At 55.3% G+C, this 52,767-nt stretch overlaps 1 protein-coding gene across 1 annotated transcript; it reads right to left on the bottom strand.

Annotated features, from left to right (window-relative positions):
* Nucleotides 1-14,884: 14,884 nt before the first annotated feature.
* Nucleotides 14,885-50,611, bottom strand: RGL3 (ral guanine nucleotide dissociation stimulator like 3; the record flags this gene model as incomplete). Its single annotated transcript, XM_075577846.1, is given in 19 exon segments — nucleotides 14,885-15,767; nucleotides 19,578-19,692; nucleotides 21,133-21,309; nucleotides 27,118-27,253; nucleotides 28,070-28,159; nucleotides 28,561-28,682; nucleotides 29,106-29,138; nucleotides 32,057-32,143; nucleotides 32,340-32,423; nucleotides 36,289-36,373; nucleotides 43,263-43,366; nucleotides 46,716-46,811; nucleotides 46,813-46,932; nucleotides 48,054-48,098; nucleotides 48,100-48,198; nucleotides 48,201-48,368; nucleotides 48,370-48,385; nucleotides 49,071-49,145; nucleotides 50,385-50,611. Coding segments are annotated over 19 exon segments (1,974 nt in total), but the record flags the coding sequence as incomplete, so codon positions are not given.
* Between the last annotated feature and the right edge of the window lie 2,156 nt (nucleotides 50,612-52,767).

The following is a 52,767-nucleotide window of genomic DNA, read 5'->3' as shown; positions in this document are numbered from 1 at the left end:
CTTACCCTTTACCCTCCCTGCCCTTTGCCCCGCCCCTCCCTGCCCTTTGCCCCGCCCCTCCCTGCCCTTTGCCCTGCCCCTCCTTGCCCCCCGCCCCTCCCTGCCCTTTGCCCCGCCCCTCCTTGCCCCCCGCCCCTCCCTGCCCTTTGCCCCTCCCGCCCCCCCCTGCCCTTTGCCCCGCCCCTCCTTGCCCCCCGCCCCTCCCTGCCCTTTGCCCCGCCCCTCCCTGCCCTTTGCCCCTCCCTGCCCTTTGCCCCACCCCTCCCTGTCCTTTGCCCCTCCCGCCCCCCCTGCCCTTTGCCCCTCCCTGCCCTTTGCCCCTCCCTGCCCTTTGCCCCTCCCTGCCCTTTGCCCCGCCCCTCCCTGCCCTTTGCCCCGCCCCTCCCTGCCCTTTGCCCCGCCCCTCCTTGCCCCCCGCCCCTCCCTGCCCTTTGCCCCTCCCTGCCCTTTGCCCCGCCCCTCCCTGCCCTTTGCCCCGCCCCTCCCTGCCCTTTGCCCCTCCCCTCCCTGCCCTTTGCCCCTCCTTGCCCTTTACCCCTCCCTGCCCTTTGCCCCGCCCCTCCCTGCCCTTTGCCCCGCCCCTCCCTGCCCTTTGCCCCTCCCCTCCCTGCCCTTTGCCCCTCCCCTCCCTGCCCTTTGCCCCTCCCCTCCCTGCCCTTTGCCCCTCCTTGCCCTTTACCCTCCCTGCCCTTTGCCCCGCCCCTCCCTGCCCTTTGCCCCGCCCCTCCTTGCCCCCCGCCCCTCCCTGCCCTTTGCCCCGCCCCTCCTTGCCCCCCGCCCCTCCCTGCCCTTTGCCCCGCCCCTCCTTGCCCCCCGCCCCTCCTGCCCTTTGCCCCTCCGCCCCCCCTGCCCTTTGCCCCTCCCTGCCCTTTGCCCCGCCCCTCCCTGCCCTTTGCCCCTCCCTGCCCTTTGCCCCTCCCTGCCCTTTACCCCTCCCCTCCCTGCCCTTTGCCCCACCCCTCCTTTCCCTTTGCCCCACCCCTCCTTGCCCTTTGCCCCACCCCTCCTTGCCCTTTGCCCCTCCCTGCCCTTTGCCCCTCCTTGCCCTTTGCCCCTCCCTTCCCTTTGCCCCGCCCCTCCCTGCCCTTTGCCCCACCCCTCCCTGCCCTTTGCCCCTCCCTGCCCTTTGCCCCTCCCTGCCCTTTGCCCCACCCCTCCCTGTCCTTTGCCCCACCCCTCCTTGCCCTTTGCCCCACCCCTCCTTGCCCTTTGCCCCACCCCTCCGTGCCCTTTGCCCCACCCTCCGTGCCCTTTGCCCCTCCCTGCCCTTTGCCCCACCCCTCCCTGCCCTTTGCCCCACCCCTCCTTGCCCTTTGCCCCTCCCTGCCCTTTGCCCCGCCGCTCCCTGCCCTTTGCCCCGCCCCTCCCTGCCCTTTGCCCCTCCCTGCCCTGCCCTTTGCCCCTCCCTGCCCTTGCCCCTCCCTGCCCTTTGCCCCGCCCCTCCCTCCCCTCCCTGCCCAACCCGCCCCTCCCTGCAACCCCGCACCCCCCCGCCCCTCCCTGTCCTTTGCCCCCCCCCCCCCGCCCCTCCCTTTGCCCTCGCCCCTCCCTGCCCTTTGCCCCCCCACCCCTCCCTGCCCTTTGCCCCCCCACCCCTCCCTGCCCTTTGCCCCCCCACCCCTCCCTGCCCTTTGCCCCCTCGCCCCCCCGCCCCGCCCCTCCCTGCCCTTTGCCCTCCCCACCCTTCTACGCCCCTTGGCCCCCCCGCCCTTCAACGCCCCTCCCCCCCCGCCCTTCCACTCCATGCCCCCTGCCCTCCTCCCCCTGCCCTTTGCCCCCTGCCCTTTGCCCCCTGTCCTCCCGCCCCCTGCCCTCCCTCCCCCTGCCCTTTGCCCCCTGCCCTTTGCCCCCTGCCCTCCCCCTCCCTGCCCTCTGGCCCCCCCGCCCCTCCCTGCCCTTTGCCCCTCCCTGCCCTTTGCCCCACCCCTCCTTGTCCTTTGCCCCACCCCTCCTTGCCCTTTGCCCCACCCCTCCTTGCCCTTTGCCCCACCCCTCCTTGCCCTTTGCCCCTCCTTGCCCTTTGCCTCTCCCTGCCCTTTGCCCCGCCCCTCCTGCCCTTTGCCCCGCCCCTCCCTGCCCTTTGCCCCTCCCTGCCCTTTGCCCCTCCCTGCCCAACCCACCCCTCCCTGCAACCCCGCACCCCCCCGCCCTCCCTGCAACCCCGCACCCCCCCCGCCCCTCCTTGCCCCCCGCCCCTCCCTGCCCTTTGCCCCTCCCGCCCCCCCTGCCCTTTGCCCCTCCCTGCCCTTTGCCCCTCCTGCCCTTTGCCCCGCCCCTCCCTGCCCTTTGCCCCGCCCCTCCCTGCCCTTTGCCCCACCCCTCCTTGCCCCCCGCCTCCTTGCCCCCCGCCCCTCCCTGCCCTTTGCCCCTCCCTGCCCTTTGCCCCGCCCCTCCCTGCCCTTTGCCCCGCCCCTCCCTGCCCTTTGCCCCTCCCCTCCCTGCCCTTTGCCCCTCCTTGCCCTTTACCCCTCCCTGCCCTTTGCCCCTCCCTGCCCTTTGCCCCGCCCCTCCCTGCCCTTTGCCCCGCCCCTCCCTGCCCTTTGCCCCTCCCCTCCCTGCCCTTTGCTCCTCCCCTCCCTGCCCTTTGCCCCTCCTTACCCTTTACCCTCCCTGCCCTTTGCCCCGCCCCTCCCTGCCCTTTGCCCCGCCCCTCCCTGCCCTTTGCCCTGCCCCTCCTTGCCCCCCGCCCCTCCCTGCCCTTTGCCCCGCCCCTCCTTGCCCCCCGCCCCTCCCTGCCCTTTGCCCCTCCCGCCCCCCCTGCCCTTTGCCCCGCCCCTCCTTGCCCCCCGCCCCTCCCTGCCCTTTGCCCCGCCCCTCCCTGCCCTTTGCCCCTCCCTGCCCTTTGCCCCACCCCTCCCTGTCCTTTGCCCCTCCCGCCCCCCCTGCCCTTTGCCCCTCCCTGCCCTTTGCCCCTCCCTGCCCTTTGCCCCTCCCTGCCCTTTGCCCCGCCCCTCCCTGCCCTTTGCCCCGCCCCTCCCTGCCCTTTGCCCCGCCCCTCCCTGCCCTTTGCCCCGCCCCTCCTTGCCCCCCGCCCCTCCCTGCCCTTTGCCCCTCCCTGCCCTTTGCCCCGCCCCTCCCTGCCCTTTGCCCCGCCCCTCCCTGCCCTTTGCCCCTCCCCTCCCTGCCCTTTGCCCCTCCTTGCCCTTTACCCCTCCCTGCCCTTTGCCCCGCCCCCCCTGCCCTTTGCCCCGCCCCTCCCTGCCCTTTGCCCCTCCCCTCCCTGCCCTTTGCCCCTCCCCTCCCTGCCCTTTGCCCCTCCCCTCCCTGCCCTTTGCCCCTCCTTGCCCTTTACCCTCCCTGCCCTTTGCCCCGCCCCTCCCTGCCCTTTGCCCCGCCCCTCCTTGCCCCCCGCCCCTCCCTGCCCTTTGCCCCGCCCCTCCTTGCCCCCCGCCCCTCCCTGCCCTTTGCCCCGCCCCTCCTTGCCCCCCGCCCCTCCCTGCCCTTTGCCCCTCCCGCCCCCCCTGCCCTTTGCCCCTCCCTGCCCTTTGCCCCGCCCCTCCCTGCCCTTTGCCCCTCCCTGTCCTTTGCCCCTCCCTGCCCTTTACCCCTCCCCTCCCTGCCCTTTGCCCCACCCCTCCTTTCCCTTTGCCCCACCCCTCCTTGCCCTTTGCCCCTCCCTGCCCTTTGCCCCTCCTTGCCCTTTGCCCCTCCCTTCCCTTTGCCCCACCCCTCCCTGCCCTTTGCCCCACCCCTCCCTGCCCTTTGCCCCTCCCTGCCCTTTGCCCCTCCCTGCCCTTTGCCCCACCCCTCCCTGTCCTTTGCCCCACCCCTCCTTGCCCTTTGCCCCACCCCTCCGTGCCCTTTGCCCCACCCCTCCGTGCCCTTTGCCCCTCCCTGCCCTTTGCCCCACCCCTCCCTGCCCTTTGCCCCACCCCTCCTTGCCCTTTGCCCCTCCCTGCCCTTTGCCCCGCCGCTCCCTGCCCTTTGCCCCGCCCCTCCCTGCCCTTTGCCCCTCCCTGCCCTGCCCTTTGCCCCTCCCTGCCCTTTGCCCCTCCCTGCCCTTTGCCCCGCCCCTCCCTCCCCTCCCTGCCCAACCCGCCCCTCCCTGCAACCCCGCACCCCCCCGCCCCTCCCTGTCCTTTGCCCCCCCCCGCCCCTCCCTTTGCCCCCGCCCCTCCCTGCCCTTTGCCCCCCCACCCCTCCCTGCCCTTTGCCCCCCCACCCCTCCCTGCCCTTTGCCCCCCCACCCCTCCCTGCCCTTTGCCCCCTCGCCCCCCCGCCCCTCCCTGCCCTTTGCCCTCCCCACCCTTCTACGCCCCTTGGCCCCCCCGCCCTTCAACGCCCCTCCCCCCCCGCCCTTCCACTCCATGCCCCCTGGCCTTCCACGCCCGGGCAACGCCGGGTATATCAGCTAGTTATATATATAATACAGTATATACACTATATAAGTTATGTTATATTATATATATAATACAGTATACACACTATATAATTTATGTGTGTGCTGCGTATCTTATTGCCTGCATAAAATATTTGGTGTATTTTAGTGTTAAAAATGCCGTCAGGAACGGAACCTTTCATTTAAACAGTGTTCCTGCGGGAAAGCGCGTTTCGCTTTACAACGCCATTTTGAGTAACGCATTGTGTCGGATAACGGAGGGCTGCCTGTACAGTGTTATGTATAACGATGCCGAGTATCTCTATACACTGATGATGAACACGCCGCGCTGTATAATGATGCTGAGTATTTCTATACACTGATAATGAACGCGCCGCGCTGTATAATGATGCTGAGTATCTCTATACACTGATAATGAACACGCCGCGCTGTATAATGATGCTGAGTATCTCTATACACTGATAATGAACACACCGTGCTGTATAATGATGCTGAGTATCTATACACTGATAATTAACATGCTGCGCTGTATAATGATGCTGAGTATCTATACACTGATAATTAACACGCTGCGCTGTATAATGATGCTGAGTATCTATACACTGATAATTAACACGCTGCGCTGTATAATGATGCTGAGTATCTATACACTGATAATGAACACGCTGCGCGGCATCCCTTACCCGCGGGGTTGTAGAGTAGTATTGTGCATAGTCCCAGCAGTACTGCCATGCTGCCCATCCTGTCACTTCCCCCACGGTTCTCCTCCAGCCTATCGGGAGGATGCTTTGTGATGTCATCGCAGACACCCACCAATAGGAGAGGGGGGTGCCTCAGGGGTGTGACCGGCCTGTGCACTGCAAGCTGATTGGCTGGAAGTCGTGCTTTATAGGCGGCGGGGGATGTCCTGCTATCTGATTGGCTAGGAGGCCATTACCTCTATAAACACTGAGGGGACCTCTCCTACCTCTATATAGCACTGAGGGGACTTCTCCTACCTCTATATAACACTGAGGGGACTTCTCCTACCTCTATATAACACTGAGGGGACTTCTCCTACCTGTATATAGCACTGAGGGGATCTCTCCTACCTGTATATAACACTGAGCGGTCATCTCCTACCTGTATATAGCACTGAGAGGACCTCTCCTACCTGTATTTAACACTGGGAGGTCCCCTCCTACCTCTATATAGCACCGCGGGGCCTCTCCTACTTCTGCATATCACTGAGGGGACCTCTCCTACCTGTATATAGCACTGAGGGGACCTCTCCTACCTGTATACAGCACTGAGGGGACCTCCTACCTGTATATAGCACGGAGAGATCGCCTCCTACCTGTATATAACACTGAGACCTCTCCTACCTGTATATAGCGCGGAGCACAGGTGTGCTGTGCGATGCGCTTTCTGACTAGCAGACTTGGGGAGGATAGTTCCTGTATAGTACACCTATCGTTTCCCCCCCCCCCCCCCGCCCTCTGGGAGAGCCGCCGGTTACCGGGTGTGCGGTGCCGGGTACCTGCTGGTTCACAGGATGCCGAGCTTCCCGCCGGTGGTACGGGGAAGACAGGACAGGCTTTTGGAGGCGATGTTAGGTCATTCTCAGCGATTGAGCGCCTTCATCCCTTGCAAGTGCCGGAGACGAGGAGAACCCCTCGGATACGCCCCCTGGTAGATTGCAGTCTAAGGCAGGGGTACCCTGGGGGAGGGTCTTAGGTCTGAGCCCCTGATAGGGCAGAACACAGGCCTCGTCGTCCCCACCCCTGTCACTCAAGGGAGCTGCTTACTGCAGGGGAAACCAACACTGCCTGCACTGTACCAAGATTTACGTGTTAGGCAGGGCAGGTTAGTAACCAAAACCAGACACGGCTGCACCTAGTTTGGCATTAGGTTTCGGGTGTCAGGGTATCAATGTGCATCCCGAATGTGAAATGGGGAGTCAACCCCATATGCTACATACTAAAACCAGTAACAGGGGTGAGGGTGGGGTCAGCGTTGGTTCTGATCCGGAGCTCAGTCGCCGGAAGCGTTAGAACTTGAGCCTTGGTCCCAAATACCGTTGTTAAGAGTCTGGTCAGCGTTTTAAAAACGGTTCGTCTTGGGAAATCCAGTTTTCGAGTCTCAAGGTCAGGTCGAAGTGCGTGCCCAAGGTCGGAGAGGCTGTGGGTGTGCGCGTATCAGTCTGCACACACGTGTACCGAGGCTTGCTTACAAGCTGTAGGAAGATCATTGATGAACACTGAGAAGAGTAGGGCCCCCAGAACCGAGCCTTGCGGGACGCCGCGGGTGATATCCAGGGGGTTGGCGTTACGCACAGGCTGGGATCTACCCCGGTAGGAGTGAAACCGGTTTCAAGCGTGTTCCTCTGTTCCAGAGCACTGAAGCTTCTTTAACAGATTAGACTGCAAGCTCTTCTGGAGAGGGATACCTTTTTCCTAACGTTACTTCTACGTCTCGAGTGCTCATTCCCACAACGTGGAATATTAATACTTGGATGTCCCGTGTATCAGTGCAGGTGAAGCGCCATTTACAGAAATAAATCTATTATAAAGATAGACGTACATTAAGCAAAATAATGTGGTCAACGGTATGAAAAGCCAGTGCCAAAATCGAGGAATACTGCAGTAGTGAGTTGTCCCCGTTCCATTCCACACTGGATCTCGTTGCAAAACTTTAGCAGGGTGGTAACCGTGGAGCCAGATTGGAGTTGGCAAGGCACCTGTGTTTTGGTGTAGTATTCGCTTAATGGGGAGTGGATACATTTTCCCGTGACTTTGGATAGTATTGGGGGCCCGTAGGGTATGCCAGGTGTCCAGTATAGAACTGGACTGTCCTGTATTTGGGACACTGTCCAGTAACAAATGAGAGGTGATACTGTGCGTGTGTGTGTGTACCGGTATTACCTCTCTGGGCGTGTGTGTGTATACCGGTGTTACCTCTCTGGGTGTGTGTGTATAGCGGTATTACCTCTCTGGGCGTGTACGCGTATACCGGTATTACCTCTCTGGGCGTGTACGTGTATACCGGTGTTACCTCTCTGGGCGTGTATGTGTATACCGGTATTACCTCTCTGGGTGTGTTGTGTATACCGGTATTACCTCTCTGGGCATGTATGTGTATACCAGTATTACATACCAGTATTACCTCTCTGGGCGTGTATGTGTATACCGGTATTACCTCTTGGGCATGTACGTGTACACCGGAATTACCTCTCTGGACGTGTATGTGTATACCGGTATTACCTCTCTGGGCGTGTATGTGTATACCGGTATTACCTATCTGGGCGTGTATGTGTATACCGGTATTACCTCTCTGTGTGTGTACGTGTATACCGGTATTACCTCTCTGGGCGTGTGTGTGTATACCGGTATTACTCTATGGGCGTGTATGTGTATACCGGTATTACCTCTCTGTGCGTGTATGTGTATACCGGTATTACCTCTCTGGGCGTGTATGTGTATAACGGTATTACCTCTCTGGGCGTGTATGTGTATACCGGTATTACCTCTCTGGGCGTGTATGTGTATACCGGTATTACCTCTCTGGGCGTGTATGTGTATACCGGTATTACCTCTCTGGGCGTGTATGTGTATACCGGTATTACCTCTCTGTGCGTGTATGTGTATACCGGTATTACCTCTCTGTGCGTGTATGTGTATACCGGTATTACCTCTCTGTGCGTGTATGTGTATACCGGTATTACCTCTCTGGGCGTGTATGTGTATACCGGTATTACCTCTCTGGGCGTGTATGTGTATACCGGTATTACCTCTCTGTGCGTGTATGTGTATGCCGGTATTACTCTCTGTGCGTGTATGTGTATACCGGTATTACCTCTCTGGGCGTGCGTGTGTATACCGGTATTACCTCTATGGGCGTGTGTGTGTGTATACCGGTATTACCTCTCTGGGCGTGTATGTGTATACCGGTATTACCTCTCTGTGCGTGTATGTGTATACCGGTATTACCTCTCTGGGCGTGTATGTGTATACCGGTATTACCTCTCTGGGCGTGTATGTGTATACCGGTATTACCTCTCTGGACGTGTATGTGTATACCGGTATTACCTCTCTGGGCGTGTATGTGTATACCGGTATTACCTCTCTGGGCGTGTATGTGTATACCGGTATTACCTCTCTGGGTGTGTATGTGTATACCGGTATCACCTCTCTGGGTGTGCATGTGTATACCGGTATTACCTCTCTGGGTGTGTATGTGTATACCGTATCACCTCTCTGGGTGTGCATGTGTATACCGGTATTACCTCTCTGGGCGTGTATGTGTATACCGGTATCACCTCTCTGGGCGTGTATGTGTATACCGGTATTACCTCTCTGGGCGTGTATGTGTATACCGGTATTACCTCTCTGGGCGTGTATGTGTATACCGGTATTACCTCTCTGGGCGTGTATGTGTATACCGGTATTACCTCTCTGGGCGTGTATGTGTATACCGGTATTACCTCTCTGTGCGTGTATGTGTATGCCGGTATTACCTCTCTGGGCGTGTATGTGTATACCGGTATTACCTCTCTGGGCGTGTATGTGTATACCGGTATTACCTCTCTGGGCGTGTATGTGTATACCGGTATTACCTCTCTGGGCGTGTATGCCGTATTACCTCTCTGGGCGTGTATGTGTATACCGGTATTACCTCTTGGGCGTGTATGTGTATACCGGTATTACCTCTCTGGGCGTGTATGTGTATACCGGTATTACCTCTCTGTGCGTGTATGTGTATACCGGTATTACCTCTCTGGGCGTGTGTGTATACCGGTATTACCTCTCTGGGCGTGTATGTGTATACCGGTATTACCTCTCTGGGCGTGTATGTGTATACCGGTATTACCTCTCTGGGCGTGTATGTGTATACCGGTATTACCTCTCTGGGCGTGTATGTGTATACCGTATTACCTCTCTGGGCGTGTATGCCGGTATTACCTCTCTGGGCGTGTATGTGTATACCGGTATTACCTCTCTGGGCGTGTATGTGTATACCGGTATTACCTCTCTGGGCGTGTATGTGTATACCGGTATTACCTCTCTGGGCGTGTATGTGTATAGCGGTATTACCTCTCTGGGCGTGTATGTGTATACCGGTATTACCTCTCTGGGCGTGTGTGTATGTGTATACCGGTATTACCTCTCTGGGCGTGTATGTGTATACCGGTATTACCTCTCTGGGCGTGTATGTGTATACCGGTATTACCTCTCTGGGCGTGTATGTGTATACCGGTATTACCTCTCTGGGCGTGTATGTGTATACCGGTATTACCTCTCTGGGCGTGTATGTGTATACGGTATTACCTATCTGTGCGTGTATGTGTATACCGGTATTACTTCTCTGGGCGTGTATGTGTATACCGTATTACCTCTCTGTGCGTGTATACCGGTATTACTTCTCTGGGCGTGTGTGTGTATAGCGGTATTACCTCTCTGGGCGTGTATGTGTATACCGGTATTACCTCTCTGGGCGTGTATGTGTATACCGGTATTACCTCTCTGGGTGTGTATGTGTATACCGGTATTACTTCTCTGGGCGTGTGTGTGTATAGCGGTATTACCTCTCTGGGCGTGTATGTGTATACCGGTATTACCTCTCTGGGCGTGTATGTGTATACCGGTATTACCTATCTGTGCGTGTATGTGTATACCGGTATTACCTCTCTGGGCGTGTATGTGTATACCGGTATTACCTCTCTGGGCGTGTATGTGTATACCGTATTACCTCTCTGGGCGTGTATGTGTATACCGGTATTACCTCTCTGGGCGTGTATGTGTATACCGGTATTACCTCTCTGGGCGTGTATGCCGGTATTACCTCTCTGGGCGTGTATGTGTATACCGGTATTACCTCTCTGGGCGTGTATGTGTATACCGGTATTACCTCTCTGGGCGTGTATGTGTATACCGGTATTACCTCTCTGTGCGTGTATGTGTATGCCGGTATTACCTCTCTGGGCGTGTATGTGTATACCGGTATTACCTCTCTGGGCGTGTATGTGTATAACGGTATTACTCTCTGGGCGTGTATGTGAATACCGGTATTACCTCTCTGGGCGTGTATGTGTATACCGGTATTACCTCTCTGGCGTGTATCTGTATACTGGTATTACCTCTCTGGGCGTCTATGTGTATACCGGTATTACCTCTCTGGGCGTGTATGTGTATACCGGTATTACCTCTCTGGGCGTGTATGTGTATACCGGTATTACCTCTCTGGGCGTGTATGTGTATACCGGTATTACCTCTCTGGCGTGTATGTGTATACCGGTATTACCTATCTGTGCGTGTATGTGTATACCGGTATTACTTCTCTGGGCGTGTATGTGTATACCGGTATTACCTCTCTGTGCGTGTATACCGGTATTACTTCTCTGGCGTGTGTGTGTATAGCGGTATTACCTCTCTGGGCGTGTATGTGTATACCGGTATTACCTCTCTGGGCGTGTATGTGTATACCGGTATTACCTCTCTGGGTGTGTATGTGTATACCGTATTACTTCTCTGGGCGTGTGTGTGTATAGCGGTATTACCTCTCTGGGCGTGTATGTGTATACCGGTATTACCTCTCTGGGCGTGTATGTGTATACCGGTATTACCTCTCTGGGCGTGTATGTGTATACCGGTATTACCTCTCTGGCGTGTATGTGTATACCGTATTACCTCTCTGGGCGTGTATGTGTATACCGGTATTACCTATCTGTGCGTGTATGTGTATACCGGTATTACCTCTATGGGCGTGTATGTGTATACCGGTATTACCTCTCTGGGCGTGTATGTGTATACCGGTATTACCTCTCTGTGCGTGTATGTGTATGCCGGTATTACCTCTCTGTGCGTGTATGTGTATACCGGTATTACCTCTCTGGGCGTGTATGTGTATACCGGTATTACCTCTCTGGGCGTGTATGTGTATACCGGTATTACCTCTCTGTGCGTGTATGTGTATGCCGGTATTACCTATCTGTGCGTGTATGTGTATACCGGTGTTACCTCTCTGGGCGTGTATGTGTTTACCGGTATTACCTATCTGTGCGTGTGTGTGTATACCGGTATTACCTCTCTGGGCGTGTATGTGTATACCGGTATTACCTCTCTGGATGTATGTGTATACCGGTATTACCTCTCTGGGCGTGTATGTGTATACCGGTATTACCTCTCTGGGCGTGTATGTGTATACCGGTATTACCTCTCTGGGCGTGTATGTGTATACCGGTATTACCTCTCTGTGCGTGTATGTGTATACCGGCATTACCTCTCTGGGCGTGTATGTGTATACCGGTATTACCTCTCTGTGCGTGTATGTGTTTACCGGTATTACTGCTAGGGGGCTGGGCAGCTTCCTCCATCCCAATTGGCTGCTGCTGAGTAAAGCAGCCAATCATAGGTGTCAGGAGCCTGGAGGTGGGGCCAAGGAGAGGAGGAAACAGCATGGAGCAGAGAGCGGTGTGTGTGTGTCTCGAGCACGTCGCACCTTTCACCTGCCGTTGGATCAGCGTTATGAAGACGGGGGAGGGGAGGACGCGCTCGCTGGTTTTCCGGGTCCGGGGTGTGTGGCCGGCAAACAATACAGAGTGGGATAGGGAGGGGGGCAGCTTGGCAAGGGTGGGGGCGCCGGGACGTGGGGTGCGAACCGCGTCGGCTGCGTCAGTTTGGATGTGACCTCCGATACGGGGGCGCAGTGATATTTGGGGGATGGTCCCATAGGGGGATAGGGGGGGGCGGGGCTCACGGATTGGGCTTCTTGATTGGTAGTCGGGATGCGCCATTGATTGATAGAGTAGCCCCCACAGTGTGATCATTGAACGGGTTTGTAATATAGCACGGAGACCTCAACTACCTGTGTATAGCACGGAAACCTCTCCTACCTGTGTATAGCACGGAGACCTCAACTACCTGTGTATAGTACGGAGACCTCTCCTACCTGTATATAGCACGGAGACCTCTCCTACCTGTATATAGCACGGAGACCTCTCCTACCTGTATATAGCACGGAGACCTCAACTACCTGTGTATAGCACGGAAACCTCTCCTACCTGTGTATAGCACGGAGACTCTCTCCTACCTGTACATAGCACGGAGACCTCTCCTACCTGTACATAGCACGGAGACCTCAACTACCTGTGTATAGCACGGAGACCTCAACTACCTGTGTATAGCACGGAGACCTCAACTACCTGTGTTATAGCACGGAGACCTCAACTACCTGTGTATAGCACGGAGACCTCAACTACCTGTGTATAGCACGGAGACCTCTCCTACCTGTATATAGCACGGAGACCTCAACTACCTGTGTATAGCACGGAGACCTCAACTACCTGTGTATAGCACGGAGACCTCAACTACCTGTGTATAGCACGGAGACCTCTCCTACCTGTATATAGCACGGAGACCTCTCCTACCTGTATATAGCACGGAGACCTCTCCTACCTGTGTATAGCACGGAGACCTCAACTACCTGTGTATAGCACGGAGACCTCAACTACCTGTGTATAGCACGGAGACCTCTCCTACCTGTATATAGCACGGAGACCTCTCCTACCTGTATATAGCACGGAGACCTCAACTACCTGTGTATAGCACGGAGACCTCAACTACCTGTGTATAGCACGGAGACCTCTCCTACCTGTATATAGCACGGAGACCTCTCCTACCTGTATATAGCACGGAGACCTCTCCTACCTGTGTATAGCACGGAGACCTCAACTACCTGTGTATAGCACGGAGACCTCAACTACCTGTGTATAGCACGGAGACCTCTCCTACCTGTATATAGCATGGAGACCTCTCCTACCTGTATATAGCACGAAGACCTCTCCTACCTGTATATAGCACGGAGACCTCTCCTACCTGTATATAGCACGGAGACCTCTCCTACCTGTATATAGCACGGAGACCTCTCCTACCTGTATATAGCACGGAGACCTCTCCTACCTGTATATAGCACGGAGACCTCTCCTACCTGTATATAGCACGGAGACCTCTCCTACCTGTATATAGCACGGAGACCTCAACTACCTGTGTATAGCACGGAGACCTCAACTACCTGTGTATAACACGGAGACCTCTCCTACCTGTGTATAGCACGGAGACCCCTCCTACCTGTATATAGCACGGAGACCTCTCCTACCTGTGTATAGCACCGAGACCTCTCCTACCTGTATATAGCACGGAGACCTCTCCTACCTGTATATAGCACGGAGACCTCTCCTACCTGTATATAGCACGGAGACCTCAACTACCTGTGTATAGCACGGAAACCTCTCCTACCTGTGTATAGCACGGAGACCTCTCCTACCTGTACATAGCACGGAGACCTCAACTACCTGTGTATAGCACGGAGACCTCTCCTACCTGTATATAGCACGGAGACCTCTCCTACCTGTATATAGCACGGAGACCTCTCCTACCTGTATATAGCACGGAGACCTCTCCTACCTGTATATAGCACGGAGACCTCTCCTACCTGTATATAGCACGGAGACCTCTCCTACCTGTATATAGCACGGAGACCTCTCCTACCTGTATATAGCACGGAGACCTCAACTACCTGTGTATAGCACGGAGACCTCAACTACCTGTGTATAACACGGAGACCTCTCCTACCTGTGTATAGCACGGAGACCCCTCCTACCTGTATATAGCACGGAGACCTCTCCTACCTGTGTATAGCACCGAGACCTCTCCTACCTGTGTATAGCACCGAGACCTCTCCTACCTGTGTATAGCACGGAGACCCCTCCTACCTGTATATAGCACGGAGACCTCTCCTACCTGTGTATAGCACCGAGGCCCCTGCTGCCTGTGTATAGCACTCAGACCTCCCTCTGTATACAGACACCCAGACACAGACTTGCGTATTATGAAAGTGCTGTTTAATGTATAAGTTAGAGGCTCGTTAAGTGGTCACATTAATTACTCGTTACTTCCATCTCTGCGGTATAGCGGGGGAGGGGCCCGAGTATCGCTCCCGCAGAGAAGGGGTTAATGACCCATGTGCTTAATAGCTACAGTATATATATATATATTCTTTATATAGGGGCTAGCGCCAGGATTTGCCCCCTCCCCTGGGTATATCAGAACCCAGTGTTAATTTTATTCCCACCCCCCTCTTCCCCATAGTATTATTGCCCCCCCCCTCTTCCCCTGGGTATTATTGCCCCCCCCTCTTCCCCTGGGTATTATTGCCCCCCCCCTCTTCCCCTGGGTATTATTGCCCCTCCCCTCTTCCCCTGGGTATTATTGCCCCCCCCCTCTTCCCCATAGTATTATTGCCCTCCCCTCTTCCCCTGGGTATTATTGCCCTCCCCTCTTCCCCTGGGTATTATTGCCCCTCCCCTCTTCCCCTGGGTATTATTGCCCCCCCCCTCTTCCCCTGGGTATTATTGCCCCTCCCCTCTTCCCCTGGGTATTATTGCCCCTCCCCTCTTCCCCTGGGTATTATTGCCCCTCCCCTCTTCCCCTGGGTATTATTGCCCCCCCCCTCTTCCCCATAGTATTATTGCCCCCCCTCTTCCCCTGTGTATTATTGCCCTCCCCTCTTCCCCTGGGTATTATTGCCCCCCCCCCTCTTCCCCTGGGTATTATTGCCCCTGCTCAGCCCTCCAGTCAACTCTTAGAATTATCATAAGCAGTGGAAGCGCTCAGCGCTGCGACACCTCCAGCTCTCCGCAATTGACGGGAGTATCAGTGTGTGTGAGTATCAGTGAGCGTGTGTGTATTAGTGAGTGGTTATGAGCATCAGTGTGTGTGAGTATCAGCGAGTGTGTGTGTGTGAGTATCAGTGAGTGTATGTGAGTATCAGTGTATGTCTATTGTGGGTGTGTATTAGTGAGTGTGTGAGTATCAGTGGGTGTGTATTAATGTGTGTGTGAGTATCAGTGAGTGTGTGAGTATCAGTGGGTGTGTATTAATGAGTGTGTGTGTATTAGTGAGTGTGTGTGTGAGTATTAGTGTATGTATATTGTGGGTGTGTATTAGTGAGTTTGTGAGTATCAGTGGGTGTATATTAATGGGTGTGTGTGTATTAGTGAGTGGGTGTGTATTAGTGAGTGTGTGTGTCTCACTCAGTATAAATATACAGTGCATGTATCTGTGTGTATATCTCTGAGTTGTGTGTACACCCCTTGTGCTGATGACGGGGCAGAGGGATCTGGGTGAGGGGGGGGGGTGGTATCAGGGGGCAGGACGCTCAGCTCCCCCTCACTCTCCGCCTCAGCACGAAGTTTGCAGATGACGGGGCAGAGGCATCTGGGTGAGGGGGGTGGGGGGATCTGGATGAGGGGGGGGGGGGATCTGGGTGAGGGGGGTGGGTATCAGGGGGCAGGACGCTCAGCTCACTCTCACTCTCCGCCTCAGCACAAAGTCGAAGTTTGCGGATGTGTTCATCGCGTAGTACACGTTGGCAGAGTCTGGGATAGTCAGCTCTGTGGGGGGCAGGAGAAGTGTGTTACATACCCCCAACACTGAGGAAATACCCCCCTCCACACACACACACACACACACAGGCAGGAAATACTACCCCCACACAGAAAATACCCCCGCACAGGGAGGACCCCACCCCCCGGACACACACAACGGCAGGAAATACCCCCTACAGAGACACACACGGGGAGGTGATACTCCCCCGTCCCCCACAAAATCACAGACAGGAAATCCCGCCCCCCTCACACACACAGGGAGGGGCAGTGGATATTCACACTCAAGTGTAAATAAAATAACGAAAAGAATCGTCCGAGCCACGAATTGAACCCGGATCCCTCGGTTCCAGGGCAGCACTGGCACCCCTCGGCTGCAGCACTGACACCCCTCTGCTGCAGCACTGGCACCCCTAGGCTGCAGCACTGACACCCCTCTGCTGCAGCACTGGCACCCCTAGGCTGCAGCACTGACACCCCTCGGCTGCAGCACTGGCACCCCTAGGCTGCAGCACTGACACCCCTCGGCTGCAGCACTGGCACCCCTAGGCTGCAGCACTGACACCCCTCTGCTGCAGCACTGGCACCCCTAGGCTGCAGCACTGACACCCCTCGGCTGCAGCACTGGCACCCCTAGGCTGCAGCACTGACACCCCTCGGCTGCAGCACTGACACCCCTCGGCTACAGCTACAGCTCTGACACCTCTCGGCTGCAGCACTGGCACCCCTAGGCTGCAGCACTGACACCTCTCGGCTGCAGCACTGACACCCCTCGGCTACAGCTACAGCTCTGACACCTCTCGGCTGCAGCACTGACACCCCTCGGCTGCAGCACTGATACCCCCTCGGCTGCAGCACTGATACCCCCTCGGCTGCAGCACTGACACCCCCCTCGGCTGCAGCACTGACACCCCTCGGCTGCAGCACTGACACCCCTCGGCTACAGCTACAGCTCTGACACCCCTCGGCTGCTGCACTGACACCCCTCGGCTGCAGCACTGACACCCCTCAGCTACAGCTACAGCTCTGACACCCCTCGGCTGCTGCACTGACACCCCTCGGCTGCAGCACTGACACCCCTTGGCTGCAGCACTGACACCCCTTGGCTGCAGCACTGACACCCCTCGGCTGCAGCTCTGACACCGCTCGGCTACAGCTCTGACACCCCTCGGCTGCAGCACTGACACCCCTTGGCTGCAGCACTGACACCCCTTGGCTGCAGCACTGACACCCCTCGGCTGCAGCTCTGACACCCCTCGGCTACAGCGCCTAGCCTGTTTTCCAACTAAGTTTACTCACTACAAGGTAGCGCCAGAAAATTGCTGCCGTTTAGCGAATAAAGGGGTTGAATTGTGTAAGCGGGGATGCACACGGCGTGTGAGTCGTCTGGAATCCGTCAGCGGATGCGTGAAAGTGTGAGCTGCTTATGTACATATAAATCGGGGGCATGTAACAGCTCTGCTTTCTCATTTTATCACACTAAATTGCGTCTAAACACTATCAGCCACCACCGGCGAAAAAGGCAAATAAGCCAAAGTGAGACCGCCGGAGTGCGGAGCGTCAATGTTCGGCGATCCCAGTATTTTGAAGCACACTTACGCTTTTGGTTTGGGTTCGCTTGATATTGTGAACATTAGCACGATACTGTATACGCATACACAATATAACGTAACACTTTCAGGAACGGTGCTGTAGCCAAGGGGTGTCAGTGCTGTAGCCGAGGGGTGTCAGTGCTGTAGACGAGGGGTGTCAGTGCTGTAGACGAGGGGTGTCAGTGCTGTAGACGAGGGGTGTCAGTGCTGTAGACGAGGGGTGTCAGTGCTGTAGGCGAGGGGTGTCAGTGCTGTAGCCGAGGGGTGCCAGTGCTGTAGACGAGGGGTGCCAGTGCTGTAGACGAGTGGTGCCAGTGCTGTAGGCGAGGGGTGCCAGTGCTGTAGACGAGTGGTGCCAGTGCTGTAGACGAGGGGTGCCAGTGCTGTAGGCGAGGGGTGCCAGTGCTGTAGGCGAGGGGTGCCAGTGCTGTAGGCGAGGGGTGCCAGTGCTGTAGACGAGGGGTGCCAGTGCTGTAGGCGAGGGATGCCAGTGCTGTAGGCGAGGGATGCCAGTGCTGTAGGCGAGGGGTGCCAGTGCTGTAGGCGAGGGGTGCCAGTGCTGTAGGCGAGGGATGCCAGTGCTGTAGGCGAGGGGTGTCAGTGCTGTAGGCGAGGGGTGTCAGTGCTGTAGGCGAGGGGTGTCAGTGCTGTAGGCGAGGGGTGTCAGTGCTGTAGCCGAGGGGTGTCAGTGCTGTAGCCGAGGGGTGTCAGTGCTGTAGCCGAGGGGTGTCAGTGCTGTAGCCGAGGGGTGCCAGAGCTGTAGCCGAGGGGTGCCAGCGCTATAGCCGAGGGGTGTCAGCGCTGTAGCCGAGTGGTGTCAGCGCTGTAGCCGAGGGGTGCCAGCGCTGTAGCCGAGGGGTGCCAGCGCTGTAGGCGAGGGGTGCCAGCGCTGTAGGCGAGGGGTGTCAGCGCTGTAGGCGAGGGGTGCCAGCGCTGTAGGCGAGGGGTGTCAGCGCTGTAGGCGAGGGGTGTCAGCGCTGTAGGCGAGGGGTGTCAGCGCTGTAGGCGAGGGGTGTCAGCGCTGTAGGCGAGGGGTGTCAGCGCTGTAGCCGAGGGGTGTCAGCGCTGTAGCCGAGGGGTGTCAGCGCTGTAGCCGAGGGGTGTCAGCGCTGTAACCGAGGGGTGTCAGCGCTGTAGACGAGGGGTGTCAGCGCTGGAGACGAGGGGTGTCAGCGCTGTAGACGAGGGGTGTCAGCGCTGTAGCCGAGGGGTGCCAGCGCTGTAGCCGAGGGGTTGCCAGCGCTGTAGCCGAGGGGTGTCAGCTCTGTAGCCGAGGGGTGTCAGCGCTGTCGCCGAGGAGTGTCAGCGCTGTAGCCGAGGAGTGTCAGCGCTGTAGACGAGGAGTGTCAGTGCTGTCGCCGAGGGGTGTCAGCGCTGTAGACGAGGGGTGTCAGCCCTGTAGCCGAGGGGTGTCAGCGCTGTAGACGAGGGGTGTCAGCGCTGTAGACGAGGGGTGTCAGCGCTGTAGACGAGGGGTGTCAGCGCTGTAGACGAGGGGTGTCAGCGCTGTAGACGAGGGGTGTCAGCGCTGTAGACGAGGTGTGTCAGCGCTGTAGACGAGGGGTGTCAGCGCTGTAGACGAGGGGTGTCAGCGCTGTAGACGAGGGGTGTCAGCGCTGTAGACGAGGGGTGTCAGCGCTGTAGCCGAGGGGTGTCAGTGCCTCCCAGGAAGCGAGGGATCCGGGATCAATTCGCGGCTCGGGCAGTTTCCACTCGAGTGTGAATATCCACTGCCACAGGGAGGACACACGCACACACACACACACACAAAATACTCCCCCTCCCCCACACAGGAAGGAAATACACCTCCGCTCCCCCCCCCCCCCCCCCCCCCCCCCACACTAAGGAAATACACCTCCCGCTCCCCCCCCCCCCCCCCCCCCCACACAGGAAGGAAATACACCTCCCGCTCCCCCCCCCCCCCCCCCCCCACACAGGAAGGAAATACACCTCCCGCTCCCCCCCCCCCCCCCCACACACACACAGAAAGGAAATAACCCCACACATGCAGGCAGGAAATACCACACACACACACACACAGGAAATACCCTCATATTAGCAGGAAATACCGCACACACACACACACAGGAAATACCCTCATATTAGCAGGAAATACCGCACACACACACACACAGGAAATACCCTCATATTAGCAGGAAATACCGCACACACACACACACAGGAAATACCCTCATATTAGCAGGAAATACCGCATTGTCGGCCTCACCTTTGCCCTCGGCCAGTAACTGCACCAGCTGGTAGTCATCAGGCTGACAGGGCTCAATATTGTGTTTAAGCAAAGACCTCTTTATAACAACGCGGGACTTATCCTGACTGGTGAGCTGAGAAAGAGAGAGATCAGGGTTACAGGACCCAGAATGCATTGCAATACAGAACCAGAGAGAGATCAGGGTTACAGGGCCCAGAATGCATTGCAAATACAGGAGCAGAGAGAGATCAGGGGTTATAGGGCCCAGAATGCATTGCAAATACAGGAGCAGAGAGATCAGGGTTACAGGGCCCAGAATGCATTGCAAATACAGGAGCAGAGAGAGATCAGGGGTACAGGGCCCAGAATGCATTGCAAATACAGAACCAGAGAGAGATCAGGGTTACAGGGCCCAGAATGCATTGCAAATACAGAACCAGGGAGAGATCAGTGTTACAGGGCCCAGAATGCATTGCAAATACAGAACCAGAGAGAGATCAGGGTTACAGGGCCCAGAATGCATTGCAAATACAGAACCAGAGAGAGATCAGGGTTACAGGGCCCAGAATGCATTGCAAATACAGGAGCAGGGAGAGATCAGGGTTACAGGGCCCAGAATGCATTGCAAACACAGGAGCAGGGAGAGATCAGGGTTACAGGGCCCAGAATGCATTGCAAACGCAGGAGCAGGGCGGGATCAGGTGTTACAGGGCCCAGAATGCATAGCAATACAGAACCAGAGAGAGATCAGGATTACATGGCCCAGAATGCATTGCAAATACAGAACCAGAGAGAGATCAGGGTTACAGGGCCCAGAATGCATTGCAAATACAGAACCAGAGAGATCAGGGTTACAGGGCCCAGAATGCATTGCAAATACAGGAGTAGAGAGAGATCAGATTTACAGGGCCCAGAATGCATTGCAAATACAGGAGCAGGGAGAGATCAGAGTTACAGGGCCCAGAATGCATTGCAAATACAGGAGCAGGGAGAGATCAGAGTTACAGGGCCCATAATGCACTGCAAACACAGGAGCAGGGAGAGATCAGGGTTACAGTGCCCAGAATGCATTGCAAATACAGGAGCAGGGAGAGATCAGAGTTACAGGGCCCAGAATGCATTGCAAACACAGGAGCAGGGAGAGATCAGGGTTACAGTGCCCAGAATGCATTGCAAATACAGGAGCAGGGAGAGGTCAGGGTTACAGGGCCCAGAATGCATTGCAAATAAAGGAGCAGAGAGATCAGGGTTACAGGGCCCATAATGCATTGCAAATACAGAACCAGAGAGAGGTCAGGGTTACAGGGCCCAGAATGCATTGCAGATACAGGAGCAGAGAGGTCAGGGTTACAGGGCCCAGAATGCATTGCAAATACAGAACCAGAGAGATCAGGGTTACAGGGCCCAGAATGCATTGCAGATACAGGAGCAGAGAGAGGTCAGGGTTACAGGGCCCAGAATGCATTGCAGATACAGGAGCAGAGAGGTCAGGGTTACAGGGCCCAGAATGCATTGCAAATACAGAACCAGAGAGATCAGGGTTACAGGGCCCAGAATGCACTGCAGTTCTCACCAGTATGCTCTTGTACAAGTTGCCGCGTGTGTTCTCCATGCTGACTCGGATAATACACAGATCAGCGACCTGCTGGTTGTACACGGGGAGGGAGGACGAGAGAGACATGGGAGAGCGGGGTGAGGCAGCGGGGCGAGAGGGCTCATCACGGAGAGGGGTGAGAGGCTCCGGCGAACTCTGCAACAGAGAAATTACCTTATTGCCCCTGTAACATGTTATCGCAGTAACCCACCTCTTGAGTGCCTTATTGCCCCTGTAACATTTTATCGCAGTAACCCGCCTCCTGAGTGCCTTATTGCCCCTGTAACATGTTATCGCAGTAACCCGCCTCCTGAGTGCCTTATTGCCCCTGTAACATGTTATCGCAGTAACCCGCCTCCTGAGTGCCTTATTGTCCCTGTAACATGTTATCGCAGTAACCCGCCTCCTGAGTGCCTTATTGCCCCTGTAACATGTTATCGCAGTAACTCGCCTCCTGAGTGCCTTATTGCCCCTGTAACATGTTATCGCAGTAACCCGCCTCCTGAGTGCCTTATTGCCCTGTAACATGTTATTGCAGTAACCCGCCTCCTGAGTGCCTTATTGCCCCTGTAACATGTTATTGCAGTAACCCGCCTCCTGAGTGCCTTATTGTCCCTGTAACATGTTATCGCAGTAACCCGCCTCCTGAGTGCCTTATTGCCCCTGTAACATGTTATCGCAGTAACTCGCCTCCTGAGTGCCTTATTGCCCCTGTAACATGTTATCGCAGTAACCCGCCTCCTGAGTGCCTTATTGCCCCTGTAACATGTTATCGCAGTAACCCGGCTCCTGAGTGCCTTATTGCCCCTGTAACATGTTATTGCAGTAACCCGCCTCCTGAGTGCCTTATTGTCCCTGTAACATGTCATCGCAGTAACCCGCCTCCTGAGTGCCTTATTGTCCCTGTAACATGTTATTGCAGTAACCCGCCTCCTGAGTGCCTTATTACCCCTGTAACATGTTATCGCAGTAACCCGCCTCTTGAGTGCCTTATTGCCCCTATAACATGTTATCGCAGTAACCCGGCTCCTGAGTGCTTTATTGTCCCTGTAACATGTTACTGCAGTAACCCGCCCCCTGAGTGCCTTATTGCCCCTGTAACGTTATCGCAGTAACCCGGCTCCTGAGTGCTTTATTGTCCCTGTAACATGTTACTGCAGTAACCCGCCCCCTGAGTGCCTTATTGCCCCTGTAACGTTATCGCAGTAACCCGCCTCCTGAGTGCCTTATTGCCCCTGTAACGTTATCGCAGTAACCCGCCTCCTGAGTGCCTTATTGCCCCTGTAACATGTTATCGCAGTAACCCGCCTCCTGAGTGCCTTATTGTCCTGTAACATGTTATTGCAGTAACCCGCCTCCTGAGTGCCTTATTGCCCCTGTAACATGTTATTGCAGTAACCCGCCTCCTGAGTGCCTTATTGCCCCTGTAACATGTTATCGCAGTAACTCGCCTCCTGAGTACCTTATTGCCCCTGTAACATGTTATCGCAGTAACCCGCCTCCTGAGTGCCTTATTGCCTCTGTAACATGTTATTGCAGTAACCCGCCTCCTGAGTGCCTGATTGCCCCTGCAACATGTTATTGCAGTAACCCGCCTCCTGAGTGCCTTATTGTCCCTGTAACATGTTATCGCAGTAACCCGCCTCCTGAGTGCCTTATTGCCCCTGTAACATGTTATCGCAGTAACCCGGCTCCTGAGTGCCTTATTGCCCCTGTAACATGTTATTGCAGTAACCCGCCTCCTGAGTGCCTTATTGCCCCTGTAACATGTTATTGCAGTAACCCGCCTCCTGAGTGCCTTATTGTCCCTGTAACATGTCATCGCAGTAACCCGCCTCCTGAGTGCCTTATTGTCCCTGTAACATGTTATTGCAGTAACCCGCCTCCTGAGTGCCTTATTACCCCTGTAACATGTTATCGCAGTAACCCGCCTCCTGAGTGCCTTATTACCCCTGTAACATGTTATTGCAGTAACCCGCCTCCTGAGTGCCTTATTGCCCCTGTAACATGTTATCGCAGTAACCCGGCTCCTGAGTGCTTTATTGTCCCTGTAACATGTTACTGCAGTAACCCGCCCCCTGAGTGCCTTATTGCCCCTGTAACGTTATCGCAGTAACCCGCCTCATGAGTGCCTTATTGCCCCTGTAACGTTATCGCAGTAACCCGCCTCCTGAGTGCCTTATTGCCCCTGTAACATGTTACTGCAGTAACCCGCCCCCTGAGTGCCTTATTGCCCCTGTAACGTTATCGCAGTATCCCGGCTCCTGAGTGCTTTATTGTCCCTGTAACATGTTACTGCAGTAACCCGCCCCCTGAGTGCCTTATTGCCCCTGTAACGTTATCGCAGTAACCCGCCTCCTGAGTGCCTTATTGCCCCTGTAACATGTTATTGCAGTAACCCGCCTCCTGAGTGCCTTATTGTCCCTGTAACATGTTATCGCAGTAACCCGCCTCCTGAGTGCCTTATTGCCCCTGTAACATGTTATCGCAGTAACCCGCCTCCTGAGTGCCTTATTGCCTCTGTAACATGTTATTGCAGTAACCCGCCTCCTGAGTGCCTGATTGCCCCTGCAACATGTTATTGCAGTAACCCGCCTCCTGAGTGCCTTATTGCCCCTGTAACGTTATCGCAGTAACCCGCCTCCTGAGTGCCTTATTGTCCCTGTAACATGTTATCGCAGTAACCCGCCTCCTGAGTGCCTTATTGCCCCTGTAACATGTTATTGCAGTAACCCGCCTCCTGAGTGCCTTATTGCCCCTGTAACATGTTATCGCAGTAACCCGCCTCCTGAGTGCCTTATTGTCCCTGTAACATGTTATCGCAGTAACCCGCGTCCTGAGTGCCTTATTGCCCCTGTAACATGTTATTGCAGTAACCCGGCTCCTGAGTGCCTTATTACACCTGTAACATGTAATCGCAGTAACCCGCCTCCTGAGTGCCTTATTACCCCTGTAACATGTTATTGAAGTAACCCACCTCCTGAGTGCCTTATTGTCCCTGTAACGTGTTATTGCAGTAACCCACCTCCTGAGTGCCTTATTGTCCCTGTAACGTGTTATTGCAGTAACCCGCCTCCTGAGTGCCTTATTGTCCCTGTAACATGTTATCGCAGTAACCCGCCTCCTGAGTGCCTTATTGCCCCTGTAACAAGTTATTGCAGTAACCCGCCTCCTGAGTGCCTTATTGTCCCTGTAACATGTCATCGCAGTAACCCGCCTCCTGAGTGCCTTATTGTCCCTGTAACATGTTATTGCAGTAACCCGCCTCCTGAGTGCCTTATTACCCCTGTAACATGTTATCGCAGTAACCCGCCTCTTGAGTGCCTTATTGCCCCTATAACATGTTATCGCAGTAACCCGGCTCCTGAGTGCTTTATTGTCCCTGTAACATGTTACTGCAGTAACCCGCCCCCTGAGTGCCTTATTGCCCCTGTAACGTTATCGCAGTAACCCGGCTCCTGAGTGCTTTATTGTCCCTGTAACATGTTACTGCAGTAACCCGCCCCCTGAGTGCCTTATTGCCCCTGTAACGTTATCGCAGTAACCCGCCTCCTGAGTGCCTTATTGCCCCTGTAACGTTATCGCAGTAACCCGCCTCCTGAGTGCCTTATTGCCCCTGTAACATGTTATCGCAGTAACCCGCCTCCTGAGTGCCTTATTGTCCTGTAACATGTTATTGCAGTAACCCGCCTCCTGAGTGCCTTATTGCCCCTGTAACATGTTATTGCAGTAACCCGCCTCCTGAGTGCCTTATTGCCCCTGTAACATGTTATCGCAGTAACTCGCCTCCTGAGTGCCTTATTGCCCCTGTAACATGTTATCGCAGTAACCCGCCTCCTGAGTGCCTTATTGCCTCTGTAACATGTTATTGCAGTAACCCGCCTCCTGAGTGCCTGATTGCCCCTGCAACATGTTATTGCAGTAACCCGCCTCCTGAGTGCCTTATTGTCCCTGTAACATGTTATCGCAGTAACCCGCCTCCTGAGTGCCTTATTGTCCCTGTAACATGTTATTGCAGTAACCCGCCTCCTGAGTGCCTTATTGTCCCTGTAACATGTTATCGCAGTAACCCGGCTCCTGAGTGCCTTATTGCCCCTGTAACATGTTACTGCAGTAACCCGCCTCCTGAGTGCCTTATTGCCCCTGTAACATGTTATTGCAGTAACCCGCCTCCTGAGTGCCTTATTGCCCCTGTAACATGTTATTGCAGTAACCCGCCTCCTGAGTGCCTTATTGTCCCTGTAACATGTCATCGCAGTAACCCGCCTCCTGAGTGCCTTATTGTCCCTGTAACATGTTATTGCAGTAACCCGCCTCCTGAGTGCCTTATTACCCCTGTAACATGTTATCGCAGTAACCCGCCTCCTGAGTGCCTTATTACCCCTGTAACATGTTATTGCAGTAACCCGCCTCCTGAGTGCCTTATTGCCCCTGTAACATGTTATCGCAGTAACCCGGCTCCTGAGTGCTTTATTGTCCCTGTAACATGTTACTGCAGTAACCCGCCCCCTGAGTGCCTTATTGCCCCTGTAACGTTATCGCAGTAACCCGCCTCATGAGTGCCTTATTGCCCCTGTAACGTTATCGCAGTAACCCGCCTCCTGAGTGCCTTATTGCCCCTGTAACATGTTACTGCAGTAACCCGCCCCCTGAGTGCCTTATTGCCCCTGTAACGTTATCGCAGTATCCCGGCTCCTGAGTGCTTTATTGTCCCTGTAACATGTTACTGCAGTAACCCGCCCCCTGAGTGCCTTATTGCCCCTGTAACGTTATCGCAGTAACCCGCCTCCTGAGTGCCTTATTGCCCCTGTAACATGTTATCGCAGTAACCCGCCTCCTGAGTGCCTTATTGCCCCTGTAACATGTTATCGCAGTAACCCGCCTCCTGAGTGCCTTATTGCCTCTGTAACATGTTATTGCAGTAACCCGCCTCCTGAGTGCCTGATTGCCCCTGCAACATGTTATTGCAGTAACCCGCCTCCTGAGTGCCTTATTGCCCCTGTAACGTTATCGCAGTAACCCGCCTCCTGAGTGCCTTATTGTCCCTGTAACATGTTATCGCAGTAACCCGCCTCCTGAGTGCCTTATTGCCCCTGTAACATGTTATTGCAGTAACCCGCCTCCTGAGTGCCTTATTGCCCCTGTAACATGTTATCGCAGTAACCCGCCTCCTGAGTGCCTTATTGTCCCTGTAACATGTTATCGCAGTAACCCGCGTCCTGAGTGCCTTATTGCCCCTGTAACATGTTATTGCAGTAACCCGGCTCCTGAGTGCCTTATTACACCTGTAACATGTAATCGCAGTAACCCGCCTCCTGAGTGCCTTATTACCCCTGTAACATGTTATTGAAGTAACCCGCCTCCTGAGTGCCTTATTGCCCCTGTAACATGTTATTGAAGTAACCCGCCTCCTGAGTGCCTTATTGCCCCTGTAACATGTTATCGCAGTAACCCGCCTCCTGAGTGCCTTATTGCCCCTGTAACATGTTATTGCAGTAACCCGCCTCCTGAGTGCCTTATTGTCCCTGTAACATGTTATCGCAGTAACCCGCCTCCTGAGTGCCTTATTGCCCCTGTAACATGTTATTGCAGTAACCCACCTCCTGAGTGCCTTATTGTCCCTGTAACATGTTATTGCAGTAACCCGGCTCCTGAGTGCCTTATTGCCCCTGTAACATGTTATTGCAGTAACCCGCCTCCTGAGTGCCTTATTGTCCCTGTAACATGTTATCGCAGTAACCCGGCTCCTGAGTGCCTTATTGCCCCTGTAACATGTTATTGCAGTAACCCGCCTCCTGAGTGCCTTATTGCTCCTGTAACATGTTATTGCAGTAACCCGCCTCCTGAGTGCCTTATTGCCCCTGTAACATGTTATTGCAGTAACCCACCTCCTGAGTGCCTTATTGTCCCTGTAACGTGTTATCGCAGTAACCCGCCTCCTGAGTGCCCTATTGCCCCGGTTACCCTGTGTGTTGGTGCCTCGGGAGGACACAATGCAGCAATTAGTCCCTCATCAATCTCACAGCTGCTGCAAGATCCGGATGGGGAAACACGGTCGTCATTTAACTTAGAACCAAAGACTTCTGAGCCCAGCAGCAACCTGAGAGAGAGACATATACAGAGAGCGAGAGAGACATATACAGAGAGAGAGAGAGATACAGAGAGAGAGAGAGAGACATATACAGAGAGAGACATATACAGAGAGAGAGAGAGACATATACAGAGAGAGAGAGAGACATATACAGAGAGAGAGAGACATATACAGAGAGAGAGAGAGACATATACAGAGAGAGAGAGAGACATATACAGAGAGAGAGAGACATATACATAGAGAGAGAGAGACATATACAGAGAGAGACATATACAGTACAGAGAGAGAGAGACATATACAGAGAGAGAGAGACATATACAGAGAGAGAGAGACATATACAGAGAGGTCTGTCACTGCACCTCCATCCCGCCCTGCACCTCTCTGCTATTCCTGTACTGACACTAACACACACACAGCTCTGTCACTTCAGAGAGAGAGTGTGTGTGTGTGTGTGTGTGTGTGTGTGTGTGTGTGTGTGTGTGTGTGTGTGTGTGTGTGTGTGTGTGTGTGTGTGTGTGTGTGTGTGTGTGTGTGTGTGTGTGTGTGTGTGTGGACACAGGGGTGAGAGTGTGAGATGAACTTACCAAGGACTCTGCAGGGCTTCTTTGGGGGTATGCTGTCAGTGCAAGTGTGTGACAGTGAAGTAGGTGTGTGTCAGTGATGTCACTGTAAGTTTTGGCCAATGACAGTCGTGTGGGCGGTGTGTGTCACAGTGGGGCGTACCTCTTGGGAAATGACAGTCGGGGTGGCCACGGACCAATCACATTCACCGCAGCTAGTACCAACCTTTGATTTTATATATTAAGATATACACACAGCACTTACGAGCTAAACCTCTTGGTAAGTTTCCTGCGGATACGGGGGGAGTTTGGGCAGGAGTCAGCCGGAGGCTCAATCGTGCGAGATATTCTGTAACTGGGGGAAAGAAAGGGGGACCCTGTTGTAAGAACATCTCCTCACAGTCCTGATATACTTCTTCCTATGTGGGGGACCCCTGTTATAAGAACACTCCCCTTATAAGAACATCTCATAACCCTGACGTGACCCTCCTATGTGGGGGACCCCTGTAATAACACCTCCCTTATAAGAACATCTCCTCACAGCCCTGACGTGCCCCTTCCTATGTGGGGGACCCCTGTAATAACACCTCCCTTATAAGAACATCTCCTCACAGCCCTGACGTGCCCCTTCCTATGTGGGGGATTCCCTGTAATAAGAACACCCCCCTTATAAGAACATCTCCTCACGGCCCGATGTGCCCCTCCCTGTGAGGGGACCCCCTGTTATAAGAACACCCCACTTTATTAGAAATGTACCTCTGGTCCTCAGTCAGCTGACGGTGAGTATAAAACGCTTGTAGGATTTCCGGTTTTGGGGTCAGGACGTAATGACGACACGTGAGCTGGAGCTTCTGGATCTTGGCTAGAACCTCATACTCCTACAGAGAAGGACTGTCAGCTCTCGGGGCAAGGAGTGTATATATACATGTGTGTGTGTATATACAAAGCTGTCCTGTGGCTGCAAAACAAGCCCAAATCATCACCCCTCCACCACCGTGCTTGACAGTTGGTATGAGGTGTTTGCGCTGATATGCTGTGTTTGGTTTTCGCCAAACGTGGCGCTGTGCATTATGGCCAAACATCTCCACTTTGGTCTCGTCTGTCCAAAGGACATTGTTCCAGAAGTCTTATGGTTTGTTCAGATGCAACTTTGCAAACCTAAGCCGTGCTGCCATGTTATTTTTTAGAGAGAAAGAGGCTTTCTCCTGGCAACCCTTCCAAACAACCATACTTGTTCAGTCTTTTTCTAATTGTACACACACACACACACACAGGAGTATGGGGGACTCCGTATAACTTACCTTCCTTCTCTTATCAAAGTTTATTAATCCGCCCTGCAAAAAAAATTAAAGAGGGATACACAGATAAATGGGCAGATAGACACATGCATACATACATGTATGTATGTATGTGTATGCATCTATCTACAGTATATATGTATGTATCTATCTATAGTAAGTATGTGTATGTATCTATCTACAGTATGTACAGTTGTGTGAAAAAGAAAGTACACCCTCTTTGAATTCCATGGTTTTACATATCAGGACATAATAACTATCATCTGTTCCTTAGCAGGTCTTAAAATTAGGTAAATACAACCTCAGATGAACAACAACAACACATGACATATTACACCGTGTCATGATTTATTTAACACAAATAAAGCCAAAATGGAGAAGCCATGTGTGAAACACTAAGTATACCTTATGATTCAATAGCTTGTAGAACCACATTTAGCAGCAATAACTTGAAGTAATCGTTTTCTGTATGACTTTATCAGTCTCTCACATTGTTGTGGAGGAATTTTGTCCCACTCTTCTTTACAACGTTGCTTCAGTTCATTGAGGTTTGTGGGCATTTGTTTATGCACAGCTCTCTTAAGGTCCAGCCACAGCATATCTATCGGGTTGAGGTCTGGACTTTGACTGGGCCATTGCAACACCTTGATTCTTTTCTTTTTCAGCCATTCTGTTGTAGATTTGCTGGTGTGCTTGGGATCATTGTCCTGTTGCATGACCCAATTTCGGCCAAGCTTTAGCTGTCGGACAGATGGCCTCACATTTGACTCTAGAATACTTTGGTATACAGAGGAGTTCATGGTCGACTCAATGACTGCAAGATTCCCAGGTCCTGTGGCTGCAAAACAAGCCCAAATCATCACCCCTCCACCACCGTGCTTGACAGTTGGTATGAGGTGTTTATGCTGATATGCTGTGTTTGGTTTTCGCCAAACATGGCGCTGTGCATTATGGCCAAACATCTCCATTTTGGTCTCGTCTGTCCAAAGGACATTGTTCCAGAAGTCTTGTGGTTTGTTCAGATGCAACTTTGCAAACCTAAGTCGTGCTGCCATGTTCTTTTTTAGAAAGAAGAGGCTTTCTCCTGGCAACCCTTCCAAACAACCCATACTTGTTCAGTCTTTTTCTAATTGTACTGTCATGAACTTTAACATTTAACATGCTAACTGAGGCCAGTAGAGTCTGAGATGTAACTCTTGGGTATTTTGCAATTTCTCTGAGCATTGCACGGTCTGAACTTGGGGTGAATTTGCTGGGACGTCCACTCCTGGGAAGATTGGCAACTGTCTTGAATGTTTTCCACTTTTGAATAATCTTTCTCATTGTAGAATGATGGACTTTAAATTGTTTGGAAATGGCCTTATAACCCTTCCCAGATTGATGGGCAGCAACAATTGCTTCTCTAAGATCATTGCTGATGACTTTCCTCCTTGGCATTGTGTTAACACACACCTGAATGCTCCAGACCAGCAAACTGCTAAAACTTCGGCTTTTATAGAGGTGGTCACACTTGCTGATGATCAATTAATCAAGGGCATTTGATTAGCAGCAACTGCCTGCTACTTAGCATCTTAATTCCTATGGAAGCAGTAAGGGTGCACTTAGTTTTTCACACATGGCGTCTCCATTTTGGGTTTATTTTGGTTTTATTTGTGTTAAATAAATCATGACACGGTGTAATATGTCATGTGTTGTTGTTCATCTGAGGTTGTATTTACCTATTTTTTAGACCTGCTAAGGAACAGATGATTGTTATTATGTCCTGATATGTAAAACCATAGAATTCAAAGAGGGTGTACTTTCTTTTTCACACCACTGAATATACTGTAGATAGATAGATACATACACATACATACTGTACATATATACTGTAGATAGATACATACACATACATACTGTACATATATACTGTACTGTAGATAGATAGATACATACACATACATACTGTACATATATACTGTAGATAGATAGATACATACACATACATACTGTACATATATACTGTAGATACATACATACTGTAGATAGATAGATACATACACATACATACTGTACATATATACTGTAGATACATACATACTGTAGATAGATACATACACATACATACTGTACATATATACTGTAGATAGATACATACACATACATACTGTAGATAGATACCTACACATACATACTGTACATATATACTGTAGATACATACATACTGTAGATAGATAGATACATACACATACATACTGTACATATATACTGTAGATACATACATACTGTAGATAGATATAGATAAATAGGACAGATAGACAGATAGATACACAGAAAGATAGATACACAGACAGATAGATACACAGACAGATAGATACTCAGACAGATACACAGACAGATAGATACTCAGACAGATAGATACTCAGACAGATACACAGACAGATAGATACACAGACAGATAGATACACAGACAGATAGATACACAGACAGATAGATACACAGACAGATAGATACACAGACATAGATACTCAGACAGATAGATACTCAGACAGATAGATACACAGACAGATATACACAGATAGATACACAGACAGGCAGACAGACAGACAGATAGATACACAGACAGACAGACAGATAGATACACAGACAGATACACAGACAGACAGATACACAGACAGATAGACAGATAGATACACAGACAGACAGACAGACAGATAGATACACAGACAGACAGACAGATAGATACACAGACAGATACACAGACAGACAGATAGATAGATACACAGACAGATAGATAGACACACAGATAGATAGACACACAGATAGACACACAGATAGATAGATAGATAGATAGATAGATAGATAGATAGATAGATAGACACACAGATAGATTCATAGACAGATAGACTAAAAGAGACACACAGACACACAGACACACAGACACACAGACACACAGACGGTCATAGTGGTTGTACCTCTATGAAGTCAGGTAAGGCTGTGTCCAACATGATGAGGTCTGTCAGGAATGTTCCCAGATAGGGGACGGTCCCCTGCGCCCGTCTCTGTGGGGAGAGGAGAGTGTGAGCTCTTCAGGCAAGACTCTCAGAGACAGGGGAGCTGGAATAACGTATTGCAATACACACTACTACTAACACACACACACACACACACTGACACACACACACACACACACACTGTACCTCGCAGCCACCTAGACAGTAGCGCAGCAGAAAAAGCAAGGTTATCTGCCAGGCTTACCGTGGTGCGGACCTGGGACGCTGACCTCTGAAGTGGGCGCGGCTCATTGCGAGCGCTGTTTACTCGGCGGAGGGGTATTTCGTCCTGAGGAGAAATGAGCACATACGAGAATGTGGGGCAGTGTGAAGTGGTGTGGAGTATGACCACATACAGCAGGGCGTGTTCATTATCAGTGAGATACTCAGCATCATTATACAGCGCGGCGTGTTCATTATCAGTGTATAGATACTCAGCATCATTATACAGCGCGGCGTGTTCATTATCAGTGTATAGAGATACTCAGCATCATTATACAGCGCGGCGTGTTCATTATCAGTGTATAGAGATACTCAGCATTATTATACAGTGCGGCGTGTTCATTATCAGTGTATAGAGATACTCAGCGTCCTTATACAGTGCGGCGTGTTCATTATCAGTGTATAGATACTCAGCATCATTATACAGCGCAGCGTGTTCATTATAAGTGTATAGAGATACTCAGCATCATTATACAATGCGGCGTGTTCATTATCAGTGTATAGATACTCAGCATCATTATACAGTGCGGCGTGTTCATTATCAGTGTATAGATACTCAGCATCATTATACAGTGCAGCGTGTTCATTATCAGTGTATAGATACTCAGCGTCCTTATACAGTGCGCCGTGTTCATTATCAGTGTATAGATACTCAGCGTCCTTATACAGCGCGGCGTGTTCATTATCAGTGTATAGATACTCAGCATCATTATACAGCGCGGCGTGTTCATTATCAGTGTACGGAGATACTCGGCATCATTATACAGTGCAGCGTGTTCATTATCAGTGTATAGATACTCAGCATCATTATACAGCGCAGCGTGTTCATTATCAGTGTATAGAGATACTCAGCATCATTATACAGCACGGCGTGTTCATTATCAGTGTATAGATACTTAGCATCATTATACAGCTCGGCGTGTTCATTATCAGTGTATAGAGATACTCAGCATCATTATACAGCGCGGCGTGTTCATTATCAGTGTATAGAGATACTCAGCATCATTATACAGCGCGGCGTGTTCATTATCAGTGTATAGAGATACTCAGCATCATTATACAGTGCGGTGTGTTCATTATCAATGTATAGAGATACTCAGCATCATTATACAGTGCGGCGTGTTCATTATCAGTGTATAGAGCCAGGGTGGGCAACCCTGTCGCCATTCGCCACTTGTGGCGAATTGGCAGTGAAACTGTGGCGAATAGAGCCTCCGTCCCTGTACAGCCCTCCTCCTCCTCCGCAGGGACAGGAGAAGCAGCACAGAGAGGAAGCTCTCTCTCTTCCTCCCCTCCCTCCTCCTCCCCTCCCTACTTACTGCACCAGCAACCACAGGAACAGGAGCAGCAGGAGCAGCAGGAGCAGCAGGAGGAGCAGGAGGAGGAGGAGCAGCAGCAGCAGCACAGATAGGAAGCTCTCTCTCCTCCCCCCCCTCTCCCCCCTGCTTCTTACTGCACCGGCAGCCACAGGGACAGGAGAAGCTGCTGCAGCAGCAGCACGGAGAGGAAGCTCTCTCTCCTCCCCCCCTCTCCCCCCTGCTTCTTACTGCACCGGCAGCCACAGGGACAGGAGAAGCTGCTGCAGCAGCAGCACGGAGAGGAAGCTCTCTCTCCTCCCCCCCCCTCTCCCCCCTGCTTCTTACTGCACCGGCAGCCACAGGGACAGGAGAAGCTGCAGCAGCACGGAGAGGAAGCTCTCTCTCCTCCCCCCCCCTCTCCCCCCTGCTTCTTACTGCACCGGCAGCCACAGGGACAGGAGAAGCTGCAGCAGCACAGAGAGGAAGCTCTCTCTCCTCCCCCCCCTCTCCCCCCTGCTTCTTACTGCACCGGCAGCCACAGGGACAGGAGAAGCTGCAGCAGCACAGAGAGGAAGCTCTCTCTCCTCCCCCCCCCTCTCCCCCCTGCTTCTTACTGCACCGGCAGCCACAGGGACAGGAGAAGCTGCAGCAGCACGGAGAGGAAGCTCTCTCTCCTCCCCCCCCTCTCCCCCCTGCTTCTTACTGCACCGGCAGCCACAGGGACAGGAGAAGCTGCAGCAGCACAGAGAGGAAGCTCTCTCTCCTCCCCCCCCTCTCCCCCCTGCTTCTTACTGCACCGGCAGCCACAGGGACAGGAGAAGCTGCTGCAGCAGCAGCACGGAGAGGAAGCTCCCCAGCCTCACTCCGGTGCCTGCTCCTCAGCTGTGCAGGGAGGGAGAAGCCAGCCGGCTCCAGGCACTGTCAGGGGGTTGAAAGTAACTTCGGCAGCACTGATTCCCTCCACCATGAGCCATAGACCCGGGGAGCAGTCCCCAGCACAGCCTCTTTAAACCCCCACAGCGTGCATAAGCCCCCACCACTCGGCTTAGGATACCCCCCCCCCCCCCCATGCCCTCTCCTGCTGCCCAGATCCCTGCTCATGCTGCCTTCATGCTCCCAGACCAAACCCTCTAAGGCTGCCCAGATCTCTCCCCTCCCCCCCAGGATGCCCAGATCTCTCTCTCCCCCCCAGGCTGCCCAGCTCTCTCTCCCCCCCCCCCAGATCTTTCTTCCCCCCCCCCCCCGAGGCTGCCCAGATCTCTCTCCCCCCCCCCCCCCCCCTAGGCTGCCCAGATCTCTCTCCCCCCGCCCCCAGGCTGCCCAGATCTCTCCCCCCCCAGGCTGCCCAGATCTCTCCCCCCCCCCCCCCCAGGCTGCCCAGATCTCTCCCCCCCCAGGCTGCCCAGATCTCTCCCCCCCCCCAGGCTGCCCAGATCTCTCCCCCCCCACCAGATCTCTCTCCACCCCCCACCCCAGGCTGCCCAGATCTCTTCCCCCCCCCCCCTCCCCAGGCTGCCCAGATATCTTCCCCCCCCCCTCCCCAGGCTGCCCAGATCTCCCCCCCCCCCCAGGCTGCTCAGATCTCCCCCCCCCCCAGGCTGCTCAGATCTCACCCCCCCCCCCCCAGGCTGCTCAGATCTCTCTCCCCTCACGCTGCCCAGACCACCCCCCCCCCATACCAAGCCTGCCCACACCGGCACTCACCCTGCCCCCTACTGCTGCTGCGGAATGACCTACTCCTGCCGCCACAGTTCCCCTGCCCTATGCACCCTCTTATGCACCCTACGCACCCTCTTATGCACCCTACGCACCCTCTTATGCACCCTACGCATAGGACTGGGGGGGGGGGGGTGCTTGATGATGAGGGGGACTGCTGAAAGGGACTGGGGGCGATCAAGGTTGCTGGGGGGAGATGATGATGATGGGGGGTTAAATGAGATGGTGATGAGGGGGGGTTAAATGAGATGATGATGATGAGAGGGTGAGGTGATGATGAGGGTAGTGGTGGTGGCGTGGGTGGAGGATGAAGAGGGGGGTGAGTGGAGGAGCTGGATAAGGGGGTTGAGTGGGGTGAGGATGAGGGGGGTTGTGGTCAGAGAATTTATAAACTTGTTCAAACAGTGTGTGTTTAAAATTTTCGCATGCGCAACATAATACCTGCATTTTTACATTTTTACCCGGTGTGGCTATTTTCACTTCTAATTCGCCACACCTGTGGCTACATTGAAAAATAGGTTACCCACCCCTGGTATACAGATACTCAGCGTCCTTATACAGCGCGGCGTGTTCATTATCAGTGTATAGATACTCAGCATCATTATACAGCGCGGCGTGTTCATTATCAGTGTATAGAGATACTCAGCATCATTATACAGCACGGCGTGTTCATTATCAGTGTATGGAGATACTCAGCATCATTATACAGCACGGCGTGTTCATTATCAGTGTATAGAGATACTCAGCATCATTATACAGCGCGGCGTGTTCATTATCAGTGTATAGAGATACTCAGCTTCATTATACAGCACGGCGTGTTCATTATCAGTGTATAGAGATACTCGGTATCATTATACAGTGCAGCGTGTTCACTATCAGTGTAGATACTCTGCGTCACTATAGAATTGCGCTCTGTACCTGTGTCAGGATCTCGCGGCTCATCCCATGGTTATTTTCATCGGAGAAGATGTCAGATAATTTATGAAAGACGTTCATATTATCCCTGTGGGGAGAGAAGCGGGTAAGAGGGGGAGGCTGGCACTGCCGCTGCCCGCGCTGTACCTGTGCTGTGTATACATGGCATGGTGTAGTAGTGTGTGTGAGGGGAGGCTGGCACTGCCACTGCCCGCGCTGTACCTGTGCTGTGTATACATGGCATGGTGTAGTAGTGTGTGTGAGGGGGAGGCTGGCACTGCCGCTGCCCGCGCTGTACCTGTGCTGTGTATACATGGCATGTTGTAGTAGTGTGAGAGGGGGAGGCTGGCACTGCCACTGCCCGCGCTCTGCCCGCGCTGTGTGAGGGAGAGCCTGGCACTGCCGCTGCCCGCCCTGTACCTGTGCTGTGTATACATGGCATGGTGTAGTAGTGTGAGAGGGGGAGGCTGGCACTGCCGCTGCCCGCGCTGTACCTGTGCTGTGTATACATGGCATGGTATAGTAGTGTGTGAAGGGGAGGCTGGCACTGCCGCTGCCCGCGCTGTACCTGTGCTGTGTATACATGGCATGGTGTAGTAGTGTGTGAGGGGAAGCCTGGCACTGCCGCTGCCCGCGCTGTACCTGTGCTGTGTATGCATGGTGTAGTAGTGTGTGTGAGGGGGAGGCTGGCACTGACGCTGCCCGCGCTGTACCTGTGCTGTGTATACATGGCATGGTGTAGTAGTGTGTGAGGGGGAGGCTGGCACTGCCGCTGCCCGCGCTGTACCTGTGCTGTGTATACATGGCATGGTGTAGTAGTGTGTGAGGGGGAGGCTGGCACTGCCGCTGCCCGCGCTGTACCTGTGCTGTGTATACATGGCATGGTGTAGTAGTGTGTGAGGGGGAGGCTGGCACTGCCGCTGCCTGCGCTGTACCTGTGCTGTGTATACATGGCATGGTGTAGTAGTGTGAGAGGGGGAGGCTGGCACTGCCGCTGCCCACGCTGTACCTGTGCTGTGTATACATGGCATGGTGTAGTAGTGTGTGTGAGGGGGGAGGCTGGCACTGCCGCTGCCCGCGCTGTACCTGTGCTGTGTATACATGGCATGTTGTAGTAGTGTGTGTGAGGGAGAGGCTGGCACTGCCGCTGCCCGCACTGTACCTGTGCTGTGTATACATGGCATGGTGTAGTAGTGTGTGAGGGGGAGGCTGGCACTGCCGCTGCCTGCGCTGTACCTGTGCTGTGTATACATGGCATGGTGTAGTAGTGTGTGTGAGGGGGGAGGCTGGCACTGCCGCTGCCCGCGCTGTACCTGTGCTGTGTATACATGGCATGGTGTAGTAGTGTGTGAGGGGGAGGCTGGCACTGCCGCTGCCTGCGCTGTACCTGTGCTGTGTATACATGGCATGGTGTAGTAGTGTGAGAGGGGGAGGCTGGCACGGCCGCTGCCCGCGCTGTACCTGTGCTGTGTATACATGGCATGGTGTAGTAGTGTGAGAGGGGGAGGCTGGCACTGCCGCTGCCCGCGCTGTACCTGTGCTGTGTGTGGGGGAGGCTGGTACTGCCACTACCCGCGCTCTGCCCGCGCTGTGTGAGGGGGAGGCTGGCACTGCCGCTGCCCGCGCTGTACCTGTGCTGTGTATACATGGCATGGTGTAGTAGTGTGAGAGGGGGAGGCTGGCACTGCCGCTGCCCACGCTGTACCTTTGCTGTGTATACATGGCATGGTGTAGTAGTGTGTGTGAGGGGGAGGCTGGCACTGCCGCTGCCCGCGCTGTACCTGTGCTGTGTATACATGGCATGTTGTATTAGTGTGAGGGAGAGGCTGGCACTGCCGCTGCCCACGCTGTACCTGTGCTGTGTATACATGGCATGGTGTAGTAGTGTGTGTGAGGGGGAGGCTGGCACTGCCGCTGCCCGCGCTGTACCTGTGCTGTGTATACATGACATGGTGTAGTAGTGTGTGTGAGGGGGAGGCTGGCACTACCGCTGCCCGCGCTGTACCTGTGCTGTGTATATATGGCATGGTGTAGTAGTGTGTGTGAGGGGGGAGGCTGGCACTGCCGCTGCCCGCGCTGTACCTGTGCTGTGTATACATGGCATGGTGTAGTAGTGTGTGAGGGGGAGGCTGGCACTGCCGCTGCCCGCACTGTACCTGTGCTGTGTATACATGGCATGGTGTAGTAGTGTGTGTGAGGGGAGGCTGGCACTGCCGCTGCCCGCGCTGTACCTGTGCTGTGTATACATGGCATGGTGTAGTAGTGTGTGAGAGAGGGAGGCTGGCACTGCCGCTGCCCGCGCTGTACCTGTGCTGTGTATACATGACATGGTGTAGTAGTGTGTGTGAGGGGGAGGCTGGCACTACCGCTGCCCGCGCTGTACCTGTGCTGTGTATACATGGCATGGTGTAGTAGTGTGTGAGGGGGAGGCTGGCACTGCCGCTGCCCGCGCTGTACCTGTGCTGTGTATACATGGCATGGTGTAGTAGTGTGTGAGGGGGAGGCTGGCACTGCCGCTGCCTGCGCTGTACCTGTGCTGTGTATACATGGCATGGTGTAGTAGTGTGAGAGGGGGAGGCTGGCACTGCCGCTGCCCACGCTGTACCTGTGCTGTGTATACATGGCATGGTGTAGTAGTGTGTGTGAGGGGGGAGGCTGGCACTGCCGCTGCCCGCGCTGTACCTGTGCTGTGTATACATGGCATGTTGTAGTAGTGTGTGTGAGGGAGAGGCTGGCACTGCCGCTGCCCGCACTGTACCTGTGCTGTGTATACATGGCATGGTGTAGTAGTGTGTGAGGGGGAGGCTGGCACTGCCGCTGCCTGCGCTGTACCTGTGCTGTGTATACATGGCATGGTGTAGTAGTGTGTGTGAGGGGGGAGGCTGGCACTGCCGCTGCCCGCGCTGTACCTGTGCTGTGTATACATGGCATGGTGTAGTAGTGTGTGAGGGGGAGGCTGGCACTGCCGCTGCCTGCGCTGTACCTGTGCTGTGTATACATGGCATGGTGTAGTAGTGTGAGAGGGGGAGGCTGGCACTGCCGCTGCCCGCGCTGTACCTGTGCTGTGTATACATGGCATGGTGTAGTAGTGTGAGAGGGGGAGGCTGGCACTGCCGCTGCCCGCGCTGTACCTGTGCTGTGTGTGGGGGAGGCTGGTACTGCCACTACCCGCGCTCTGCCCGCGCTGTGTGAGGGGGAGGCTGGCACTGCCGCTGCCCGCGCTGTACCTGTGCTGTGTATACATGGCATGGTGTAGTAGTGTGAGAGGGGGAGGCTGGCACTGCCGCTGCCCACGCTGTACCTTTGCTGTGTATACATGGCATGGTGTAGTAGTGTGTGTGAGGGGGAGGCTGGCACTGCCGCTGCCCGCGCTGTACCTGTGCTGTGTATACATGGCATGTTGTATTAGTGTGAGGGAGAGGCTGGCACTGCCGCTGCCCACGCTGTACCTGTGCTGTGTATACATGGCATGGTGTAGTAGTGTGTGTGAGGGGGAGGCTGGCACTGCCGCTGCCCGCGCTGTACCTGTGCTGTGTATACATGACATGGTGTAGTAGTGTGTGTGAGGGGGAGGCTGGCACTACCGCTGCCCGCGCTGTACCTGTGCTGTGTATATATGGCATGGTGTAGTAGTGTGTGTGAGGGGGGAGGCTGGCACTGCCGCTGCCCGCGCTGTACCTGTGCTGTGTATACATGGCATGGTGTAGTAGTGTGTGAGGGGGAGGCTGGCACTGCCGCTGCCCGCACTGTACCTGTGCTGTGTATACATGGCATGGTGTAGTAGTGTGTGTGAGGGGAGGCTGGCACTGCCGCTGCCCGCGCTGTACCTGTGCTGTGTATACATGGCATGGTGTAGTAGTGTGTGAGAGAGGGAGGCTGGCACTGCCGCTGCCCGCGCTGTACCTGTGCTGTGTATACATGACATGGTGTAGTAGTGTGTGTGAGGGGGAGGCTGGCACTACCGCTGCCCGCGCTGTACCTGTGCTGTGTATACATGGCATGGTGTAGTAGTGTGTGAGGGGGAGGCTGGCACTGCCGCTGCCCGCACTGTACCTGTGCTGTGTATACATGGCATGGTGTAGTAGTGTGTGTGAGGGGAGGCTGGCACTGCCGCTGCCCGCGCTGTACCTGTGCTGTGTATACATGGCATGGTGTAGTAGTGTGTGAGAGAGGGAGGCTGGCACTGCCGCTGCCCGCGCTGTACCTGTGCTGTGTATACATGGCATGGTGTAGTGTGTGTGAGGGGAAGGCTGGCACTGCCGCTGCCCGCGCTGTACCTGTGCTGTATATACATGGCATGGTGTAGTAGTGTGTGAGTATACATGGCATGGTGTAGTAGTGTGTGAGTATACATGGCATGGTGTAGCAGGGTGTGTGTATACATGGCATGGTGTAGTAGTGTGTGAGTATACATGGCATGGTGTAGTAGTGTGTGAGTATACATGGCACTGTGTAGTAGTGTGTGAGTATACATGGCATGGTGTAGTAGTGTGTGAGTATACATGGCATGGTGTAGTAGTGTGTGTTTATACATGGCACGGTGTAGTAGTGTGTGTGTATACATGGCATGGTGTAGTAGTGTGTGTTTATACATGGCATGGTGTAGTAGTGTGTGAGTATACATGGCACGGTGTAGTAGTGTGTGAGTATACATGGCACGGTGTAGTAGTGTGTGAGTATACATGGCATGGTGTAGTAGTGTGTGAGTATACATGGCAAGGTGTAGTAGTGTGTGAGTATACATGGCACGGTGTAGTAGTGTGTGAGTATACATGGCACGGTGTAGTAGTGTGTGAGTATACATGGCACGGTGTAGTAGTGTGTGAGTATACATGGCACGGTGTAGTAGTGTGTGAGTATACATGGCACGGTGTAGTAGTGTGTGAGTATACATGGCACGGTGTAGTAGTGTGTGAGTATACATGGCACGGTGTAGTAGTGTGTGAGTATACATGGCACGGTGTAGTAGTGTGTGAGTATACATGGCACGGTGTAGTAGTGTGTGAGTATACATGGCACTGTGTAGTAGTGTGTGAGTTTACATGGCACGGTGTAGTAGTGTATGAGTATACATGGCACTGTGTAGTAGTGTGTGAGTATACATGGCACGGTGTAGTAGTGTGTGAGTATACATGGCACTGTGTAGTAGTGTGTGAGTATACATGGCATGGTGTAGTAGTGTGTGAGTATACATGGCACGGTGTAGTAGTGTGTGAGTATACATGGCACGGTGTAGTAGTGTGTGAGTATACATGGCACGGTGTAGTAGTTGTGTGAGTATACATGGCATGGTGTAGTAGTGTGTGTGTATACATGGCATGGTGTAGTAGTGTGTGAGTATACATGGCACGGTGTAGTAGTGTGTGAGTATACATGGCACGGTGTAGTAGTGTGTGAGTATACATGGCACGGTGTAGTAGTGTGTGAGTATACATGGCACGGTGTAGTAGTGTGTGAGTATACATGGCACGGTGTAGTAGTGTGTGAGTATACATGGCACGGTGTAGTAGTGTGTGAGTATACATGGCACGGTGTAGTAGTGTGTGAGTATACATGGCACGGTGTAGTAGTGTGTGAGTATACATGGCACGGTGTAGTAGTGTGTGAGTATACATGGCACGGTGTAGTAGTGTGTGTGTATACATGGCACGGTGTAGTAGTGTGTGAGTATACATGGCACGGTGTAGTAGTGTGTGAGTATACATGGCACGGTGTAGTAGTGTGTGAGTATACATGGCACGGTGTAGTAGTGTGTGAGTATACATGGCAACGGTGTAGTAGTGTGTGAGTATACATGGCACGGTGTAGTAGTGTGTGAGTATACATGGCACGGTGTAGTAGTGTGTGAGTATACATGGCACGGTGTAGTAGTGTGTGAGTATACATGGCACGGTGTAGTAGTGTGTGAGTATACATGGCACGGTGTAGTAGTGTGTGAGTATACATGGCACGGTGTAGTAGTGTGTGAGTATACATGGCACGGTGTAGTAGTGTGTGAGTATACATGGCACGGTGTAGTAGTGTGTGAGTATACATGGCACGGTGTAGTAGTGTGTGAGTATACATGGCACGGTGTAGTAGTGTGTGAGTATACATGGCACGGTGTAGTAGTGTGTGAGTATACATGGCACGGTGTAGTAGTGTGTGAGTATACATGGCACGGTGTAGTAGTGTGTGAGTATACATGGCACGGTGTAGTAGTGTGTGAGTATACATGGCACGGTGTAGTAGTGTGTGAGTATACATGGCACGGTGTAGTAGTGTGTGAGTATACATGGCACGGTGTAGTAGTGTGTGAGTATACATGGCACGGTGTAGTAGTGTGTGTGTATACATGGCACGGTGTAGTAGTGTGTGAGTATACATGGCACGGTGTAGTAGTGTGTGAGTATACATGGCACGGTGTAGTAGTGTGTGAGTATACATGGCACGGTGTAGTAGTGTGTGAGTATACATGGCACGGTGTAGTAGTGTGTGAGTATACATGGCACGGTGTAGTAGTGTGTGAGTATACATGGGCACGGTGTAGTAGTGTGTGAGTATACATGGCACGGTGTAGTAGTGTGTGAGTATACATGGCACGGTGTAGTAGTGTGTGAGTATACATGGCACGGTGTAGTAGTGTGTGAGTATACATGGCACGGTGTAGTAGTGTGTGAGTATACATGGCACGGTGTAGTAGTGTGTGAGTATACATGGCACGGTGTAGTAGTGTGTGTGTATACATGGCACGGTGTAGTAGTGTGTGAGTATACATGGCACGGTGTAGTAGTGTGTGAGTATACATGGCACGGTGTAGTAGTGTGTGAGTATACATGGCACGGTGTAGTAGTGTGTGAGTATACATGGCACGGTGTAGTAGTGTGTGAGTATACATGGCACGGTGTAGTAGTGTGTGAGTATACATGGCACGGTGTAGTAGTGTGTGAGTATACATGGCACGGTGTAGTAGTGTGTGAGTATACATGGCACTGTACCTGCTCACTGCTGCCCAGGTTCTCTTCAGCCTGTATATGGGGTTTGACTGCAGAGCTGACAGAATGGCTCTGAGAGAGGAGAAGTTCCGCAGGAAGCGGCAGTACTGCAAGAGAGAGCGCGTGTCACCTCCTGTCTGTGTCACCTCCTGTCTGTGTCACCGTGTCACCCTGCGGGGGAGGGACAGACTCCATGTCCCATAGCTCCCTCCTGTCTGTGTCACTGTGTCACCCTGCGGGGGGGGGGGGGGGACAGACTCCATGTCCCATAGCTCCCTCCTGTCTGTGTCACTGTGTCACCCTGCGGGGGGAGGGACAGACTCCATGTCCCATAGCTCCCTCCTGTCTGTGTCACCCTGCGGGGGGAGGGACAGACTCCATGTCCCATAGCTCCCTCCTGTCTGTGTCACTATGTCACCCTGCGGGGGGAGGGACAGACTCCCTGTCCCATAGCTCCCTCCTGTCTGTGTCACTGTGTCACCCTGCGGGGGGAGGGACAGACTCCATGTCCCATAGCTCCCTCCTGTCTGTGTCACTGTGTCACCCTGCGGGGGGAGGGACAGACTCCATGTCCCATAGCTCCCTCCTGTCTGTGTCACTGTGTCACCCTGCGGGGGGAGGGACAGACTCCATGTCCCATAGCTCCCTCCTGTCTGTGTCACTGTGTCACCCTGCGGGGGGGAGGGACAGACTCCATGTCCCATAGCTCCCTCCTGTCTGTGTCACTGTGTCACCCTGCGGGGGGGAGGGACAGACTCCATGTCCCATAGCTCCCTCCTGTCTGTGTCACCCTGCGGGGGGAGGGACAGACTCCATGTCCCATAGCTCCCCTCCTGTCTGTGTCACTATGTCACCCTGCGGGGGAGGGACAGACTCCCTGTCCCATAGCTCCCTCCTGTCTGTGTCACTATGTCACCCTGCGGGGGGAGGGACAGACTCCATGTCCCATAGCTCCCTCCTGTCTGTGTCACTATGTCACCCTGCGGGGGGAGGGACAGACTCCATGTCCCATAGCTCCCTCCTGCCTGTGTCACTGTGTCACCCTGCGGGGGGAGGGACAGACTCCATGTCCCATAGCTCCCTCCTGTCTGTGTCACTCTGTGGGGGGAGGGACAGACTCCGTGTCCCATAGCTCCCTCCTGTCTGTGTCACTGTGTCACCCTGCGGTGGGAGGGACAGACTCCATGTCCCATAGCTCCCTCCTGCCTGTGTCACTGTGTCACCCTGCGGTGGGAGGGACAGACTCCATGTCCCATAGCTCCCTCCTGTCTGTGTCACCCTGCGGGGGGAGGGACAGACTCCGTGTCCCATAGCTCCCTCCTGTCTGTGTCACCCTGTGGGGGGAGGGGACAGACCCCATGTCCCATAGCTCCCTCCTGTCTGTGTCACTGTGTCACCCTGCGGGGGGAGGGACAGACTCCATGTCCCATAGCTCCCTCCTGTCTGTGTCACTGTGTCACCCTGCGGGGGGAGGGACAGACTCCATGTCCCATAGCTCCCTCCTGCCTGTGTCACTGTGTCACCCTGCGGGGGGAGGGACAGACTCCGTGTCCCATATCTCCCTCCTGTCTGTGTCACTGTGTCACCCTGCGGGGGGAGGGACAGACTCCATGTCCCATAGCCCCCTCCTGTCTGTGTCACTGTGTCACCCTGCGGGGGGAGGGACAGACTCCATGTCCCATATCTCCCTCCTGTCTGTGTCACCCTGCGGGGGGAGGGACAGACTCCATGTCCCATAGCTCCCTCCTGTCTGTGTCACCCTGCGGGGGGAGGGACAGGCTCCATGTCCCATAGCTCCCTCCTGTCTGTGTCACTGTGTCACCCTGCGGGGGGGAGGGACAGACTCCATGTCCCATAGCTCCCTCCTGTCTGTGTCACTGTGTCACCCTGCGGGGGGAGGGACAGACTCCATGTCCCATAGCTCCCTCCTGTCTGTGTCACTGTGTCACCCTGCGGGGGGAGGGACAGACTCCATGTCCCATAGCTCCCTCCTGTCTGTGTCACTGTGTCACCCTGCGGTGGGAGGGACAGACTCCATGTCCCATAGCTCCCTCCTGTCTGTGTCACTGTGTCACCCTGCGGGGGGAGGGACAGACTCCATGTCCCATAGCTCCCTCCTGTCTGTGTCACTGTATCACCCTGCGTGGGGAGGGACAGACTCCATGTCCCATAGCTCCCTCCTGTCTGTGTCACTGGGTCACCCTGCGGGGGGAGGGACAGATTCCATGTCCCATAGCTCCCTCCTGTCTGTGTCACTGTGTCACCCTGCGGGGGGGGGGGGGGGGACAGACTCCATGTCCCATAGCTCCCTCCTGTCTGTGTCACTGTGTCACCCTGCGGGGGGAGGGACAGACTCCATGTCCCATAGCTCCCTCCTGTCTGTGTCACTGTATCACCCTGCGGGGGGAGGGACAGACACCATGTCCCATAGCACTCTCCTGTCTGTGTCACTGTGTCACCCCTGCGGGGGAGGGATAGACTCCATGTCCCATAGCTCCCTCCTGTCTGTGTCACTGTGTCACCCTGCGGGGGAGGGATAGACTCCATGTCCCATAGCTCCCTCCTGTCTGTGTCACTGTGTCACCCTGCGGGGGAGGGATAGACTCCATGTCCCATAGCTCCCTCCTGTCTGTGTCACTGTGTCACCCTGCGGGGGAGGGACAGACTCCATGTCCCATAGCACTCTCCTGTCTGTGTCACTGTGTCACCCTGCGGGGGAGGGATAGACTCCATGTCCCATAGCTCCCTCCTGTCTGTGTCACTGTGTCACCCTGCGGGGGAGGGATAGACTCCATGTCCCATAGCTCCCTCCTGTCTGTGTCACTCTGCGGGGGGGGGGGAGCTGTCACTGTGTCACCCTGCGGGGGGGGGGGCTGTCACTGTGTCACCCTGCGGGGGGGGCTGTCACTGTGTCACCCTGCGGGGGGGCTGTCACTGTGTCACCCTGCGGGGAGGTTGGGGGCTATCACTGTGTCACCCTGCGGGGGGGGGCTGTCACTGTGTCACCCTGCGGGAGGGGGGAGGGCTGTCACTGTGTCACCCTGCGGGGGGGGGGCTGTCACTGTGTCACCCTGCGGGAGGGGGGGGGGCTGTCACTGTGTCACCCTGCGGGGGGGGGGGGCTGTCACTGTGTCACCCTGCGGGGGGGGGGGGGGGCTGTCACTGTGTCACCCTGCAGGGGGGGGACTGTCACTGTGTCACCCTGCGGGGGGGGGGCTGTCACTGTGTCACCCTGCAGGGGGGGGGACTGTCACAGTGTCACCCTGCGGGAGGGGGGACTGTCACTGTGTCACCCTGCGGGGGGGGGGGGGCTGTCACTGTGTCACCCTGCAGGGGGGGGGACTGTCACTGTGTCACCCTGCGGGGGGGGGGGGGGCTGTCACTGTGTCACCCTGCAGGGGGGGGGACTGTCACTGTGTCACCCTGCGGGAGGGGGGGGCTGTCACTGTGTCACACCTGGGATACACAGATCCACTTCTCCAGCACCCTGGCTCTCTGCTGCGGCCTCAGCTGGACGTCACTCAGCACGGACGCTGTCACACAGGCTGTCACCCGCGTTGAACTGTGCCACGGTGGCGCGGACGCTGGGGGCCACGTGTCTGTTCTCCTTCTTGTCACGCTGAGACCAAATGCTACCGAGACAGTGACAGGACTGCAGCCTCTGGAAGAGATCCTGGGGGGGGGGGGGACAGGGAGAGAGCGGGGGGGGACAGGGAGTGAGGCGGGGGGGACAGGGAGTGAGCGGGGGGGACAGGAGTGAGCGGGGGGGACAGGGAGTGAGCGGGGGGGGACAGGGAGTGAGCGGGGGGGACAGGGAGAGAGCGGAGGGGGACAGGGAGAGAGCGGAGGGGACAGGGAGAGAGCGGAGGGGACAGGGAGAGAGCGGAGGGGACAGGGAGAGAGCGGAGGGGACAGTGAGTGAGCGGGGGGGGACAGTGAGTGAGCGGGGGGGACAGTGAGTGAGCGGGGGGGACAGTGAGTGAGCGGGTGGGGACAGTGAGTGAGCGGAGGGGACAGTGAGTGAGCGGAGGGGACAGTGAGTGAGCGGAGGGGACAGTGAGTGAGCGGAGGGGACAGTGAGTGAGCGGAGGGGACAGTGAGTGAGCGGAGGGGACAGTGAGTGAGCGGAGGGGACAGTGAGTGAGCGGAGGGGACAGTGAGTGAGCGGAGGGGACAGTGAGTGAGCGGAGGGGACAGTGAGTGAGCGGAGGGGACAGTGAGTGAGCGGAGGGGACAGTGAGTGAGCGGAGGGGACAGTGAGTGAGCGGAGGGGACAGTGAGAGAGCGGAGGGGACAGGGAGAGAGCGGAGGGGACAGTGAGAGAGCGGGGGGGACAGGGAGAGAGCGGAGGGGACAGTGAGAGAGCGGAGGGGACAGTGAGAGAGCGGAGGGGACAGTGAGAGAGCGGGGGGGACAGTGAGTGAGCGGGGGGGACAGTGAGTGAGCGGGGGGGACAGTGAGTGAGTGGGGGGGACAGTGAGTGAGCGGGGGGGACAGTGAGTGAGCGGGGGGGACAGGGAGTGAGCGGAGGGGACAGTGAGTGAGCGGAGGGGACAGGGAGTGAGCGGAGGGGACAGTGAGTGAGCGGAGGGGACAGTGAGTGAGCGGAGGGGGACAGTGAGTGAGCGGAGGGACAGGGGAGAGAGCGGAGGGGACAGTGAGTGAGCGGAGGGGACAGGGAGTGAGCGGAGGGGACAGGGGAGTGAGCGGAGGGGACAGTGAGTGAGCGGAGGGGACAGGGAGAGAGCGGAGGGGACCGTGGTATATAACCCGCACACTCACACTCACACTCACCACATCTATGAGTGTCAGCTGCTCGGCCACATCCTGGGGGGGGCGATGACAGCAGTGTCCTGTTGTCCCCGGGGGTCTCTGCGTCCCCCTCCCCTGCAGCGCGGGCGGATTTCCTGAGGGGGGGGGACCTTGCCCGGCCCCCCCCCTCTCCTCCTCCTCCTCTTCTTCCCCCAGGCTCTGCAGGAGATGGAGGAGGGGGGAGTGGGGGTCTCTGCCCGTTCCCTCCCTGTCCCGGCTCAGGTAGGAGGAGATGAGGCGCAGGCAGCCGGGGGCGTCCCGGAAATCCTGCGGGTGTCTCTCTAACCAGGTCTGCAGGAAGCCCGCGGACCACCCTGAAAGCAGCAGACGGGTGGGGGGGGGGGGGGGGGGGGGGGGGGCAGGGGGGGGCTAAATCATTGGTGGGCAGTGCTAGAGGGTCTTTAGCCAGACCCCAGTGTCCAGTCTTAGGGGTCAATGGTTCGATCCCAGTGTCCAGTCCTAGAGGTAAATGGTTAGATCCCAGTGTCCAGTCCTAGAGGTCAAGGCCATTGACTAGACCCCAGTGTCCAGTCCTAGGGGTCAAGGTCATTGGTTAGACCCCAGTGTCCAGTCCTAGGGGTCAAGGTCATTGGTTAGATCCCAGTGTCCAGTCCTAGGGGTCAAGGCCATTGGTTAGACCCCAGTGTCCAGTCCTAGGGGTCAAGGCCATTGGTTAGACTCCAGTGTCCAGTTGTAGGGGTCAAGGTCATTGGCCCAGTCCTATAGTCAAGGTCATTATAAAGACCTCACTGTCCGTTCCTAGGGGTCAGGGTACTTTTTCAAGGCCCCTGGTATAAATCCTGTACTGTCCCCTCTGACCCTGCTCTTGAAACCACTCTCACACTGACCTTTGACCCCCCTCTCACACTGACCTCTGACCCCACTCTTGTGACCCCCTCACACTGACCTCGCTCTTGTGACCCGCCCCTCATACTGACCTCTGACCCCCCCTCACTCTGACCTCTGACCCCGCTCTTGTGACCGCCCCTCGTACTGGACCTCTGGACACGCAGAGTGTCCGGCACGGGGCTCCCGGGGGGAAGAGATTCCTCGTCGCACACACGCTCCATGCGCCTGAGGAGAAATGACAGGTACACTCTGCTCCCGCTGGTCTCTGCCGGGCCTGGTCCTAGGGGTCAAGGTCGTTGGTCTCTCTCACACACATGCCCTCTCTCTCTCCCTCTCTCACTCCCCCTCTTTCTCTCACACACACCCTCTCTCTGTCACTCCACCTCTTTCTCTCACACACACGCCCTCTCTCTCTCTCACTCCCCCTCTTTCTCTCACACACACGCCCTCTCTCTCTCTCTCTCACTCCCCCTCTTTCTCTCACACATAACCCCTCTCTCTCTCTCACTCCCCCTCTTTCTCTCACACACACGCCCTCTCTCTCTCTCTCTCTCTCTCACTCCCCCTCTTTCTCTCACACATAACCCCTCTCTCTCTCACTCCCCCTCTTTCTCTCACACATAACCCCTCTCTCTCTCTCTCTCTCTCTCTCTCCCCCCTCCCCCTCTCTCTCACTCCCCCTCTTTCTCTGTCACCCCCTCTCTCTCTCACTCCCCCTCTTTCTCTCACCCCCCTCTCCCTCTCACCCCCCCTCTCCCTACCTCTTTCACACCCCCTCTCTCTTTCAACCCCCTCCCTTTCCCTCTCTCTCACACCCCCTTCTCTGTAACTCACACCCATCTCCCTCACCCCCCTTCTCTCTCACACCCTTCTCTCTCACCTCCTCTTTCTCTCACTCCCCTCTCTTTCTCTCTCACACACAACTCTCTTTCTCGCTCACTCCCCCTCTTTCTCGCACCCCCCTCTCCCTACCTCTTTCACACCCCCTCTCTCTTTCCCTCTCACACCCCCTTCTCTGTAACTCACACCCATCTCCCTCACCCCCCCTTCTCTCTCTCAACCCCCTCTCCCTACCTCTCTCACCCTCCCTCACACCCATCTCCCTCACCTCCTCTTTCTCTCACCCCCCTCTCTTTCTCTCTCACACCCCCTCCCTCTACCTCTCTCACACCCCCCTCTCTCTACCTCTCCAACACCTCTCTCTTTCTCTCACATACCCCCCTCTCTACATCTCTCACATCCCCCTCTCTCACCCCCCCCCCCCCCACTCTCTACTCTCCCCCCCCCTCTCTCTCTCCCTCTCTCTGAGTGAGTGTGTGAGAGGGAGAGAGGGAAGGGGGAAGAGAGAGAGCAAATAATCTGAGCAAAAGAGACATACTGGCAATAACAGAGAGAGAGGGGACAGGTAGGGGTCCCCAGAAAGAGACTGTTACCCCCTATAACTGGGCGGGTACCCCCCCCTACCTGTCAAGCAGCAGGTCCAGGACCTCCTCGGGGGAGGTGAACGCGCGGTAGGTACTCAGGAAGGTGGGGACGTAGCTTGGGTCAGTACCCTCGTATTCCACCAGCAGGTTCTGCACCAGTCTTTGTAGTGACCCGGCCCGGAGACTGCGGACCTTACATGTCTTATAGTGAACATAGCCGGGAGAGGGGGGGGAGGCCTGAGAGCGAGGGGGGAGCACGGTGAGGCTTTATGGGGGGGAGGAGGGGGGAGAGAGAGCGAGGAGGGAGAGGGGGAGGCCTGAGAGCGAGGGGGGAGCACGGTGAGGCTTTATGTGGGGGAGGAGGGGGGAGAGAGAGCGAGGAGGGAGAGGGGGAGGCCTGAGAGCGAGGGGGGAGCACGGTGAGGTTTTATGGGGGGGAGGAGGGGGGAGAGAGAGCGAGGGAAGAGAGGAGGGGAGCATGGGAAAGGGGGAGGTCTGAGAGCGAGGGGGGGAGCATGGTGAGGTTTTATAGGGGGGAGGAGGGGGGGAGAGAGTGAGGAGGGAGAGGGAGGGGCCTGAGAGCGAGGGGGGAGCACGGTGAGGTTTTATGGGGGGGAGAGAGAGCGAGGGAAGAGAGGAGGGGGGAGAGGGGGAGGCCTGAGAGCAAGGGGGGAGCACGATGAGGTTTTATGGGGGGGGGGAAGAGGGGGGAGAGAGAGCGAGGAGGGAGAGGGGGAGGCCTGAGAGCAAGGGGGAGCACAGTGAGGTTTTATGGAGGGGGGGAGAGAGAGCGAGGGAAGAGAGGGGGGAGCATGGGAGAGAGTGGGGAGGCCTCAGAGCGAGGGGGGAGCACGGTGAGGTTTTATGGAGGGGCGGAGACAGAGCGAGGGGAAGAGCGGAGGGGGAGCATGTGAGAGAGAGGGAGAGGGAGGAGGCCTGAAAGCGAGGGGGAGCACGGTGAGGTTTTATGGGGGGGGAGGAGGGGGAGAGAGGGGGGCCTGAGAGGGAGGGGGAGCACAGTGAGGTTTTTATGGGGGGGGGGGGGGAGAGCGAGGGGAGAGCATGGGAGAGAGGGAGAGGGGGGAGGCCTGAGAGTGAGGGGGGAGCACAGTGAGGTTTTATGGGGGGGATGAGGGGGGAGAGAGAGCGAGTGAAGAGAGGAGGGGGGAGCATGGGAGAGGGAGGGGAGGCCTGAGAGCGAGGGGGGAGCACGGTGAGGTTTTATTGGGGGGGGGGGAGAGCGAGGGAAGAGAGGAGGGGTGAGCGAGGGAGAGGGGGAGGTCTGAGAGCGAAGGGGGGAGCACGGTGAGGTTTTATGGGGGGGGAGGAGGGGGAGCATGAGAAAGGGGGGGAGGTCTGAGAGCGAGGGGGGGAGCATGGTGAGGTTTTATGGGGGGGAGAGAGCGCGAGTGAAGAGAGGAGGGTGGAGCGAGGGAGAGGGGGAGGTCTGAGAGCGAGGGGGGAGCACGGTAAGGTTTTATGGGGGGAGGAGGGGAGAGAGAGCGTGAGGGGAGAGAGGAGGGGGAGCATGAGAGAGGGAGAGGGGGGAGGTCTGAGAGCGAGGGGGGAACACGGTGAGGTTCTATGGGGGAGAGGCGGGAGAGAGCGAGGGAAGAGAGGAGGGGGGGAGCATGGGGCAGAGAGGGAGAGGGGGGGAGCATGGGGAGAGAGAGGGTGAATGAGGGGGAGTCTGAGAGCGAGGGGGGAGCATGGTGAGGTTTTATGGGGGGGGAGAGAGAGCAAGGGAAGAGAGGAGAGGGGAGCATGGGGCAGAGAGGGAGAGGGGGGAGGCCTGAGAGCGAGGGGGAGCACGGTGAGGTTTTATGGGGGGGAGGAGGGGGGATTGAAGAGCGAGGGAAGAGAGGAGGGGGGAGCATGGGAGAGAGGGGGGAGGCCTGAGAGCGAGGGGGAGCACGGTGAGGTTTTATGGGGGAGGTGGGGGAGAGAGAGGTAAGAGAGGAGGGGGGAGCATGGGGGAGAGACCTGGGAGGGAGGGGGTGTCAAGAGAGAGGGGATTTGGCCCGGATTAAAGGGGTTACATCCCATTTGGCCCCCCCCTCTACTCTCACCTGGGGAAGCAAGGGGTTAACTGGACTGAGGTCTAGCAATGTGTTTTTTTTACCTTGCTTCAGTATCCAAATGTTTATTCCTCTGTAAAAATGTATTGTTTCTGTTCCCGTGTCTGCACCACACAAACACTGGGATCCATCCGGGAGGGCAAGGGTTAACAGTTGAATAGTGATTATAGCCCTTTGTTTAAGTTACCCTCAAAGATGCCTGCCTACTAAATGCAAATGGTCAGGAGAGCGACCCAAATGTTTAGGAAGCAGAACCCTGATCAAAGGCTCAGCCACTCTACCTGTTTGCAGGAAGCTGGAGTGGTTTGTGAGTGTTATAACTCACACTTACAAACCATGGTATCC

This window comes from Ascaphus truei, chromosome 20 (assembly GCF_040206685.1).
Source record: "Ascaphus truei isolate aAscTru1 chromosome 20, aAscTru1.hap1, whole genome shotgun sequence".
Lineage (NCBI taxonomy): Eukaryota > Metazoa > Chordata > Amphibia > Anura > Ascaphidae > Ascaphus > Ascaphus truei.
Note: the sequence above shows the minus strand (reverse complement) of the source record. Positions and strands in the feature narration are given on the sequence as shown.